This window comes from Bombina bombina, chromosome 1, assembly GCF_027579735.1.
Source record: "Bombina bombina isolate aBomBom1 chromosome 1, aBomBom1.pri, whole genome shotgun sequence".
Lineage (NCBI taxonomy): Eukaryota > Metazoa > Chordata > Amphibia > Anura > Bombinatoridae > Bombina > Bombina bombina.
In genome coordinates this window covers 1,292,562,094-1,292,634,182 of record NC_069499.1, presented here as the reverse complement: position 1 = coordinate 1,292,634,182, position 72,089 = coordinate 1,292,562,094, and positions in this window count along the sequence as shown.

Below are 72,089 nucleotides of genomic sequence, written 5' to 3'. Positions count from 1 at the left end.
CAAGCTACTAAAGATTTTTGTCAAACATCTGCATTGTTTGTTGTCTACTCTGGACAGAGGAAAGGCCAAAAGGCTTCAGCAACTTCTTTTTTTTTTTTTGGTTAAGAAGTATAATCCCCTTAGCTTAAGAGACTGCTGGCCAGCAGCCTCCTGAAAGAATTACAGCTCATTCCACTAGAGCGGTGGCTTCCACATGGGCCTTTAAAAATGAGGCTTCTGTTGAACAGATTTGTAAGGCGGCAACTTGGTCTTCGCTTCATACTTTCTTTCATGTAATTAGCAAGAGTCCATGAGCTAGTGACATATGGGATATACATTCCTACCAGGAGGGGCAAAGTTTCCCAAACCTCAAAATGCCTATAAATACACCCCTCACCACACCCACAATTCAGTTTTACAAACTTTGCCTCCGATGGAGGTGGTGAAGTAAGTTTGTGCTAGATTCTACGTTGATATGCGCTCCGCAGCAAGTTGGAGCCCGGTTTTCCTCTCAGCGTGCAGTGAATGTCAGAGGGATGTGAGGAAAGTATTGCCTATTTGAATGCAGTGATCTCCTTCTACGGGGTCTATTTCATAGGTTCTCTGTTATCGGTCGTAGAGATTCATCTCTTACCTCCCTTTTCAGATCGACGATATACTCTTATATATACCATTACCTCTGCTGATTCTCGTTTCAGTACTGGTTTGGCTTTCTACAAACATGTAGATGAGTGTCCTGGGGTAAGTAAATCTTATTTTCTGTGACACTCTAAGCTATGGTTGGGCACTTTGTTTATAAAGTTCTAAATATATGTATTCAAACATTTATTTGCCTTGACTCAGAATGTTCAACATTCCTTATTTTTCAGACAGTCAGTTTCATATTTGGGATAATGCATTTGAATTAATCATTTTTTCTTACCTTAAAAAATTTGACTTTTTCCCTGTGGGCTGTTAGGCTCGCGGGGGCTGAAAATGCTTCATTTTATTGCGTCATTCTTGGCGCGGACTTTTTTGGCGCAAAAAATCTTTTCCGTTTCCGGCGTCATACGTGTCGCCGGAAGTTGCGTCATTTTTTTGACGTTATTTTGCGCCAAAAATGTTGGCGTTCCGGATGTGGTGTCATTTTTGGCGCCAAAAGCATTTAGGCGCCAAATAATGTGGGCGTCTTATTTGGCGCTAAAAAATATGGGCGTCACTTTTGCCTCCACATTATTTAAGTCTCATTTTTCATTGCTTCTGGTTGCTAGAAGCTTGTTCTTTGGCATTTTTTCCCATTCCTGAAACTGTCTTTTAAGGAATTTGATCAATTTTGCTTTATATGTTGTTTTTTCTCTTACATATTGCAAGATGTCTCACGTTGCATCTGAGTCAGAAGATACTACAGGAAAATCGCTGTCTAGTGCTGGATCTACCAAAGCTAAGTGTATCTGCTGTAAACTTTTGGTAGCTATTCCTCCAGCTGTTGTTTGTATTGATTGTCATGAGAAACTTGTTAATGCAGATAATATTTCCTTTAGTAAAGTACCATTGCCTGTTGCAGTTCCTTCAACATCTAAGGTGCAGAATGTTCCTGATAACATAAGAGATTTTGTTTCTGAATCCATAAAGAAGGCTATGTCTGTTATTTCTCCTTCTAGTAAACGTAAAAAATCTTTTAAAACTTCTCTCCCTACAGATGAATTTTTAAATGAACATCATCATTCTGATTCTGATGACTCTTCTGGTTCAGAGGATTCTGTCTCAGAGGTTGATGCTGATAAATCTTCATATTTATTTAAAATGGAATTTATTCGTTCTTTACTTAAAGAAGTTCTAATTGCTTTAGAAATAGAGGATTCTGGTCCTCTTGATACTAATTCTAAACGTTTGGATAAGGTATTTAAATCTCCTGTGGTTATTCCAGAAGTTTTTCCTGTTCCTAATGCTATTTCTGCAGTAATTTCCAAAGAATGGGATAAATTGGGTAATTCATTTACTCCTTCTAAACGTTTTAAGCAATTATATCCTGTGCCATCTGACAGATTAGAATTTTGGGACAAAATCCCTAAAGTTGATGGGGCTATTTCTACCCTTGCTAAACATACTACTATTCCTACGTCAGATGGTACTTCGTTTAAGGATCCTTTAGATATGAAAATTAAATCCTTTCTAAGAAAAGCTTATCTGTGTTCAGGTAATCTTCTTAGACCTGCTATATCTTTGGCTGATGTTGCTGCAGCTTCAACTTTTTGGTTGGAAACTTTAGCGCAACAAGTAACACATCATGATTCTCATGATATTATTATTCTTCTTCAGCATGCTAATAATTTTATCTGTGATGCCATCTTTGATATTATCAGAGTTGATGTCAGGTTTATGTCTCTAGCTATTTTAGCTAGAAGAGCTTTATGGCTTAAGACTTGGAATGCTGATATGGCTTCTAAATCAACTCTACTTTCCATTTCTTTTCAGGGTAACAAATTGTTTGGTTCTCAGTTGGATTCTATTATTTCAACTGTTACTGGTGGGAAAGGAACTTTTTTACCACAGGATAAAAAATCTAAAGGTAAAAACAGGGCTAATAATCGTTTTCGTTCCTTTCGTTTCAACAAAGAACAAAAGTCTGATCCTTCATCCTCAGGAGCAGTTTCAGTTTTGAAACCATCTCCAATCTGGAATAAATCCAAGCCAGCCAGAAAGGCAAAGCCTGCTTCTAAGTCCACATGAAGGTGCGGCCCTCATTCCAGCTCAGCTGGTAGGGGGCAGGTTACGTTTTTTCAAAGAAATTTGGATCAATTCTGTTCACAATCTTTGGATTCAGAACATTGTTTCAGAAGGGTACAGAATTGGTTTCAAGATGAGACCTCCTGCAAAGAGATTTTTTCTTTCCCGTGTCCCAGTAAATCCAGTAAAAGCTCAAGCATTTCTGAATTGTGTTTCAGATCTAGAGTTGACTGGAGTAATTATGCCAGTTCCAGTTCAGGAACAGGGGATGGGGTTTTATTCAAATCTCTTCATTGTACCAAAGAAGGAGAATTCCTTCAGACCAGTTCTGGATCTAAAAATATTGAATCGTTATGTAAGGATACCAACGTTCAAGATGGTAACTGTAAGGACTATCTTGCCTTTTGTTCAGCAAGGGAATTATATGTCCACAATAGATTTACAGGATGCATATCTGCATATTCCGATTCATCCAGATCATTATCAGTTCCTGAGATTCTCTTTTCTGGACAAGCATTACCAGTTTGTGGCTCTGCCGTTTGGCTTAGCTACAGCTCCAAGAATTTTTACAAAGGTTCTTGGTGCCCTTCTGTCTGTAATCAGAGAACAGGGTATTGTGGTATTTCCTTATTTGGACGATATCTTGGTACTTGCTCAGTCTTTACATTTAGCAGAATTTCATACGAATCGACTTGTGTTGTTTCTTCAAGATCATGGTTGGAGGATCAATTTACCAAAAAGTTCATTGATTCCTCAGACAAGGGTAACCTTTCTGGGTTTCCAGATAGATTCAGTGTCCATGACTCTGTCTTTAACAGACAAGAAACGTCTAAAACTGATTGCAGCTTGTCGAAACCTTCAGTCACAATCATTCCCTTTGGTAGCCTTATGCATGGAAATTCTAGGTCTTATGACTGCTGCATCGGACGCGATCCCCTTTGCTCGTTTTCACATGCGACCTCTTCAGCTTTGTATGCTGAATCAATGGTGCAAGGATTACACAAAGATATCTCAATTAATATCTTTAAAACCGATTGTTCGACACTCTCTAACGTGGTGGACAGATCACCATCGTTTAATTCAGGGGGCTTCTTTTGTGCTTCCGACCTGGACTGTAATTTCAACAGATGCAAGTCTCACAGGTTGGGGAGCTGTGTGGGGATCTCTGACGGCACAAGGAGTTTGGGAATCTCAGGAGGTGAGATTACTGATCAATATTTTGGAACTCCGTGCAATTTTCAGAGCTCTTCAGTTTTGGCCTCTTCTGAAGAGAGAATCGTTCATTTGTTTTCAGACAGACAATGTCACAACTGTGGCATACATCAATCATCAAGGAGGGACTCACAGTCCTCTGGCTATGAAAGAAGTATCTCGAATTTTGGTTTGGGCGGAATCCAGCTCCTGTCTAATCTCTGCGGTTCATATCCCAGGTGTAGACAATTGGGAAGCGGATTATCTCAGTCACCAAACGTTGCATCCGGGCGAATGGTCTCTTCACCCAGAGGTATTTCTTCAGATTGTTCAAATGTGGGAACTTCCAGAAATAGATTTAATGGCGTCCCATCTAAACAAGAAACTTCCCAGGTATCTGTCCAGATCCCGGGATCGTCAGGCGGAAGCAGTGGATGCATTATCACTTCCTTGGAAGTATCATCCTGCCTATATCTTTCCGCCTCTAGTTCTTCTTCCAAGAGTAATCTCCAAGATTCTGAAGGAATGCTCGTTTGTTCTGCTGGTAGCTCCGGCATGGCCTCACAGGTTTTGGTATGCGGATCTTGTCCGGATGGCTTCTTGCCAACCGTGGACTCTTCCGTTAAGACCAGACCTTCTGTCTCAAGGTCCTTTTTTCCATCAGGATCTGAAATCCTTAAATTTAAGGTATGGAGATTGAACGATTGATTCTTCGTCAAAGAGGTTTCTCTGACTCTGTGATTGATACTATGTTACAGGCTCGTAAATCTGTATCTAGAGAGATATATTATAGAGTCTGGAAGACTTATGTTTCTTACTGTCTTTCTCATCATTTTTCTTGGCATTCTTTTAGAATACCGAAAATTTTACAGTTTCTTCAGGATGGTTTAGATAAAGGTTTGTCCGCAAGTTCCTTGAAAGGACAAATCTCTGCTCTTTCTGTATTCTTTTACACAGAAAGATTGCTATTCTTCCTGATATTCATTGTTTTGTACAAGCTTTGGTTCGTATAAAACCTGTCATTAAGTCAATTTCTCCTCCTTGGAGTTTGAATTTGGTTCTGGGGGCTCTTCAAGCTCCTCCGTTTGAACCTATGCATTCATTGGACATTAAATTACTTTCTTGGAAAGTTTTGTTCCTTTTGGCCATCTCTTCTGCCAGAAGAGTTTCTGAATTATCTGCTCTTTCTTGTGAGTCTCCTTTTCTGATTTTTCATCAGGATAAGGCGGTGTTGCGAACTTCTTTTGAATTTTTACCTAAATTTGTGAATTCCAACAACATTAGTAGAGAAATTGTGGTTCCTTCATTATGTCCTAATCCTAAGAATTCTAAGGAGAAATCGTTGCATTCTTTGGATGTTGTTAGAACTTTGAAATATTATGTTGAAGCTACTAAATCTTTCCGAAAGACTTCTAGTCTATTTGTTATCTTTTCCGGTTCTAGAAAAGGCCAGAAAGCTTCTGCCATTTCTTTGGCATCTTGGTTGAAATCTTTAATTCATCTTGCCTATGTTGAGTCGGGTAAAACTCCGCCTCAGAGAATTACAGCTCATTCTACTAGGTCAGTTTCTACTTCCTGGGCGTTTAGGAATGAAGCTTCGGTTGATCAGATTTGCAAAGCAGCAACTTGGTCCTCTTTGCATACTTTTACTAAATTCTACCATTTTGATGTATTTTCTTCTTCTGAAGCAGTTTTTGGTAGAAAAGCACTTCAGGCAGCGGTTTCAGTTTGAATCTTCTGCTTATGTTTTTCGTTAAACTTTATTTTGGGTGTGGATTATTTTCAGCAGGAATTGGCTGTCTTTATTTTATCCCTCCCTCTCTAGTGACTCTTGTGTGGAAAGATCCACATCTTGGGTAATCATTATCCCATACGTCACTAGCTCATGGACTCTTGCTAATTACATGAAAGAAAACATAATTTATGTAAGAACTTACCTGATAAATTCATTTCTTTCATATTAGCAAGAGTCCATGAGGCCCGCCCTTTTTTTGTGGTGGTTATGATTTTGTATAAAGCACAATTATTCCAATTCCTTATTTTATATGCTTTCGCACTTTTTTATCACCCCACTTCTTGGCTATTCATTAAACTGAATTGTGGGTGTGGTGAGGGGTGTATTTATAGGCATTTTGAGGTTTGGGAAACTTTGCCCCTCCTGGTAGGAATGTATATCCCATACGTCACTAGCTCATGGACTCTTGCTAATATGAAAGAAATGAATTTATCAGGTAAGTTCTTACATAAATTATGTTTTTTCTAAATTCTACAAATTTGATACTTTTGCTTCTTCGGAGGCTATTTTTGGGAGAAAGGTCTTACAGGCAGTGGTGCCTTCCGTTTAAGCGCCTGCCTTGTCCCTCCCTTCATCCGTGTCCTATAGCTTTGGTATTGGTATCCCACAAGTAATGGATGAATCCGTGGACTGGATACACCTTACAAGAGAAAACAAAATTTATGCTTACCTGATAAATTTATTTCTCTTGTGGTGTATCCAGTCCACGGTCCGCCCTGTCATTTTAAGGCAGGTGTTTTTTAATTTTTAAACTACAGTCACCACTGCACCCTATAGTTTCTCCTTTCTCTTGCTTGTCTTCGGTCGAATGTCTGGGAGGTGGCAGTTAGGGGAGGAGCTATATAGACAGCTCTGCTATGGGTGATCCTCTTGCAGCTTCCTGTTGGGAAGGAGAATATCCCACAAGTAATGGATGAATCCGTGGACTGGATACACCACAAGGGAAATAAATTTATCAGGTAAGCATAAATTTTGTTTTTAAAAATATGTTATTAGAAAATTGTTTCCTTTTATGAAGCGGTACATTGTCATAGTGAATATTGAATATAATTTTATATGAAAATATTTTGTAAGTTGGAAATGACTATAAGATTCAAAATTGTCAAAAGTATTTTTTTTTTCTTTACCTGTATTTTGCTGTATTGAGAGAGATATATATATATATATATATATTTCTAATTAAAAAAAAAAAAAGATTATGGAATAGTTATTCTGATTGTGGATGAGGCAGGATGCACAGCTTATTAAATTTCACTTTTATGTAGCCATAGTTTCTGGTACATTTATATTTAGTGGCAGAAATAGTTGGTGAAATGTTTAAAGGACCTGCACTATATTCTGTGGTTTCATATGATTTGACAGAGGTAGATGTAACATTGCTAGAACTTATAACATGTTATCATTTATATTTGTATGGAATTCAGAATATTCTTATTATTCCTCTATTTTACCTCTATTTCATGCAGATGTTAACAATTAAAAAAAAAAAAAAAAAATTTAAGTGTATTCATTATTCTATATTCTGTACCTGCTTTTGTAAAAAAAAAAAATTGTCCCATATTTAAATATTGCAGAGATGGTATTTGAGTCATTTTTAAATTCTTGTAAAATATCTGTTTTTGAGCAGGTTTTACAATCATATGTGCTAAAACTATAGTATCATTTAGTGAATGCAATTTTTCATTCATGTTTTTGGTTTATGTAGGTTATCCAGCTTTGTTTAGACTGTGAAAAAACATCTGTTTTGCTAAGGAACTTAGATTTTACACCTTATTCTGCTCAGAAAATCCTGATTTTTACTAAATCTGATGAAGAAGCTGAATTAGTTTACACAGTGAGTATACATTATTTTGTACATTATACATTTTAATATTTTTGTTTCTTTTCAGTGACCTGTTCTTTTTTTCTTTATTCTTAATGTATCAGAGACTTATTGTAGTTAAAGGGACAGTCAACACCAGCATTTTAGTTGTTTTAAAAGATAGATTATCCCTTAATTACCCATTCCCCAGTTTTGCATAACCAACACGGTTCTAATAATACACATGTAACCTCTGTAATTACCTTGTATCGAAGCCTATGTAGACATCCCCCTTATTTCATTTTTTTGACAGGCTTGCATTTTAGCCAATCAGTGCTTACTCCTTGGTAAATTCACGTGCATGAGCTCAATGTTAATTTATATGAAACACATGAAATAGCGCCCTCTAGTTATGAAAAACTGTCAAAATGCATTTAGATTAGAGGCGGCCTTCAAGGTCTAAGAAATTAGCATATGAACCTCCTAGGTTTAGCTTTCAACTAAGAATACCAAGAGAACAAATCAAAATTGGTAATAAAAGTAAAATGGAAAGTTGTTTAAAAATACATGCCCTATCTGAATCATAAAAGTTTTTTTTTTACTTGACTGTCCCTTAAAGGACATCAAATCATTGCTCAGGTTATAAGTACTCTATTGATATGCTGTTTGTCAAAGATCACAGCAGTTCTTTTAGGGATATTATGCAAGTTGCACAAAATCAGTAGTACTCTAATTACATGGAACAAATTCTATCTAATTACATTGTGTCTTCTTTGAGTGGGTAATTATTGTAAATACATTTTAACATCTTCACTTCCAGCTTGCTTCAGTTGTGTTTCTGCATATTATTTGAGTTTGGTACCAGTGTTCTCCCTAGAACCTATTTAGTAGGAACACCACTCAGCTGATTTTACGGATTACCCAGCTAAAATGAACTTATAATAACTGTTTAAATGTTTGTTTCAAAGGGACACAAACCCAATATTTTTATGTTATGATTCAGACAGAGCAGATCAAATTTGCTTAATTCTCATTTTATTTTTTTGTTAAAGAGATATCTAGGCAGATAGTGTTGCACAGCTGGATCATCACATGGCAGGAAATAGTGCTACCATCTACTAATCTTGCAAATCAATAACATTCTTGAAAAACTGCTGCCATATTATAGTGCAGGCAGTCCTGTGCTTATCTCTCTGCTTTTCAAAAAAGAATACCATGAGAACAAAGAAAATTTCATAGTACAAGTAAAGAAAAAGTTTGCTTAAAATTGTATGCTATATCTGATTTATTAAAGAATAAAATGGGTTTCATGTCTCTCTTAATCAGTTTTTAAATGATGCAAATTATTTCTACTTTGCAATATTTAAACATACTTCATAAAGCAAACCCGGCTGGCAAACATGTTTTTGTGGAGATTTATGGGTATTGTGGGCTCTGGCCTAAATGTTTGTGGGGGTTTCTTCTGCAGGTGAAAAAAGGTTGTGACAGCTCTTGTTACATTGTAGTTCTATTTTAAAGGCTCTACTCCATGAGGGCTGCATGTGACGAGATTTTTGACCATGTTGTTCAGGGACCTTGAAATTTTATGTTCTAGATGTTTTTGGACTGTCTTATTTCTTTAGTAAGCTGTCCTTTTCCATCTAAAGGGTGGAAGAGTCCATGGCTTCATTCATTACTGTTGGGAATTAAGAACCTGGCCACCAGGAGGAGGCAAAAACACCCCAGCCAAAGGCTTGAATACCTCCCCCACCTCCCTCATCCCCTGTCATTCTTTGCATTTCGTCATCCCCGTCCCGGACTCTCAGTTGGAGCTGTTGGGTACTGTCCCTAAGGTGGATGGTATTATTTCCACGCTCGCAAAGCGGACTACTATTCCCCTGGAGGATAGTTTGTTGTTTAAAGAGCCCATGGATAAAAATTTGGAAAATGTTAAGGAAGATGTTTCAACATATGGGGTTTGTTTTTCAGCCGGCAGCGGCTATAGCCACGGTCGAGGAGCTGCAACCTATTGGTGTTAATCCCTGTGGGAAATGGTTGAGGGGGATACTTCCATGGCGCTGAAAATCGTCAATTCTTTCATATGTGATGCCAATATGCAAATTATCCACCTGATTGCTAAGGTGTCAGGTTTTTCCGTTTTAGCTTGCAGGGCTCTGTGGCTAAAGTCTTGGTCTGCGGACATGACCTCTAAGTCGAGGCTGTTGTCGCTGCCTTTTCAAGGAAAGATTCTGTTTTGTCTAGGTTTCGATTCGATCATATCCACGGTTATGGGAGGCAAGGGAGCTTTCATACCACAGGATATGAGGGCTAAGCCTAAAGCATCTATTTTTTGTCCCTTTCGTGCGGGCAAGGCCCATCGCCAGCAGCCCGCCGCAAAAGCAGACCAGTCCAAGGGTACTTGGAAACCGGCTTATTCTTGGAACAAGTCTAAGCAGAGCAAGACACCCGCCGAGACAAAATCGTCATGAAGGGGCGGCCTCCAACGGGTCTCTGGACCAAGTAGGGGCACATTATCTCTCTTCTCAGAAGCATGTTTACAGGACGTTCAGGATCCTTGGGTTCTGGATGTTGTCTCCCAGGGCTACATATGATAGGGTTCAGATCCCATCCAGGGGCAGATTCCTCCTATCAAACCTGTCTTCAAGACCGGAAAAGAGAGAAGCCTTTCTAGAATGTGTGGGAGATCTCTCCTCTCTAGGTACCAGTACCCCAAGCAGAAAGGGGTCTAGGGTGCTATTCAAATCTTTTTGTGGTTCCAAAGAAGGAGGGCACGTTCCGCCCGATTCTGGACCTAAAGTGATTGAACAAGTTTCTGGATGTTCCATTGTTCAAGATGGAAACGATCAGATCTATTCTGCCCCTAGTTCAAGAGGGACAGTTCATGACCACCATAGACTTGGACGCGCACCTTCATGTGCCAATCCACAGGGACCACTTCAAGTTCCTGAGATTTGCGTTTCTGGACCAACACTTCCAGTTTGTGGCCCTTCCTTTTGGTCTAGCGATGGCCCTGAGAGTCTTCACAAAGGTTCTGGGAGTGCTACTTGCGGTGGCCAGAGGCATTGCTGTGGTACCCTATCTGGACGACATCCTAGTCCAGGCACCGTCGCTCAATATCGCAGAGAATCATTCAAGGGCTCTTCTTCATTTGCTCCAATCTCACGGTTGCAAGATCAACTCAGGAAAGAGTTCCCTGATTCCCAGCATTAGGGTGGAGTTCCTGGGTATGATAATAGACACTATGTCCATGAAAAATTTTCTCACAGACCGTCAGCGCAGGAAGAGTGCATCCACTTGTCTTGCCCTTCAGTCTTCCTCAAGCCCCTCAGTGGCTCAGTGTATGGAAGTGATCGGACTCATGGTCTCCAGCATAGACGTCATTCCATTCGCCAGGTTCCATCTCAGACCTCTTCAGTTGTGCATGTCGAGACAGTGGAACGGCAATCATTCAGATCTATCTCAGCAGATATCAATGGATGCTCGGACCAGGGACTCCCTCTCTTGGTGGATCTGTCCAGAGCAACTTTCCATGGGGACATCCTTCTTGATACTGTCCTGGGAGATTGTGACCATGGACGCGAGTTCTTGCAGGATGGGGAGCTGTTTGGGGTGATTTGCTTGGCCTATGAGACAGCAGGACATAAGCCTCCTCAGAGGATCACAGTTTATTCAACCAGAGCTGTGGCTTCTTCTTGGGCCTTCAAGAATGAGGCCTCTATGGAGCAAATTTGTAAGGCGGCTACCTTGTCCTCCTTACACACTTTTACAAAGTATTTCAAATTTTATGTTTTTGCTTCTGCGGAAGTGGTTTTTGGGAGAGGTTTTGCAGGCTGTGGTGCCCTCAGCTTAGAGTCTGCCATTTATCCTCCCAGTTTCATTCAGTGTCCTCTAGAGCTTGGGTATATTTTACCAACAGTAATATATGAAGTCGTGGGCTTTCCTCCCCTTTAGATGGCAAACATAAATTATGCTTACCTGATAATTTCATTTCCATCGAGGGGAGGAGAGTCCACGGCTCCCGCCCGTATCTCGGATGGGCAGACCTAAATTTTATTGTCTTCTGGCACCATTTATACCCTGATGTCTCTCCTACTGCTCCTTGTTCCCTCTGCAGAATGACTGGGGAAATGACGGAGGTGGGAGAGGTATTTAAGCCTTTGGCTGGGGTGTCTTTGCCTCCTCCTGGTGGCCAGGTTCTTTATTCCCAACAGTAATGATTGAAGCCGTGGACTCTCCTCCCCTCGATGGAAATGAAATTATCAGATAAGCATAATTTATGTTTTTAGTTACCTTAACAAAGTGTGTATGGTGGAGGGAGCTCTGCATTTTTCCTCTCTCGATTTTTACCTATGTTTTTTGCCTATCCTTTATTCTTCTTTCACTAAATCATTTGTTCCTGCTCCAAATACACTGTAGTTATACCTTATATGATCTTTATTGCTTTATATTCAAAAGAATATTTTACATGTTGTGGAACTCATTGTCTAAGGAGATAGTGAATGTCAATACCCTAGATACATTTAAAATGGTTTAGATACATTTATGGCCAAAAACAGATTTGAGATATGGTTTCTGGTGTTAAATGGGTCACCTTTTCTTTCCAATGTCATGGAAAGTTAACGACTTAATTCCAATTACTATTGGGAATTCAACTTCTGGCCAGCAGGAGGAGGCAAAGAGCACCCCAACAGGACTGTGTCACTTCCCTTACCCACAATTCCCCCAGTCATTCTCTTTGCCTCTGTCAAGGGAGGATGCGTGAAGATGGTGTCTGAAGATGTTTAATCCTTTAATGAGTACTATTCCCTGCAAGCAAGTATTAGGGGCTATGCTGTGTTCATGTCAATCTCTTTAGTAAGAGTAATGGTGGTTTTTAGCATGTAGACAGCGAGGTTGTCTTTGCTTACCTTCTAACATTATTGCTACCCCTTTATAGAAAACCAGGGTTGGTTACTCTGTTCTTTATCTGTCTACAGGTCCCTGACAGATGTTGGTGTATCAGTCACACCTAATAAGCTGTTCCTGTCCTGCAGCTGAAGCTCCAAAGCTAAGTGCTTATCCCCTTCTTGGTGAGAAGGCCCTAGCACTTTGGGGTTAGTTCCCTCTTTTTTTAACGTTGGAGTCTGGGTGCAAATAAATCTCTTCATGGTTGGGATATTTTGGAGAGCAACAGGTACAGGGCTCTATGAAAATCACAGAAAGGAAGAGGGGCACAGAGGGTAATGCAAATTCAAAGTTATTTATTAATAACTTACACAAAAATGTGAGACAATAAACAGTTGTTGGGTGACCCCCGGGGTAAAATACAGAGAGTTCTTTGAGCTGTCAAATGCACAGGCTGACACGTTTCGGCTTACGCCTTACTCCTAGCCAACTGTTGTCTCACATTTTTGTGTAAGTTATTGATAAATAACTTTGGATTTGCATTACATTCTGTGCTTCTCTTCCTTTCTGTGATTTTTATCTTATTTAGCCATGGAGTGAGCACTTTGGCATATTCGTGACTGCAGGGGCCATCCCACGATACCGCAAGTTGCCATAGCATCGGAGATACTACAATGCCGCCATAGGAGGTGGCCTTACAAGCGCTTCCCGAATCCGAAAGTTGGATCACATAGCCCTTTGACTACGGAGGACAGAGCGTTATCCTTTGCCACTCCGGGAAGGGATTCCGTGATCACCGAGGAGTGAGAGGTATGTGCCTGAGTGTGAGGTGTGTTTGCATACTGTAATTTCAAATTCAAGGGGCACATTTTTTTTAAAGCAGTATCCTCCATACATATACCCGGTGAGGGTTTTACCATTTGCATGGTCTTACGGATACTACATCTGAAACCACACTTTTGTACAAGCCTTGTCAACATTTGAAGTGTTGGTTCTTTCTTCAGAGTCGGTTTCTTATCGCAAATAGTAACCCACCAGCAACCTATTCCCCATTTATTGTCTATACAGGGCTCTATGCTTGGGGTAACACATTTCAATGGGAGACAGGGATTTTTATTCCCTTTATTGTTTATGAGCCTAATAGTGGGTTAAATCTCTCTCTTTAGTTCTCTCATAGGGTTCCTACTTGCACTGCGTCATTCATAGACAGTTAAATATGAAGTGCGCAGCTAGATGCCGGCTCTGTAAAAGTCTCATTGTATTGGTTTGGTCGTATCCATGCCTTAAAAATATCTAGCCTCAAATCCAGCACCTGGATTTATTTACACATGCAGGTCTGGGGCTATCATCAGTTTATACGCGGTACAGTGATATGGCCGCTTTTTTAATTACGTGAGTGGCATCTGGTCTAGTCTTGCGGTTACATGTTAAACAACCATTGAACCGCAACATTTTACACAGTTTAGCGACTGGGTGACTTCCTGCAGTTCTTACCCTTTTCCTGGGGTTAAGCCACGGGACCTGAACAGTTGTCGATTTCCCTCTACTTACTATTTTAGAACTTATATTGTGGTTTCAGGTGTAAGGTTTGAGAAACGTCCCGCAGTAATCCGACAAATCACCATTACTTTGGGAGTTTTTTTGAGACCGGTAGCTGTTCTCTACTTCTACTTATAGAGGGTCTCCATAATATTCTAGCTTTCACTAGTGGGAAGAGGACTCTTTTCGGAGCGGCACTTTTGTACGCAGTTTGTATGGTCCTACGTATTTACAGTCTTTTTGGTGTTGAGACTGAAACCGGTAGTGGTGCGGTTAATATTTCCGCCACTGTTTTGTTTGGGCGCATTTTCGCCGACTCCATTGTCGGATCTGATTTGCACTTTTTTTTTCTTTTATGAAAATGGGATTTGTTTCCTTGTATGTGTATACCAGCCAATAAAATTTTCTGCACTACTATGTGTTTCACTTTGCATAACTGCTTTATAGCAGTTCTTTTTATGTTTTCCAGTGATATTATACTGGTGCTTTCCTCTGTAAGGTGAATATAGGGCTTTGATTACACTTGCAAGAGTTTAGGACTAATTAGGTTGCTTTGATTGGCTGTCTTTTAAGCTGTCTTTTATTTTACAATTGTATTGCGTATTGGATCTTATAGGTATCTATAAGGAATTTGGACTCAGCTTGTCCTCATTTTTTTTTTTTTTTTCTGAATTTTTTGGAGATAAAATGATCCTTTATTGTGAATTTCTTGGTAATGTCTGCCGTCTAATGACAGTTTTATGTATATGATCACATTTTTATAATTTTATGTTTATCATCTGAAATGTATTCTCTACTTGTAAAACATTAAATATTCTTAGCTTACTAAGTGCCCTCTATTTTAACTTATATTTTTTTTTTTTGAAAATTTTTATTTATTCAAAAAACATGCATTAATTCCAGTCCACTGAGTAAACATTGACATCTGAGATGCATAGTGAAAATATATGAACATCAATTCCATTTACAGAGACGCCATTTCAGTTAAAGAGAGGACTAAAAAAATAATAATGACAAACAATGAATTGGAAAAAACACATGTCTTTGTTTTTTAAATTTATATCCTGCCTATCCTCCTCCTGACCTTTACCTCCTTCATCATTCCTCTCCTCCCCGGGGTGTCATTGTATCTCTTTTTCTTTAAGTGTATTAGTGCCTGTCTTTTCGGGATGGAACATATCTATCAAAGTTGAGCTGCCACTCCCCCCTTAGCTGTGCTTCAAGAATGTAATCAGTGTTACGAATCGGGTATAGCACTTGTATTTGTTGATTCTGGTCTAGTGTATGCAAGTAAACTTCCCATTTTCCCATGAACCGTTTTGTGCGTTTTTGGGCATCACCCATAGTGTCTACTTGCTCATAGAGCATTTGTCTATGCACTTCTCTCTTTAGCTGTTTTAAGGTTGGGGCCTCACATTTTAACCAGTTTTTGAGAACAGTTTTCCTAGCCTGTATAATCACCATGTGAGCAAATTGCGTGTTTGTTTTGTTTAAATTCTGGCAGTCTAAGAAAACAACTGATCTAACCGTCAGTGTGGCTACTGCGATTCCAATGGATCGCATCCAATGTTGAGTCATCCCCCAGAATTTCGCCAGCTTGGGGCATGTCCAGATCATATGTAGGAGATCTGCATTGGCTTGTTTACATTTCGTGCATGTCCCTACAGATTCTGCTTCCCATGTCTTGTATAGTTTGGGTGTGATGTAAGCCATTTCCAAGAGCTTGGTGTGGGATTCTCTATGATCCATGGATAATGTGGCTTTTTGTACCTTTTGAATACTATGTGTAACTTGAGCAACCAAGACCTCGTCATTTAGCAGTGTGGACCATCTATCACTAATATGTTGTTGTCTGTTCTCATTGTTTGCCTTTGTCAGTGCTTTGTAAATTGGGGTGATTGATGTGATCCCTTGTGCATATAGTTTACATAATTGGTAGACCACTTGTTCGCTCCCCGAAAAAGTGTCAGATCCTAGAAGTTTGGTTACATAGTGTCTCGCCTGGAGATATGCGAAGTGATGTGATCTCGGTAGGGCATATCTTTCTTGCAAGTATGCAAATGTGTGTATCGTCCTCCCGTCTCCCTCTAGTAACTTGGATACTACATTTAAGCCTCGAGCTTCCCAGACCCTAAAGGATTGTGTGGTCAACCCTGGAATAAAATTGGGGTTTCCCTGCAGTGGGATGTATGTGGATGTTTCATGATTGAACTGCAGCTTGTTACATATTTTCCTCCATGCATATAGTGGTTGCTGGATTAGCGCTTGTTGTGCAAAATGTTTATCTATTTTTGTGGCTTGCAGATGTGGCAACACAGCCAGTGACCATGGTGCTGTAAGTTGGCTTTCCAATTCAGGAATTGTAAACTCGTTCCCTCCTGTCAACCAGTCTAATATATATTTAGCTTGAGTCACCCAGCTATAGAGTTCTATGTCCGGGACTCCCATGCCTCCCGAGTCAACAGTACTTCTCATTCTGTCTGCTTTAATTCTATGTTTTTTATTGGCCCAGATAAAGGAGAGAAACAATGAACTCCAGTATTTCAGATCCTCCTTACTTAGTACCATTGGTAACATTTGCATCTTATATAGAATTTTTGGAAACAGGATCATTTTTATGAGGCTGACCCTGCCTGATATTGAGAGTGGGAGCTTTGCCAAATGGGTTATTAGGTCCGTGGCTTCTCTTTTCAGTGGGTTGTAGTTGGCCACATACCAGTCATCTGGGTTTAGTGATAAGTCTACCCCCAGGTAACGAAAGGTTTTCCCTGCTAATTTAAATTTACATAGAGAGTCAGGCACCACAGTATTGTCAGTAAGCCAGATGAGTTCTGTCTTATAAGTATTCATCTTATAGCCCGATATCTGACTAAAGCTACTGATGATATCCATTACTTTGGATATGTTGGATCTAGGATTTTGTACGTACAGGACCATATCATCTGCGAAAAGTGACAGATGGAGAGTGGTTGCTTCCAGTTTGAGACCCTCTGTTTGTGATCTAATTTTTATCGCCAGGGGTTCTAAAGCTAAGTCAAAGAGGAGGGGTGACAAGGGACACCCCTGCCTCGTACCTCTCTCCAGCGTAAATGGTTGGGAAAGAGACCCATTCACCAAGATCGCTGCTTGTGGATTGGAGTACAGAGTCTGTAGTACCTCAATAAAAGGCCCTTCAATTCCGAATTTTCTAATGGTATGAAACAAGTGTTCCCAGAGGAGCTTGTCAAAGGCTTTTTCTGCATCCACAAGCAGCACACATGCTTTGTCTGTCTCTATAACTGGTCTGTGCGTTTTTTTATTCCAGTAATGTGTTAATATAATTTGGAGTGTTCTGACATTATTTACCGCTGACCTACCCTTTATGAACCCCGTCTGATTCTCATGGATAATGTCTGGTAAAATTAATGCTAACCTCCCTGCCAGATTTTTGTTTGTAATCCGAATTCATAAGTGAGATCGGCCTATATGAAGTTGGATTAAGATGGTCTTTGCCTGGTTTGGGTATCAGACTAATATTGGCTTCGGTGAATCTCCCAGCTTCCCTTACTTCCCCTTCCATGATATTATTGAAGAGCTCAGACATTGCTCCCGCCACCTCTTTCTGAAGTAGCTTATAAAACTCTCCCGGTAGTCCATCCGGCCCGGGAGCTTTTTCTAAGACCATGTTCCCTATTGCTTTCTCAATTTCTTCCACCGAGATGCGGGCGTTTAATGATTGGCGCTGACTCTCCGAGATCTGTGGAAGTGTAAGGGTCTCCCAGAAGGCTTCTCTGTGTAAGGGATTGACTGCTTGTGTTGTGTAAAGGTCTGAGAAGTAATGTCTAAAAGTCTGCTGTATACCTTTTGTGTCAGTTAATATTATATTGTGATTCTTGATGGCCGTTATGAAGTTAGGAGTTTTAGTTAGTTTGGTTAGTCTAGCAAGCATTTTACCTATCCTATTTCCATGCCTATAGAATCTAGCGTGAGCTTTTGTCATGTCTCTTGCTGTGTTCTGTAGTAGGAAGGTGTCCCTTTGTGTTTTGACAGTCTTGTATTTGAGTCTGTTGGCCTCTGTGGGGTTGCGTAGATAACGGTTCCTCGAGTTGAGGAGCTGTTTTAGTAAGAGTTCTTCCCTCAGTCGTTTCCGCTTCTTAGAGGCAATCACGTAAGAGGTTACCACCCCCCCAAAGTACTTCCTTTCCCGCTTCCCAGAAAAGAAGTGGGTTCTCCCTATTCCTATTGTTTAAGTTACAGTATGCTAGCCATTCCCCTACCAAATGGTTCCTAAGGTTGGCAACATGCATCAGATATCTAGGGAACGTCCAACCCTCTCTGTGTGGTTTAATTTAGTCAGTTTTCAGTATAAGCGTGACTGGGGCATGGTCAGAAATCGTCGGGCTATCTATTTCAGTTTCCAATATTCTCGCATTTAGGGATGGAGATGTCAAAAAGTAGTCTATACGCGACAGGGTATCTTTAGTAGGTGTAATGCAAGTATAGTTTCTTATTTCAGGATTTCTCTCCCTCCAAACATCAATGAGCTGCAGTGCTTTTTTAAACTTGTTTAATGTTATAGAGTCACGTTTCACATTATATTGTCTGCTAGGGCCAGTAGAGACTCGATGTGGATTTCTGTACCTATCCGCCGGTGCCTGAGGTGCAATGTTGTAGTCCCCTCCCATGATCACTGGTTTGCCCGCCATCTTTAAAAGGTGTATCCTCATAGCACTCCAAAATTCTTTCTTGTGTGTGTGTGGCCTGTACACTCCACCCAAAATCAGGGGGAGCCCCTCCAAGCTGATCTTGAGGCGGACGAATCTCCCTAGAGGATCTAATATGGTTTGGGATATCGTATAGTTAAGATCTTTCCTAAACAAGAAGGCTACCCCTCTGGCTCTACTGCTCTCATATGGAGTGTATATGACCTCCCCAACCCACTGTTGTTTGAGTTTCTGATGCTCGTTTGGTTTTAAATGGGTCTCCTCCAGAATAGCTATGTCAGCTTTATGGGATTTTAAATATTTAAGTATAGCTTTCCGTTTTATGGGAGATGTGATACCCCCAACGTTCCAGGATATTATGTGTATTCCCATGATGTAGTTGTATCTCTACCCTCTCTCTGTACAGTTCAGTTATGTTTTGTGCCTACTGCGTAAATACTGGTGGGATGACACCCCGGGGTATTACATGTATTTTCAAATTGTCCTGAAATACCTATTCCAATTCCCTTAGAGGATGAGTTTCTAATTCTGGATCAGAAAAAAAAAGGGGAGGAATGGAAAAACAATGAGCAGAACACAACAACTTACAGAGCTCAATAAAAAAATAACCTTGATCAAACAGAACAGTAACTAAGCAGTGCAATCAACTGAACAGTGTAAACATTCAAATAACTCCCCCCCCACATTTTCAAAAGGATATATGACCGGTACCATGTCATGCATGGCAGGTCTTGTGAATAAGAGCATAAAGTTTTCAGCCTTTCCATTTCACCATCTCCTAGCGAGTGGGATCTGTACAATGGTCATGTGTAATTGGGTAATGTGACAAAGTCAGATCTTGTCAGTCCTCATCCTCCCCACTCTGGTTTGCCTCTTCCTCAAGTGGATTGTTCCTTCGTGACTTGTGGGATTTCATAAAGACCTTGAGCTGAGTGGTGTTGTCAAAGAATTTCGGGCCATGTGCCGTCTGTATCTTGAGCTTTGCCGGGTACAGAAGTGCAATAGATTCACCTTTTTCTAGCAGCTCTTTACAGTAGGGAGAGAATTCCCTCCTCTTTTTAGCCACTTCAGCGGAATAGTCCTGGAATAGATGGATCCTGCCCCCTTCGTGGGTCAGTTCTGATGTTTGTCTGTATGCTTTAATGATCATGGTCTTATCTTTAAAGTTGAGGTATTTGATCATGACTTGTCTGGGTTGGGTATTTTGACCTTCTTTTTGCTGTAGTTGACCTACCCTGTGCGCTCTTTCAAACACACATGGTATATTGGCGTTGGCTAATCCCAGCATTTTAGGTAGAGTTTGTTCAGCAAAGTCAATAAGATGTGAGCCAGGAATGGATTCAGGGAGGCCAACTACTCGGATGTTATTCCGTCTGGACCTATTCTCTAGGTCAGTGATTTTTAACCTTTTTTTTTGCCGTGGCACACTTTTTTACATTAAAAAATCCTGTGGCACACCACCATCCCAAAATTTTAAAAAAATCACACATTGTAGCCTAATACAGCATATATATATACACATACACACAAAACACACATATTGTATGTATTGTGTTGTTATGCCATGCCTCCTACAAACTACCCCTGCACTGGGAGTAAAAAACAAGCAAAGTTTAAAAAATATGTCACACTGTTGTCAGTCTGCCGTGGCACACCTGAGGATCTCTCACGGCACACTAGTGTGCCACGGCACACTGGTTGAAAAACACTGCTCTAGGTCATCCAGCTTGTCCTTGAGCAGCTTGTGTTGTCTTTGTAGTTGTTCAACATTCAGTGTGGCCTCCCTCTGCTGATTCTCATTATAAGCTACTCTTTGTTCGACGGTGTTAAGTCTCGTGGAGAAAACTTTCAAGTCTGTTGTTATTGTGTCCAATCCTGTCTGCAGCTGCTCAATCTTAGGGAGAAAAAGAGCCGATAACTGGGACACTATTGGGTGTGTCTCTTGCTGTGCCATTTATTGTATATCAGAGGCAGTTAATGGTGGCGCGTGAACTTCTACTTTACTTTTAAGTCTCCTGTCCTGTTGCCGTTGCTTGCTTGTCATCTTATCAGTACTTTAATGGCAGGACCAGCAGCTTGATAGTAGTTAGGCCTTAAGATACTATTAGTGTGCTCTAGAACCACTGCCACTCTCTGCAGTTATTGGCACAAGTCTCTGAGTAAGATTAAGAGTATGTCATCAGTGTTAACACATATTGTAGAGATTGTGATTCATAACTTATTTTCCTGACTTAACTCCGCAAAGGGAGGGGAAAAAAAAAGGCCCGAGGCTGAGGATTAGAATGCGGGAGGTGGGGGGGAGGGCCCCAGGGACGGGGGGGGGGGTCAGCTGTTTTTACGCCATCTTCATGTTAATATTCCCCTTCAAAAAAGGTTTCATATAGGTTTGACACTTAGATGGGTCTCTAGTTCCCTGCAGCCACCTATCTGAATTGTGTATTTATGTTACATGAAAGGAGAGCAAATAAGTAGGCGCTTTAATACTATGCACTGTGGTTGAAAGCGCCTCCCAACTTCTCAGAATGTGTTAATGCTATGTCCGCTCTCTCTTATACTATGCATACAGCTCCTTGCTCCTTTGTGTGAGGGTGGGGAGTGCCCCAAGTTTCAGTCCTGAGAAGTTAACAACTAGGATCTTTAGGCCAAACATAATCTGATGTTGTGATGGCAGAAATGGTGTAATAGAGAGTCACCATCGGCAGAATCAGTTCTCTGTGCAATAAAGTGTGTCCGTTTAAAATTAAAGTGTGGCCCTTTCATTTTGCTCCTCTTGGTCTGAGGCACTCCTCATACCCCCCACCAACCGGTGTGAGTAATCCGGTGTTTCTAACTTATCTTTGGGATCTGCGAGACTTGATGTGTGCCCCCTTTTGTATCAGGGCCATTATACAAGATGGCGGCTGCTAAACTGTTGCGCAACTCACCAACAGACAGGACCGGTATTTCTCTCCGTTGCGAAGTGGCAGAGTTCCAGTCTCTACAACCGGGGTGTGACAGATTAAGTTCCCCTTCTTCTTCCACTCGAGTTTACTGTTAGGAGGTCCGGTCTTTTTGATCTCCGCCGCGATCTTTCTGGCGGCTTCTTCCTTTTCCCCTTGCCGACGGGGGAGCAGATTTTTTGCGCTCCCTGCTGTACTGTGTCCGGGCAAGTAAATAAGATATACCCTGCCAAGGAATGTAGCTTTCCAGGCTGTTTATGAGCAATATCTCAAGTTTGTGAGCCTAAAAGCACGGAGCTCCACAATCCTGCTTCCTACTGCTTCGCCCGCCCACCGGAAGTCTATTTTAACTTATATTTTATATATAATGGTTTACCCTGTCTGGTACAGGGACCCCATGTATTAATCTCTCTCATATGAGAGGATTTTTAATACGTCTGTATCATATTTAGTATTTCTTGTTATGTGTGGGGACTTATTTCCACATGTGTGGTTTTTTTTTTCCTTGCAATTTTTTTTTTTTTTTTTTTTTTAAATTAACTTTTTATTGAGGAAAAAGAGAATGACATATACAGTATAAATTGAGACAATCTACATGTAGCATTATACAGATTTTCAAAAATCATATAGGACAAGGTTCACATTTAACCGTGTGTTATTAATGAGGGTACTGACCCAAGTTGTCCCGTATCTCAAAGGGGCAAGCAGTGATTGCAGTTTAATAATGTAAACAAACATGATCTTTAAATGAAATCAAGCTGTCAGCTTTTTTATAGAATCCACATATTTAATTTTAGGCCCATTCCTTCAGTCCCTGTGGTGGTGGGAGGAAAAAAAATAAAAAATAAAAATCCTCAGCCTGTCCCCCCCCCCCCCCCCCACCACCCATCCGCTGGTACAAAAATCCCCATTCGCCCCTCAGGGAAGCAGTCAGCATAAGTTCAGTGTGCGCAAAAGGAGTAAGAATTTGTCTCTGGTGTTCAATACTCAATGTTCTAATACATACTCGCCACTTATTCAAAAAATGCTTTAAACACCTTAGTGGTATCCATCCTAGTGTCTAGTTGTTCTATGTTCTATGAGGAGCTGCTTGTAAAGACTACGTTTAAATGCTACAAAGGAGGGGGCGGTTTTCATAGTCCACTCCTTCAGGATAACCTTTCTTGCAACTAGAATTATTGTCGCAAGCAAGGGGCATAGTCCCGGGCTCTGCTCCCCCCAATCCAAGAAACAAACTTGTTCAATTCCTATTGTAACCCTAATCGCTAAGGCATTGGTAATCCAATAAGCAACCTTTCCCCAAAACCGTAGTCCGTGGGAGAGCGGTAACAACAAAATTTGGCCACACCAGAGTTTGCAAGATGCCCTAAAGAGCTTATTATGGGACATTTATTTGGTGCTTTGGGACCCTGATACCCTGCTGTGTTGTTCATGAATATTTTTTACAACACAATGAATAACTTTATGCTGCTCGAGAGTCTGGAGCAATATTCCTCGGTGACTTCCATTGACAATAATTTGCATAGCATGCAATTAAATTACGTTGAACCCTCCGGCACAATTCTGGATTTGTTGCCTAACATATGTCCCGACGTCTCTGACGCCCAAGTGGTCAGACAGCTGAGGAGGTCCCACTTGCCCAGTCTCCAGTAGCCCTTACTATGGCTTCTCAGGCCTTGGCCGATACGGGCATCCCTGTCCAGCAGCCTATTATTCTGATTTATGTTGCCCTAGAAAGTGGCTCTGCGGATGGCTCTTTGCTCCGGCTGGAGGAGCTGCCTACACAATGGCCTTATTGCCAGTATACAAGCAACGGTGTCTGCTGCCCTGAACGCTAGACAGGTATCAGGGAAGTGGAAGAGAAAGGTTAAACATTGCATTCTAACATGTAGTCCTGGTGGCCGAGGCCGATAGCTATGGGCAAGCTTCTCAGGACGGATCCTTAGTTCTCAAAGATAACTTCCTTCTGATGGACAGTCGGAAAAGGGTTCAGAGGAGGGAACAATTAGGTTCAAGGTTGAGCAACTTAGTCTCTTGTTGAAGAGGGCCCTATCTAACCTGGGGGTTCCGGCAAATAAGCCGCCTGAGTAGGAACAGGTTTGGTGACTAGAATCAGTATCTAGACCTAGGCCAAAGGTCACAAACATTGTTACTGTACCCCCAGTTAATGCTGAGAAAATCTCTAAGTAATGGGAAAAGCCAGGGATAACTTTTGCCCCTTCGGCTACATTTAACAGATTATTCCCTGTTCTGGGTTCCCACATGGAGGCCTGAAACAGTATCCCTAAGGTGGATGGAGCTATATCCACATTGGCTAAGCGTACTACTATCCCTCTGGAGGACAGCACATCCTTTAAGGATCTTCTAAAAAGAAAACTTGTGGGACAGCTCATACATTTTCTCCAGTCTGGAGCCCTGTTTCACAAAGCAGTGGGAATAGCTGCAGTCACGGGGGCAGCCAAGTTCTGGTGTGAATCCTTAGTGAGTTAATTACTGTGAAAACTCCTCTGGAAGAGATCCAGGATCATATACAATACCTATAGTTGGTGAATGCCTTCATCCGGGATGCCATCCTACAATTTTTTTGCATTAACATTGCGGCTTAAGTCTGTGTTGGCTTTTATCCTTGTCCTTCATGGGCAAGTCTCTATTTGGTCCAGGCCTGGAATCCATCATTGCCACAGTCACAGGTAGAAAGGGAGCTTTGCTACCTTAAGATAATCAGGCTAAGCCTATAAATCATTTAGTGTGACATTTTTGTTACTTTTGTCCGAACAGGAGTCAGAAAAGCGCAGAAGCGGCTATTAGAGTCCCCTATTGCAACCTGAAAGCCCATACAGGGATAGAACATGAATAAGCAACCCAATAAGTACTCCCAGGTCAACAAGTCAGCACAATGAGTTTGCACCTTATCTAGGACCAGTTTGTGTAGGCAGCAGAATTTATCTGTTTTGAAAGGAATAGTATCAATTCGTTTGGGAACCCTTGGGTTATGGACATTATCTTCCAGGGATACAGAATAAGCTTTTGGATTCATCCTACAAGGGACCACTATTTACCGTTAAGGGTTTCAATACACGCTGGAAAAAAAGCAGCTCTGCTTCACTGCATGGACCTCTTCGCTTCCCAGTTTCTCCATCAGAGAGGGGAAAAGGGGTTTAACTCCAATATTTTTGATCCCCAAGAAAGAGGGCATGTTCCACCCTATCTTGAAATTGAAGGGTCCCCAACTTCAAGATGGAAACGATCAAGTCCATCTTTGCCTTAGTACAAGACTGTTAGTTCATGTCCACAATAGACCTACAGGACATGTACCTTAACATTCCGATCCACATTGATCATCTCCATTTTCTACTGCTCCCCTTCATAGACAAGCACTACCCATACAGGGATAGAACACGAATAAGCAACCCAATAAGTACTCCCAGGTCAACAAGTCAGCACAATGAGTTTGCACCTTATCTAGGACCAGTTTGTGTAGGCAGCAGAATTTCTCTGTTTTGAAAGGAATAGTATCAATTCATCCGGGACCCTTGGATTATGGACATTATCTTCCAGGGATACAGAATACGCTTTTGGTTTCATCCTACGAGGGACCACTATTTACTGTTAAGGGTTTCAGTACACCCTGTAAAAAAAGCAGCTCTGCTTCACTGCATGGACCTCTTCGCTTCCCAGTTTCTCCATCAGAGTAGGGAAAAGGGGTTTAACTCCAATCTTTTTGATCCCCAAGAAAGAGGGCACGTTCCACCCTATCTTGAAATGGAAGGGTCCCCAACTTCAAGATGGAAACGATCAGGTCCATCTTTGCCTTAGTACAAGACTGTTAGTTCATGTCCACAATAGACCTACAGGACATGTACCTTAACATTCCGATCTACATTGATCATCTCCATTTTCTACGGCTCGCCTTCTTAGACAAGCACTACCATTTTTTTTTTTGCGCTTCCATTTTGATTGGCTACCACACCCAGAGTGTTCACCAAGGTGCTGGGAGCCCTTCTGGCCACGGTTGTCCGCAGAGGATTGCAGTGACTTCTTACCTGGCCAGATTCTGGTTCAGGCCCTATCCTTGACAATGACTCAGGACCACATGCAGAGGTTACTCTTGTGTCTTCAGGCACATGGTTGGAAGGTCAACCTAAGAGAGTTATTTTGTCCCGGATACAAGGTTAAACTTTCTGGGAACAATCAAAGACTTTGTCAGTATGCACATTTACCTCACAGATCAGAGCAGGGAGAAGCTTCAGGAGGCATGTCACCTGCTTCAAGTCCATTATTCATACTTTGGTATCTCAATTAATGGAGGTGATAGGTCTCATTGTTGTGGCAGAGGATGCTATACCTTTGTATGATTAGACAATGGAATGGGGATAATTCAGATCCGTCGCAGGTCATTTATCTGGATGCCCAAATGAGAGGGACTCTAGTCTGTCTGGCTGGGTCATGGTGTGGGGTTCTCTTAGAGCCCAAGGAATCTGGTGTCAGGAGGAGATTTCCCTCTCGATACAACACGCTTCTAGCTAGGCCTCAATAGGGTTCCGCCCGGTATATCCGATTTCAATTGCACAACATCACTACCACGGCCTACATCAGCCATCAGGGAGGCACACAGAGCTCTCTGTCGATGCAGGAAGTGTCTCTTAGATATTCTGAGCAGGCAGACTCTCCACTCATGGGTGTGGTCTCTGAATCTAGAGGTATTTCTGGAAGTAACTCGCAGATAAGGTGTTCCAGACATAAATTTGATGTATTCCTGTTTTAATGCCTAACTGGCTGAGCTAATGGATGCTCTAGCGGTTCCGTGGAGCTTCAACCTGGTTTATCTGTTTCTACCAATTATCCTCCTGCCCCAAGTGGTTACCCAGATCAAGCAGGAGAGAATACCAACTATTCTGATAGCCCCTGTGTGACCACGCAGGACTTGATATGCAGACCTAGTGAACATGTCGTCTGCTTATCTTTGGGGGTATGTCTTCATCAGGATCTACTACATATTCTGATGCTTACAGCCTGGGGATTGAACAGTTGGTTTAGTTTAGAGTGGCTTGTCTGACAGTGTGATTGATATTCTTAAACAGGCTCGCAAGCCTGTTACCAGACGCATCTACTACAATGTCAGGGAGGTTTTTCTTTGCGTAGAGCTGCATGTTTTTCAGTTTCTCCAGGAAGGTCTGGAGAAAGGCCAGATGTTAAAAGTTTGTTCAGGCTTTGGTCCAAATTAGACCTTTTTTCAAACTTGTTTCTCCCCCGTGGTGCCTAAATTTAGTTCTTAAGGTTCTTTAGAGATCTCCGTTTGAGCCGCTGCATTCTGTTGATATTAAGTTACTCACTAAAAAAAGGGGTCTTCCTTTTGGCTGTTTCCCCCTGAGTGTCAGAGTCTTTTTGTTTGATCCTCTGTATCGGGTGATCCATTAGGATAATGGACGATTAACAGCCTCAGATGCTATTCCTTTTGTTTGGTTTCACATAAGGACTCTTAAGATTTGTTTGCTATTATATGTCTATTATTTTTTTTTCTTGGTGCGTCAATCATTAGTCCTGAAGGCATCCTTTGTCCATCCAAATTGGAATGTAAACTCGACAGATGCTTTGATGGGTTGGGGTGTAGTCAGGTGGTCCCAGAGAACACATGAAGTTTGGTTACTTCAGGTGAAAAGTTGTCCATATATATTTTGGAGCTCTCTTCAATTTTCAGTGTGCTTCTTATCTGGCATCTCCTGAAAAGAGAGATTTATCTGTTTAGTCAGACAATGTCACAGCAATCACTTTCATCAATAATAATGGAAGCTCGCAGTTTCCTGGTGATAAGGGAGATTTCACAAATTATGATGTGGTCAGAGAGTAATCCCTTCATCCATGAAATTGTCTCTTCATCTGGAAGTCTTCAACCATTTTGTCTTCCGGAAGTAGACCCAATGGTTTCTCATTTGAACATCAATCTATCTAGAGTCTTAGACAGGTCTAGGGATCCTGATTTAAAGTTTGTGGAGGCTTGGTTCCTTGGTTGTTTCACTTACATTTATTCAACTCTTGTTCTGCTACCAAGGGTAATAGGCATGATCAAGCAGGAGGTGTCATCAGTAATCCTGATTGCTACAGCTTGGCTTTGTAGGATTTGTTTTGCAGTTCTGGTACAGTTGTCCAGTTGTTTCCCGTGGCTTCTTCCTCTGTTTCACAACATAATTGTTTCAAGTTCCATTTTTTCATCAGGATCTCTAAGCTTTATGGGTTCAGTTGGCACTCTTTTTTTAGAGTTACTAAACTTTTTCTATTTCTTCAGGATAGTTTGGATAAAAGTTCTTCAAAGGGCCGATTTTCTGCTCTTTCTTTCTTTCATGTAATTAGCAAGAGTCCATGAGCTAGTGACGTATGGGATATACATTCCTACCAGGAGGGGCAAAGTTTCCCAAACCTCAAAATGCCTATAAATACACCCCTCACCACACCCACAATTCAGTTTTACAAACTTTGCCTCCGATGGAGGTGGTGAAGTAAGTTTGTGCTAGATTCTACGTTGATATGCGCTCCGCAGCAAGTTGGAGCCCGGTTTTCCTCTCAGCGTGCAGTGAATGTCAGAGGGATGTGAGGAGAGTATTGCCTATTTGAATGCGGTGATCTCCTTCTACGGGATCTATTTCATAGGTTCTCTGTTATCGGTCGTAGAGATTCATCTCTTACCTCCCTTTTCAGATCGACAATATACTCTTATATATACCATTACCTCTGCTGATTCTCGTTTCAGTACTGGTTTGGCTATATGTAGATGAGTGTCCTGGGGTAAGTAAGTCTTATTTTCTGTGACACTCCAAGCTATGGTTGGGACTTTGTTTATAAAGTTCTAAATATATGTATTCAAACATTTATTTGCCTTGACTCAGAATGTTCAACTTTCCTTATTTTCAGACAGTCCGTTTCATATTTGGGATAATGCATTTTAATTTAACATTTTTCTTACCTTAAAATTTGACTTTTTTCCCTGTGGGCTGTTAGGCTCGCGGGGGCTGAAAATGCTTCATTTTATTGCGTCATTCTTGGCGCGGACTTTTTTGGCGCGAAAATTCTATTTCCGTTTCCGGCGTCATACGTGTCGCCGGAAGTTGCGTCTTTTTTTGACGTTATTTTGCGCCAAAAGTGTTGGCGTTCCGGATGTGGCGTCATTTTTGGCGCCAAAAAGCATTTAGGCGCCAAATAATGTGGGCGTCTTATTTGGCGCGAAATATGGGCGTCGCTTTTGTCTCCACATTATTTAAGTCTCATTTTTTATTGCTTCTGGTTGCTAGAAGCTTGTTCTTTGGCATTTTTTCCCATTCCTGAAACTGTCATTTAAGGAATTTGATCAATTTTGCTTTATATATATGTTGTTTTTTCTCTTACATATTGCAAGATGTCTCACGTTGCATCTGAGTCAGAAGATACTACAGGAAAATCGCTGTCAAGTGCTGAATCTACCAAAGCTAAGTGTATCTGCTGTAAACTTTTGGTAGCTATTCCTCCAGCTGTTGTTTGTATTGATTGTCATGACAAACTTGTTAATGCAGATAATATTTCCTTTAGTAAAGTACCATTGCCTGTTGCAGTTCCTTCAACATCTAAGGTGCAGAATGTTCCTGATAATATAAGAGATTTTGTTTCTGAATCCATAAAGAAGGCTATGTCTGTTATTTCTCCTTCTAGTAAACGTAAAAAATCTTTTAAAACTTCTCTCCCTACAGATGAATTTTTAAATGAACATCATCATTCTGATTCTGATGATTCCTCTGGTTCAGAGGATTCTGTCTCAGAGGTTGATGCTGATAAATCTTCATATTTATTTAAAATGGAATTTATTCGTTCTTTACTTAAAGAAGTACTAATTGCTTTAGAAATAGAGGATTCTGGTCCTCTTGATACTAATTCTAAACGTTTGGATAAGGTATTTAAAGCTCCTGTGGTTATTCCAGAAGTTTTTCCTGTTCCTAATGCTATTTCTGCAGTAATTTCCAAAGAATGGGATAATTTGGGTAATTCATTTACTCCTTCTAAACGTTTTAAGCAATTATATCCTGTGCCGTCTGACAGATTAGAATTTTGGGACAAGATCCCTAAAGTTGATGGGGCTATTTCTACCCTTGCTAAACGTACTACTATTCCTACGTCAGATGGTACTTCGTTTAAGGATCCTCTAGATAGGAAAATTGAATCCTTTCTAAGAAAAGCTTATCTGTGTTCAGGTAATCTTCTTAGACCTGCTATATCTTTGGCTGATGTTGCTGCAGCTTCAACTTTTTGGTTGGAAACTTTAGCGCAACAAGTAACACATCGTGATTCTCATGATATTATTCTTCTTCTTCAGCATGCTAATAATTTTATCTGTGATGCCATTTTTGATATTATCAGAGTTGATGTCAGGTTTATGTCTCTAGCTATTTTAGCTAGAAAAGCTTTATGGCTTAAAACTTGGAATGCTGATATGGCTTCTAAATCAACTTTACTTTCCATTTCTTTCCAGGGTAACAAATTATTTGGTTCTCAGTTGGATTCCATTATTTCAACTGTTACTGGTGGGAAAGGAACTTTTTTACCACAGGATAAAAAATCTAAAGGTAAAAACAGGGCTAATAATCGTTTTCGTTCCTTTCGTTTCAACAAAGAACAAAAGCCTGATCCTTCATCCTCAGGAGCAGTTTCAGTTTGGAGACCATCTCCAGTCTGGAATAAATCCAAGCCAGCTAGAAAGGCAAAGCCTGCTTCTAAGTGCACATGAAGGTGCGGCCCTCATTCCAGCTCAGCTGGTAGGGGGCAGGTTACGTTTTTTTCAAGGAAATTTGGATCAATTCTGTTCACAATCTTTGGATTCTGTCGTTTGGCCTAGCTACAGCTCCAAGAATTTTTACAAAGGTTCTCGGTGCCCTGCTGTCTGTAATCAGAGAACAGGGTATTGTGGTATTTCCTTATTTGGACGATATCTTGGTACTTGCTCAGTCTTTACATTTAGCAGAATCTCATACGAATCGACTTGTGTTGTTTCTTCAAGATCATGGTTGGAGGATCAATTTACCAAAAAGTTCTTTGATTCCTCAGACAAGGGTAACCTTTCTGGGTTTCCAGATGGATTCAGTGTCCATGACTCTGTCTTTAACAGACAAGAGACGTCTAAAGTTGATTGCAGCTTGTCGAAACCTTCAGTCACAATCATTCCCTTCGGTAGCCTTATGCATGGAAATTCTAGGTCTTATGACTGCTGCATCGGACGCGATCCCCTTTGCTCGTTTTCACATGCGACCTCTTCAGCTCTGTATGCTGAAGCAATGGTGCAAGGATTACACGAAGATATCTCAATTAATATCTTTAAAACCGATTGTTCGACACTCTCTAACATGGTGGACAGATCACCATCGTTTAATTCAGGGGGCTTCTTTTGTGCTTCCGACCTGGACTGTAATTTCAACAGATGCAAGTCTCATAGGTTGGGGAGCTGTGTGGGGATCTCTGACGGCACAAGGAGTTTGGGAATCTCAGGAGGTGAGATTACCGATCAATATTTTGGAACTCCGTGCAATTTTCAGAGCTCTTCAGTTTTGGCCTCTTCTGAAGAGAGAATCGTTTATTTGTTTTCAGACAGACAATGTCACAACTGTGGCATACATCAATCATCAAGGAGGGACTCACAGTCCTCTGGCTATGAAAGAAGTATCTCGAATTTTGGTTTGGGCGGAATCCAGCTCCTGTCTAATCTCTGCGGTTCATATCCCAGGTGTAGACAATTGGGAAGCGGATTATCTCAGTCGCCAAACGTTGCATCCGGGCGAATGGTCTCTTCACCCAGAGGTATTTCTTCAGATTGTTCAAATGTGGGAACTTCCAGAAATAGATCTGATGGCGTCCCATCTAAACAAGAAACTTCCCAGGTATCTGTCCAGATCCCGGGATCCTCAGGCGGAGGCAGTGGATGCATTATCACTTCCTTGGAAGTATCATCCTGCCTATATCTTTCCGCCTCTAGTTCTTCTTCCAAGAGTAATCTCCAAGATTCTGAAGGAATGCTCGTTTGTTCTGCTGGTAGCTCCGGCATGGCCTCACAGGTTTTGGTATGCGGATCTTGTCCGGATGGCCTCTTGCCAACCGTGGACTCTTCCGTTAAGACCAGACCTTCTGTCACAAGGTCCTTTTTTCCATCAGGATCTGAAATCCTTAAACTTAAAGGTATGGAGATTGAACGCTTGATTCTTGGTCAGAGGTTTCTCTGACTCTGTGATTAATACTATGTTACAGGCTCGTAAATCTGTATCTCGAGAGATATATTATAGAGTCTGGAAGACTTATATTTCTTGGTGTCTTTCTCATCATTTTTCCTGGCATTCTTTTAGAATACCGAGAATTTTACAGTTTCTTCAGGATGGTTTAGATAAGGGTTTGTCCGCAAGTTCTTTGAAAGGACAAATCTCTGCTCTTTCTGTTCTTTTTCACAGAAAGATTGCTATTCTTCCTGATATTCATTGTTTTGTACAAGCTTTGGTTCGTATAAAACCTGTCATTAAGTCAATTTCTCCTCCTTGGAGTTTGAATTTGGTTCTGGGAGCTCTTCAAGCTCCTCCGTTTGAACCTATGCATTCATTGGACATTAAATTACTTTCTTGGAAAGTTTTGTTCCTTTTGGCCATCTCTTCTGCCAGAAGAGTTTCTGAATTATCTGCTCTTTCTTGTGAGTCTCCTTTTCTGATTTTTCATCAGGATAAGGCGGTGTTGCGAACTTCTTTTGAATTTTTACCTAAAGTTGTGAATTCCAACAACATTAGTAGAGAAATTGTGGTTCCTTCATTATGTCCTAATCCTAAGAATTCTAAGGAGAAATCGTTGCTTCTTTGGATGTTGTTAGAGCTTTGAAATATTATGTTGAAGCTACAAAATCTTTTCGTAAGACTTCTAGTCTATTTGTTATCTTTTCCGGTTCTAGAAAAGGCCAGAAAGTTTCTGCCATTTCTTTGGCATCTTGGTTGAAATCTTTAATTCATCTTGCCTATGTTGAGTCGGGTAAAACTCCGCCTCAGAGAATTACAGCTCATTCTACTAGGTCAGTTTCTACTTCCTGGGCGTTTAGGAATGAAGCTTCGGTTGACCAGATCTGCAAAGCAGCAACTTGGTCCTCTTTGCATACTTTTACTAAATTCTACCATTTTGATGTATTTTCTTCTTCTGAAGCAGTTTTTGGTAGAAAAGTACTTCAGGCAGCGGTTTCAGTTTGAATCTTCTGCTTATGTTTTTCGTTAAACTTTATTTTGGGTGTGGATTATTTTCAGCAGGAATTGGCTGTCTTTATTTTATCCCTCCCTCTCTAGTGACTCTTGTGTGGAAAGATCCACATCTTGGGTAGTCATTATCCCATACGTCACTAGCTCATGGACTCTTGCTAATTACATGAAAGAAAACATAATTTATGTAAGAACTTACCTGATAAATTCATTTCTTTCATATTAGCAAGAGTCCATGAGGCCCGCCCTTTTTTTGTGGTGGTTATGATTTTGTATAAAGCACAATTATTCCAATTCCTTATTTTATATGCTTTCGCACTTTTTTTATCACCCCACTTCTTGGCTATTCGTTAAACTGAATTGTGGGTGTGGTGAGGGGTGTATTTATAGGCATTTTGAGGTTTGGGAAACTTTGCCCCTCCTGGTAGGAATGTATATCCCATACGTCACTAGCTCATGGACTCTTGCTAATATGAAAGAAATGAATTTATCAGGTAAGTTCTTACATAAATTATGTTTTTTTGTTTCCCTAGAAAATTACTAGGGATATCTGGATATCCAGAATTGTATCTAGGCCATATACAGGATTACACCTTTGATTAAACCAATTTATCTTCCATGGAATTTGGTTTTCAAAGTTTTGCAGGTTCCTCCTTTTGAACCTATGCATGTTTTGGATATTTTTCTTTTGCCCTGGAAGTTCGTTTACTTTGGCTATTTATTCTGCTATAATAAAATTCTGATTGCTCTGCTCTTTGTTTTGAGCATCCTTATCTTGTTTTTCTTCAAGATTAAGAATTCTTCATAAACTGGGAGAGTCCACAGCTGCATTCATTACTTTTGGGAAATACAGAACCTGGCCACCAGGAGGAGGCAAAGACACCCCAGTCAAAAGCTTTACTACCTCCCCCACTTCCCTCTTTCCCCAGTCATTCTTTGCCTTTCGTCACAGGAGGTTGGCAGAAAAGTGTCAGAAGTTTTGTAAGTTTCTTATGGAGGGTAGTACTCTTTTAAATGGGACTGGAGTTTTAAGTAGTCCTGTCAAACTCTCTGTGAGAGCATGGATGAAAGTTAGACTCCGGAGATGCAGGGGGAGTCTTTCTGCGAAACCTTCCCGACTCATATTAACAGCTCCATAAGCAATCAGTGTTGACGAGTTTTGCTGCCTGCTTTCTTCACTTAAGTCCATGTCAGAAGTGACACTTGAAGGGCCATGTTCCCGTTCCACGGCGTAGATTCTGGTAAGATTGTTGGATTTTATTTTCATTATGGAAATGTAATGTTTGAAGAAGTCAGGGTCCCAGTGGGACTCCTTTTATTTTATGGAATCAAGGGTTAATATCTCCTGAGAAGGGTTATTGAACGGGGGGGGGGGGGACTTTTATCATGTTTATGTGATTCATCTACTAATGTGTAGTGATACTTGGGCTCAAGGTTTTTTCGGAACATAGGCCTTTATTGAAGGTTGCACGGTCTTTATGGTCTGGCATGCTTTTTCTTGTACTGCACCTCATTACCAGTAGTGGTCACGCTCCTGTCCTCCATTTCTGTATTTCTTTGCTACACCAGTGTCCCGAACGCTGTGTATCCTTCTCCGGAAGGTGGCTTGTTTCCTCCAGAAGTTACGGCACGGTTCTGCATGGCCATATCAATGGCGTTGGCACATTTACAAGTTCCACATTGTCCGTGTTTTGGTAACCGGTGCTTGTCAGGCGTGGGATCGTCTAGTGCAGATCAGCCTTCTGGGGAAGCTGTTTCCTCTGAAGCTTCAGGGGTTCAATCTTCGGGGCCAGAGTTGTTTGTTGCCCCGGCAGAGGTAAGTCTTGCTTTTCGTTATAGACTGGCGCACCTTCTTGTGCTGTTTAGGCTTGTTTTGGCAATGCTAGAGGATCCCAAACCTCAGGGGTCGGTGGATCCTCGGTCTTCCGTTCCAGATGGCAAGCAGGGTTAGACTACGGGGGATGAATCAATATTCTTGTCGTATATTCTTTTAAGTATCTTCTTCCAGTTCTAAACTTTGGATTGATTGGATCTCTGTCTGGCTGGTCCATTCAGTGTTTCCGTTCTTCTGGGCGTTAACCTGTGGGTGTTGCCCTCTTTTACTTTTAATCCAGTTAGGATGTAATTTTATTTCTTTTTTAAAGCTCATGTTGGTGTAAGTTTTTTTTCCGTTGGAAATATTTCTTCTCTGGAAATTGATACTAGCAATTTTTTTTTTTTTTTTGTTTAAATAATTTTTATTGATTTTTTAGGAAAAAACATAGACATATAATGAACAACAAACATAAACCAATAATTGTTTTTCCATTACAGTAAGGCATTGTAATATCTTAGTGATCATTTCTTTCCCTTATTTGAGGAAAGCAAAAAGCAAATTAAAAATAAGTTCTTTGGGTAATAGGGAAAGAGGTGGACAGAGGACGGGTATGGAGAGGGTTAGGGCAGATAAAAATAGGGATTAGTAAAAAGTAAAAAGGTATGTAACAAGAGGGGGGGAATATAGGGGACGAGAGGGAGAGAGGATGGTTAAAGAGGGATATGGAAAGGGTTAGAGCGTGCAGCAATAGAAATCAGTCGGGTGATAAACAGCAAAAATAAAAGAATACAGATATACAGGGGTACATAATGTCATGGTAAAATACAATATAACGTAATTTCCTTGCGTTTGTCTTTTTTTTTTTTTTTTAGGTGTAACCTGGATAAATAATTAGACAGCAAAAATCAGCGAACATTCTCCAGCTACCTTGAGTCTTTGTCTTGTCTTATTATAGTGTGGTTCCATGTAAATCCTTTGCAATTAATCATTGCAAAGAATGAAATACATACTCCGAAGAATTATGGAGAATTATGGAGCCTGTGGTATTTAGTAGTGAAGAAGGGTCGGTTTTGTAGAGTCATGGTGTTCTTTGTTCCCATAGGAAAATTATATCTAGTATAAAATCTCTCTTTCCTATAAAACAATAATGTCTCTTCTCTAAAGCTAGTATGTGTGTGACTTCTGATACCCAGTGTTCATAAGTAGGGGGATGAGCTTGTTTCCAATACAGAGGGACAACGCGTCTAGCGCAAGTTAACATCAGTTGAAGGAGTTTCCTTCGGTAGACACATTCCAATCTAGGGATTTGGTTTAGTAAGATCATGGTTGCCGAAAGGGATATTTGTGTGTTTAATGTAAGATTGATGCTACGCTCGATTTGAGCCCAGTAAGTGGACATTTTATTACAGGACCACCATATGTGGGAAAGTGTGCCCACTTCCCCACATCGTCTCCAGCAGCTCGAGTTAGCACCTGGATATATTTCATTCAATTTTTGAGGTGTAAGATACCAGCGCGAGATTATCTTATAATTAAGTTCGGTCAGAATGAGTGAGGAGGAGGAGGAGTGGACTGTGTTAAAACATTTTAGCCAGGTGTCTTTTGGGAGCTGAACTCGAAGTTCAGTTTCCCATTTGGTGGTATATGGGGGTAGTTTGACTGTGTGTATAGCTCTTAAGAGTTTATGTGTGAGAGAGAGAAGGGATTTCTGAGTGTCTTTTGTATTGCATAGCTTCTCAAATGGGGTAAGCGGACGGAGGCAATCATTTTTATGAGGGTTATCCATAATTGCTTGGCGTATTTGGAGGTAGGGAAACCAACAGTGGAAGGGAGAGCCTATTGATTCCCTTAAGGCAATTCTATCCCTTATTTGGGAGTTTTCTGTGAGTAAAAATATAGGCATATTTTTCAGGGAAGAATCTTCTGGTTCAAATTTGAACTGGTGTTGGGATAAAAAAAGGGTGTTATTTAACAGAGGAGTCATTGGAGAGATTGGGGTAGAGAGAGTGTTTGGATTTCGAATAAGGGAGTCCCATATGGTTAAGGTAGTTTTTATGCATTCATTAGCCTTAGTTATGGGGGGTCTGGATGATTTAGGGAGCCAACAAAGATCTCGCATCCCGCTTAAGCCAAGGGAGGCAGCTTCCATTTGGATCCATAGTTTGGAGGAGGGGTTGTGAGACCATGAGACTATTCGTGTTAAATGTGTCGCTTTGTGATACTGAAATAAATTTGGGACATTTAGGCCACCTTCCTCCTTGCTTAAATACATAGAATTCTTTGACACCCTTGGTTTTTTGTAAGCCCAAATAAAAGAATCTAACATCTTTTGTTGCGTACAAAGGTAGTGTCTCGGTAATAATATTGGAAGAGCTTGGAATATGTATAGATATTTAGGGAGTATCATCATCTTTATTGTGTTTATGCGGCCTATCCAGGAAAGGTGCCCTTGTTTATGCCATGTATGTAATAGGGAGAAGACATGAGTTTGAAGTGTAATATAGTTCTCTTGGAATAAATTTTTAGGGTTCTTTGGTATATTTAGTCCTAGGTATCTAAGGGTATTTACGACAGGGAAGGGAGTTTTATGTAAAATATAGTCCATTTCCATTGAGTTTATGTGGATGGGGATAATGCTCGACTCTCCAGATCTCTTATCAGGGCTGGAATGGAAGTTAGTGGTGCCTGCAGAGTGAAGATGATGTCGTCTGCAAACAGGAGACATGTTTGTTGAATGTTACCTACCTTAATTCCCAAAATATTTGGATTATTTCTGATTTGAATAGCTAAGATTTCTACCGTGAGAGCGAATAGAAGAGGGGATAACGGACAACCCTGCCTAGTGCCATTAGAGATAGGGAAGGATTGAGATATTATGTCATTAACCTTAATAGTGGCTCGAGGGTTGTGATATAAGGCTTGTACTCTGGACAAGAATATGTCTGAGAAGCCGAATTTCGACAGGACCGACCACATAAAATGCCAGTCGACCCTGTCGAAGGCCTTCTCAGCATCAGTAGACAGCAGCACTAGGGGGCTTGTTTGTTTGTGTGAGGTTAATAATGTATGTAGGAGTCTAGTGGTATTGTCTTTTGCTTCACGGCCACTAACGAATCCCACCTGATCAGGGTGGATGACCTTTGGTAGGACTCGAGCAAGACGATTGGCTAAAATCTTAGCATATATTTTAATATCCACATTTAAGAGAGAAATCGGTCTATAGTTGCTAACAAGATCTCTGGGTTTATCTGGTTTCGGAATTACTGTTATCATAGCATTTAAAAGAGATTGGGGGAATGTAAGACCCTGGTCTATAGAGAGAAATAGCTCTTGTAAATGTGGGGCAAGATTACCTATTAATAACTGGTAAAATTTGGTTGTAAGGCCATCTGGACCTGGTGATTTTCCATTGGACATGGATTTAATCGTGTTGACCACTTCTAGTAAAGAGATGGGGGAGTCTAGCATAGACGTCTTCTTCAGGGATAGAGGGAATATCTATAGAGTCTAAATACGTTTGTAGCTTGTCTCTACTCCCCTGATCATTTGTGTTGTTTATGTTGTAAAGTGAGGTGTAGTATGTAACGAAGCTGTCAGCTATATCTTCGTTTTTAGTGCAAACTACTCCTGTGTTTTGTTTAATGGATTGAATATGAGAGGAAAGCCTTTTTTTTTTTAAAGATCTGGCTAACATTTTTCTGGCTTTGTTTGATTCAGCATAGAATTTAGCTTTTGTTGTCAGGGCGCGCATATGTGCATTTTCTACCAGGAATTTATTAAGGCTTTCCCTAGCTTCCATGACTGCGGATAATTTTTGTGGGGATTTTGGGTCTTTTTTATGTATAGCTTCACTTTTCTCTAGAGAGTTAGACAAGGTGTCGAATTGAGCAGATCTCTGCTTTTTAAGTTTCGCTGTTAGTTGTATGATAACTCCCCTAATATAACACTTGTAGGATTCCCAATTGTTTGCAGTGTTCGTGTCTGCAGATATATTAAATACAAAATATTCGTCTGTAAATTTAATGAGTTGGTCTATGATTTCATTGTCTGTGAGAATATACTCATTTAATCTCCAGTTTAAACTGTGACTAGGTTTACTCGTCCATTTAAAGATAGATTTAACTAGACTATGGTCTGACCATGTAGTGTGTGAGATTTTTGAGTCGACCAAATTCGTCAATGAGGCTTGGTCACAGAATATGTAGTCGAGTCTGGTATAAGATTTTTGCGGGTGAGAGAAAAATGTGTAATCTCTGATGGAGGGGTGTACCGTTCTCCAGGTATCAAACAGCTTCAGTGTGCGGAGAGATGTGTTATTATTCCTAATCTGTGAGTTTCTTAGGTAGGAGTGACCTGTTGATGTGTCCAGTATAGGGTCCGAAGGGTAATTAAAATCCCCACCTAATATGATTGGGCCTTTTGCAATATCTAGGAGTTTGTTGGTAACTTTTCTGAAAAAACAGGGGGTGGGTCTGATGGGGGCGTATATGTTTGCGAGAGTAATAGGCTTACCATAATAGAGTCCTACTAGTATTAAAATTCTGCCTTCATGATCATTGAATTGTTGTAGTAGGTCAAAAAGAAGTATTGCGTCTAAATAGGGTGCATACACCGTTATGTCTGGTCAGGCCTGAGCTAAAGTAGTGTTTATCGTAGTATTTGGATGAGAGTGTAGGCTCATGGTTTCTTTTAAAACGTGTCTCTTGAATCATAATGATATCAAGATTTCTCTTGTAAAAGTCATGGAGAGCAATTGAACGTTTTTCAGCTGATAGGAATCCCTTCACATTTTGGGTGGCTATTGATATTGATCCTTCATGTGGATGGTTAGGCATTGCAAAGGATATGAGTGTGTGTGTCCTCTAAAATAGAGGAACTAGAAATTTGTACAGGGGAACCAATGTATGAAAATGGAATGGAAAATGTATGGTTAAGAGTTTAGTAAGGTGGTATATAGTAGGGGTAGGATAATTTAAATTGGATTGAATTGGTGGAGGCTTCTGGGCAAGCTGGGCAAATGCCCACTGGTGTATTGTGATGAGCGTGCAGGAGGCACATGGAATGATAAGAGGGTAGCTGGGGAAAGGGGGGGGGGGAGAGGGGAGAGGGGATAAGGGGTATATTATGTATAAGGTGTCAAATCCGTCCAGATCTAAGCAAAACTTTCATATAAACAGATATCTACATAGCAGCATTGTGAATAATATAGAATTTTCTATAGAACAGGACATTCTTGTATTTTTGTATCCACTTTAGGGAACCAAGGTGGCATAATTTGCTTCAACAGTGCATAACTTACATTTATAAACTCAGGGAAACAAGTGAATCTAGTGGATATCTCTGTACTATTGTTATCTAAAGCAGTTTTGTTTCGCAAAATAGAGTGTGCAGATAATGGATAGGTTAATGTCTAATTAGTTTCTGGGGATTAAGGCATTTAATACATTGAAGAAATTTAAGACATTTAAGGGGCTACTATCTCTGTTTGAGATGTAGTAATAAGTGAGATAGAGAATAAGTGGGGACTTTATATTCAGTTATGGTTGAGACTATTCCTGTCTTAGCAGTTAACAGCTAGCTTATGGGGTCATTCAACAATTCAATCATAAACTATTATATTGTATTACTGAATATAAACATGACTATTATCATATAATTACATAGGTATATCTGTGCAAAACATATGGTCTAAGAATAACAAAATAACTGACCAAAACACATCAAAACATGATGAACATCTAGGAACTCTTTCCTCAAAATATAGAACATAAAACATAGAGGAGAGATCCCTTAAGCACATAAAGTCTAGTGTAATATAGCTTGAAGGGTGATTGAAAACAGTTCCGTGGAAACCTGAAATAAAAGGAGAAAAAGTCTACAAACAAATGGTGCATAGTCAGCATAGACAAACACATATAGTTACGTGTCTCCTTCAGGGTGGTTGAACCTCATCTTCCTCGTTACTGGTTTGTCGCCGCTTGTTTAGAGGGATTGTAGTGTCCATCCAGGGTCTTCTTTGCGATTTAGAGGTTTCCTGTTTACTTGATGTAGAGGATTGCACAGTAGAGGTTTGGGGGTCAGGTAGCGGAATCCCCAATTGTTGGCAGAAATGCTCTGCATCCTGTGGGTAAGAGCATTTGATTTTTTTTCCATTTTTAACAGCAATAACTGAAGTTGGGAATCCCCATCTGTACTGGATCTTCAAAGCACGCAGATGGGATGTTAAAAAGGAAAGATCTATTCTCTTTTGGAGTGTTCTTGCAGATAAGTCTTGGAATATATGAATTTGGTGACCCTGGAACTGGATAGAAGATAGTTTCCTTGCATAGTTGTAGATAGTCTCCCTATGGTGGAAGTTTTGAAAATGCACTATAATGTCCCTAGGAGGTAAGTTGTCTGATGGCTTGGGACGTAGGGCTCTATGTGCTCTGTCCAAGATGATGTCAGATAGAGTGCCAGAGTTGTTCTTTGCCAGGTCTGCAAAAAAGGACTGTAGATAATCTTGTATCTCATTGTTTTGTATGGTCTCAGGGATTCCCCTGAAGCGTAGATTGCTCCTTCTGGAGCGATTTTCTAAATCATCTAATTTATCCTCTAGGTCTGTCATACGATGATGATGTTGAAAGGCTTTAGAGGACAGGTTTGCAATCTTCTGAGATGATATGTATTCATGCTCTTCTAAAGTATCAACTCTATAGCATAAGTCCGAAATATCCTTCTTCAAACCTGCGCACTCATTTTTAATGCAAGTTTTAACCTGTTCTATCAGAGCTTCCATAGCGCCATAAGTGATAATATCATCTTTTCCAACATTTGCAGTTGTAGGTTGTAGGTCTGACAAGGGATCTGCAGCTTCACAAGAGCTTTCATCATGTGAGCTTAGTGTGGTATCTAGAGCTTTATTGCTTTTTTGCTTGTCGGCTTGTTTGAAAAAAGAGTTCATGGCTCCCTGGGTTGTTAAAGGCAGTTTTTGAGATTTATCACTTTTGGTCAATTTTCTCTGCGACATCATAGAGGTTTTTGGTAGGTTATAGCAGGTGTTCAATTATATTTATTATATAGTAATGATGAGACTAGGTAAATCGGAACACCTCTCCCTGGGGTTTTTTGCCCTCACAGAGCGATCTCGGGAAAAGGTGGTGGATTCGACCCACTGCTACTTAGAACAGTGGGAAGAGGGATAGGAGGGTGTTCTTCTCAGCTAGCTGCTCAGTTTTAGATTTGAGCGTCTGGTGTCCAACCACTGGGAGAACAGAAAACAAGTTACAGCTGCATAAAAAATTTTACTTTTGTCTATAAGGAGATAGACTACATCTGATGTGTGTTGAGATGAGTCAGGGTGTCAGCATGGACTTTGCTGTATAGGTCAGTTCGGTTAGCGACTGCAACCTATGTCTCACAGATAGATATATGATAAGCCTGAGAAACGATGTAAGTTAGGTACTTCAGCCCAAATGCAGCATTTCAGTTCATGTGTGTGGGCTTAATATGGCATTGAATTACATGCGTATATTAAAGGCAAAAAATATCCCCTTTGCTAAATTTCGGCCTTGTGTCATGTGGATAGGGTGGATCTTAAAGCGCTGTCTGCTCCTTATTTTTAGTTAGTAAACTGAACAGTAACTAGTGTAAGCATTGTTGCCTCTTTCATAAAGCTAAACATTTCACCTGTATCCGTTATGTTAGGCGATCCGGATCGGTATGTGGACTTAAGTAGCGGTCTGTGTTACGTCTTGACTGTAGCGCGGAGCTTAAAGGCCTCGTGGCGCAGTTGTAGACGGCTCAAATAGTGTCCGTAATAGCATACGGATCGGGACCAAAATCTCAGCAAATGTTCTCTGTATATTCCGATCCTCAGTTAGAGGTTTTATATCTCTGTGCCCCGTTGTTGTCTGTGGTTATGAGCTAATTTGCCCAGCCTGCGTGAGGAGCTTCAGTTACATGCGATCATCTTGGTTAGCCGCTCGCTCCGCCTCCGATACTAGCAATTTTGTGTTTGCAATGGTTCTTCTGTGAAAGTTCTATGAAGGGTTCGGACATGTTATGTCTTGTCAGTATTTATGATAAGAATCTAAGTAGTGCTCTCCAAATAATATATCAGCTTATGGCAGGGTTATAACACAATAAAAATAATAATTATCCTTAAACATAGAAACCCTTAACTAACATGCATCTACTAGAAACTATACAATTAATATAAATACCTGAATTCTTTTATTTAGTTAATATCCATGAACATTTTTAAATCTATTTGTAATACCAGAATATGAAACACTATTATACACGTTAAAAACAACTATTAAGATATGCTGTCCTTCTTACAAAAAACATAAAAATTTACCTTTAAAACCAGACTTTCATTCAGAGCTGCATTTAAAATATTACAATGAGACTTAAAATAGCAGCTACAGACATTCAGCAATATACTCAGTTAATTAACCACAATCTATTCTAACACGATTCTAATTTAAAACATCAGAAATTATGTATATTATGTATGCAAAAACCCAAATCTGAGTTATAGTTATATATTTGCACAGATAACCAATTTAAAATTTAGGATTAGTTTAACAACACATAGGCTATGAAATGATAGCTTAAAATCCAAACTGCTCTCTTTAATCTTTCAACTGTACTTTAAACTGCAGTGACTTATAATTTAACTATAATCTTACCAATAATCTTGTATACTTTACCAAATAAACCAATCGATATCCAGTTTCCAATGTTTCTCAACAGATTCAATTTCATCTCAGAATTTCAAAATTGGGGATATTCGCATATGGAGTCTAAGAGTAGCTGTGTGCTTTAATAATAACCACAGTAGTTATTCCTCCAGGATTAGCCAGCAGCCTCTCTCAGTCTCTATGCTTGGGATTAAATCATCTGATTTCACCCCTCCCCTTTTTTGATCATTATCTATCATTGGTGAGTATTGGAAACTCCCAACGGAAGCCTTGTCTCAGATTGGCTCTTTGCAACTGAACATGGATTGGTTCATCTGGGAATGTATGCTGTCAAGGAGATGCATCCTTGCAACATCCAATCATCTCATGGCTGCAATTCTCGCATCATAACACTGGGTGGCAGCAGACAGCACAGCAATACATGCAATATTTCTAGACAGTAAAAAAAAAAAATATTTCTTTATACTATGTAATAACTGTCATAATTTCCTTATATCAATAAGTTCTATGTTTATTTGTGCTGTATTATATCACATTTTTTATTCTGATCAATTTGACATGAAACACAGTATGCCTTTAGCATTATACTATATTAAAGCAATTTAATATTGTCAACTATTTTGAAATTAATGGCATTTATACATTCTGTTATATATGTTTTCACATAATATAGTATGCTCTATGTCTCCCACAATTCTTGCATGCTGGAATTTTGCTCATGGTCCACCATATTTCACATTTCTAATAAATTCTGGATATATGAATCCTTTTCATGCAGATCTGAAATTATATGTCTGAAAAAATACAAACAATACAGAGGTTATTAAACATTTTAGACTGACTAAATAGTTACCTATCAAGCTTAGCAAATACCCATGTAATAATAGAGAATTAGACAATTTCCCAAATTTCTATGTTTAATACATTCTGAGGCATACAAAAGAAATATATATTGTATTTGTTGTAAATCAGTTACATTTTAAAATGTGCCTTTTGTTAAAGGCCTTTTTTTTTTTTTTTTAAACCCCCACTGCTCTTTCTTCTAAATCAGTTCCCAGACTCTTCGTCTTTTACTCACCACATGGGGTCTTTTTGCACCTGAGAGTAATGCTGAAATTCTCACAAAACATGTCACTTTGGAGATCCTATCACAACTTTCCAGTTTGAAAGACAAATGGTATCCTGAGATGGTTGTCAAAGTTTAACAAGCCAAATGTTTATTTTCCTCACTGAGGTGTTAGCATAATTTTTGCATACTAAATGGGGGGGGAGAGTTGAACATGATTTTGCACTTCCAATTAAGAGCAAATGTTGCCTTTTGAATAACTTTCATGCTCAGTGGGGAAGAGTGAAACATGATTGAAGTCAGTTTGTCTGAAAGAAATTAATCATTTTCTACTGACCAGTCAGATCTGAATAAATATATATGTTTATTAACCTTAAGATATATGATTAAAATATATATTTATTAACCTTACATATACCTTGACAGTCTGCTGTTTGTTTAAATTGTCTATCCCTTGTGAGTTGCAATTTTCAGTAGCCTTGGACAGTACTTGGATGTCCTGCGTATCAGGCTGGTCTTGGTTGGGTAATAGTTTCTTTCCTTAGGGGCCTATGTCAGCCTTGCGGTGCCCGGTATGGTTGGCTGGTCCGGTTAGGGTACTGAGTAGCTCACTCTGTTTTTTGAGTTTTGTTTCTCCAACATAGGTGTGTCCGGTCCACGGCGTCATCCTTACTTGTGGGATATTCTCTTCCCCAACAGGAAATGGCAAAGAGCCCAGCAAAGCTGGTCACATGATCCCTCCTAGGCTCCGCCTACCCCAGTCATTCTCTTTGCCGTTGTACAGGCAACATCTCCACGGAGATGGCTTAGAGTTTTTTAGTGTTTAACTGTAGTTTTTATTATTCAATCAAGAGTTTGTTATTTTAAAATAGTGCTGGTATGTACTATTTACTCAGAAACAGAAAAGAGATGAAGATTTCTGTTTGTATGAGGAAAATGATTTTAGCACCGTAACTAAAATCCATGGCTGTTCCACACAGGACTGTTGAGAGCAATTAACTTCAGTTGGGGGAACAGTGTGCAGTCTCTTACTGCTTGAGGTATGACACATTCTAACAAGACGATGTAATGCTGGAAGCTGTCATTTTCCCTATGGGATCCGGTAAGCCATGTTTATTAAGATAGTAAATAAGGGCTTCACAAGGGCTTATTAAGACTGTAGACTTTTTCTGGGCTAAATCGATTCATTATTAACACATATTTAGCCTTGAGGAATCATTTATTCTGGGTATTTTGATATGATTATATCGGCAGGCACTGTTTTAGACACTTTATTCTTTAGGGGCTTTCCCTAATCATAGTCAGAGCCTCATTTTCGCGCCGGTATGGCGCACTTGTTTTTGAGGACAGCATGGCATGCAGCTGCATGTGTGTGGAGCTCTGATACATAGAAAAGTCTTTCTGAAGGCATCATTTGGTATCGTATTCCCCTTTGGGCTTGGTTGGGTCTCAGCAAAGCAGATTCCAGGGACTGTAAAGGGGTTAAATATAAAAACGGCTCCGGTTCCGTTATTTTAAGGGTTAAAGCTTCCAAATTTGGTGTGCAATACTTTTAAGGCTTTAAGACACTGTGGTGAAATTTTGGTGAATTTTGAACAATTCCTTCATACTTTTTCGCAATTGCAATAATAAAGTGTGTTTAGTTTAAAATTTAAAGTGACAGTAACGGTTTTATTTTAAAACGTTTTTTGTGCTTTGTTATCAAGTTTATGCCTGTTTAACATGTCTGAACTACCAGATAGATTGTGTTCTGACTGTGGGGAAACCAAGGTTCCTTCTCATTTAACTATATGTATTTTATGTCAAAAAAAAAAAAAAAAAAAAAAAAAAAAAAAAATTGGGAAGCGGATTTTCTGAGTCGTCAGACATTGCATCCGGGGGAGTGGGAACTCCATCCGGAAATCTTTGCCCAAGTCACTCAACCGTGGGGCATTCCAGACATGGATCTGATGGCCTCTCGTCAGAACTTCAGAGTTCCTTACTACGGGTACAGATCCAGGGATCCCAAGGCGGCTCTAGTGGATGCACTAGTAGCACCTTGGACCTTCAAACTAGCTTATGTGTTCCCGCCGTTTCCTCTCATCCCCAGGCTGGTAGCCAGGATCAATCAGGAGAGGGCGTCGGTGATTTTGATAGTTCCTGCGTGGCCACGCAGGACTTGGTATGCAGATCTGGTGAATATGTCATCGGCTCCACCATGGAAGCTACCTTTGAGAGACCTTCTTGTTCTAGGTCCGTTCGACCCACTCCAGCTGACTGCTTGGAGATTGAACGCTTGATCTTATCAAAGCGAGGGTTCTCAGATTCTGTTATTAATACTCTTGTTCAGGCCTGAAAGCCTGTAACCAGAAAAATTACCACATAATTTGGTATATCTGTTGGTGTGAATCTGCAGGATTCCCTTGGGACAAGGTTAAGATTCCTAAGAGTCTATCCTTCCTTCGAGAAGGATTGGAAAAAGGATTATCTGCAAGTTCCTTGATGGGACAGATTTCTGCCTTGTCTGTGTTACTTCACAAAAAGCTGGCAGCTGTGCCAGATGTTCTAGCCTTTGTTCAGGCTCTGGTTAGAATCAAGCCTGTTTACAAAATTTTGACTCCTCCTTGGAGTCTCAACCTAGTTCTTTCAGTTCTTCAGGGGGTTCCGTTTGAACCCTTACATTCCGTTGATATTAAGTTATTATCTTGGAAAGTTTTGTTTTTGGTTGCAATTTCTTCTGCTAGAAGAGTTTCAGAATTATCTGCTCTGCAGTGTTCTTCTCCTTATCTGGTGTTCCATGCAGATAAGGTGGTTTTGCGTACTAAACCTGGTTTTCTTCCAAAAGTTGTTTCTAACAAAAACATTAACCAGGAGATAGTTGTGCCTTCTTTGTGTCCTAATCCAGTTTCAAAGAAGGAACGTTTGTTGCACAACTTGGATGTAGTTCGTGCTCTCAAATTTTACTTAGCAGCTACTAAGGATTTCAGACAAACTTTGTCTTTGTTTGTTGTTTATTCTGGTAAACGGAGAGGTCAAAAAGCAACTTCTACCTCTCTCTCCTTCTGGATTAAAAGCATTATCCGATTGGCTTATGAGACTGCCGGACGGCAGCCTCCTGAAAGAATCACAGCTCACTCCACTAGGGCTGTGGCTTCCACATGGGCCTTCAAGAACGAGGCTTCTGTTGATCAGATATGTAAGGCAGCGACTTGGTCTTCACTGCACACTTTTTCTAAATTTTACAAATTTGATACTTTTGCTTCTTCTGAGGCTATTTTTGGGAGAAAGGTTTTGCAAGCCGTGGTGCCTTCCATTTAGGTGACCTGATTTGCTCCCTCCCTTCATCCGTGTCCTAAAGCTTTGGTATTGGTTCCCACAAGTAAGGATGACGCCGTGGACCGGACACACCTATGTTGGAGAAAACAGAATTTATGTTTACCTGATAAATTGCTTTCTCCAACGGTGTGTCCGGTCCACGGCCCGCCCTGGTTTTTTTAATCAGGTCTGATAATTTATTTTCTTTAACTACAGTCACCACGGTAACATATGGTTTCTCCTATGCAAATATTCCTCCTTAACGTCGGTCGAATGACTGGGGTAGGCGGAGCCTAGGAGGGATCATGTGACCAGCTTTGCTGGGCTCTTTGCCATTTCCTGTTGGGGAAGAGAATATCCCACAAGTAAGGATGACGCCGTGGACCGGACACACCGTTGGAGAAAGCAATTTATCAGGTAAACATAAATTCTGTTTTCTTGTTCCTGTACAAGTTTTAGTTTTCTTAGAGATGTAGGTAGAGCTAGCGCTAAGACTTCCCTGATACCAGATACAAAGGAACTTCCTCAAATAAGTTCTAAGTTAGACAAGTCTAGTATGCAAAAGGGATTAGTATGTACTGACACTCTAAGCTAGGTGTAAAAACATTAATGGTAACCACGTTTGGGGATATTAGGCAATCATGTCTTAGTAATAGTTCTAGTGAAGTAAGATTTAGAGTATAAGTGTGTACTCACGTTTGAGGATTCGGGATGGATTTAGGATTCATGATGCAAAACGTGTGAAATATATACACTCTATAAAAATAATCAGCTATAATTCAGGGAGTCTGGACTTCAATAGGTGGTTTTATCGAGAAGGGAAAAAAGACACCAATCTGTATAGGCATTTTAAAGATGTACTCAAAAATAACTTGAAAGAACTGGAATTCTGGGGTATAGTCAAAGTTCAACCAGATTGGAGGGAATTTTGAAAATAAATTTCTAAAAATGAAGCTGGAATGATCTATTGAATGAAAACCTTACATTCCCTAGGACATAACTCTGAATTAGATGTAACTCCATTTATGTATGAATAGATAAAGACAATCTTGCCCATAATTAAAAACTGGGACTGTTAAGGGATAGGCAGATTTCATATTCTGCATATAAAAGGGATATCAGTCCGTATAAGAGAAAGTATACTAAAACCCAAAGAAAATCACTTAAGGGACCAACCACATCTAAAGATGGAACTAGACACCTGTATATCTAACTGACTTTACTATCATTAATGACTTATACTTCACTGGCAACAGATTAAGAGGGGATACCCATCCTCTGGTACTTTTATTATGTACTTGTATAATGTTTATTTATATATATATATATATATATATATATATCAGGCACATGATATATATCTTAACTAGCTGTTTAATAAATGTCTACACATATGAGGGTATACCATAATAATTAGGTAAATTATTATTGTCTTTTATCTCCACTCTAGATCTTCATTTATATTTATTTTTTAATTATTTATTCTTTATGTATATATATCGCTGGCTGTATTATATATGCTGACTAATATCTTTAAATACAGTCACAATCCAATTTTTTCACTGAGATATCAGAAGTGTGGTATTTGATACAAAGTACTTTTATACTTTTTGAATTGTCCTAATCCACCTTTAGAGGATTCCACCTTTATACTGAAAAGGAGTCACCAAAGGCTAGTTGCCTCATTCCATGCAACCTATCAGAAACAATATGAAGTCTATAAAACTGCTAAACCCACACACCACACACATCTTGAAAAAGCCCCTAGGGGTGAAACGTGTTGATTGTGTGTGACAAGCTTCATGTTTGGATACAGATTATCTCTGCTCTGATAATTTTTTAGAGATAAGACAAATGAAAAGGAATTTTTTTTGCTATAATCAATCCGAAGAATCATAGAGCATTAAGACTACAATCATGTTAACAGAAGAGCCATACTCCCATGCTTTGGAGTCACTGACATTCTCCATTAGGAGTCTATCTGCCGAAAAGGATTGATAAAATAATTGGTATACAGTCGGTAACAGATAATATCACAACGGATCACAACTGATCGCTATCGCAGTCCGTATATACAGTGACGTCAGGCGCCCCCAGCATGTGGGAGAAGTGAAAGCGGAAGTACTCCGTGCCTCTGAAGCACACAGCCTCTAGATACTACACACCGCAGGAGCGGGCTATGAAGATTTCTGAATACCACTGAGTCGTAACAACGGAGAATAGTAACAGTTACTGGAGTCACTTTCAGTAAGATCCATTCCATGAGTCGTAACAACGGAGAATAGTAACGGTTACTGGAGTCACTTTCAGTAAGATCCATTCCACATTGCTGAACGCCCTCACGTCCTAACGGAGAATAAGTGACGTACAGGTACCATCCACTTATTTACATTCTAGTTCATCAACTGGGCAAACTTAGCTTCAAAGGGCCTAACAGGCTATATATCTAAATAAGGAACTAATAGGAGTTTTTACACTTCTTATGGTGACACATACAAACTGATCTAAAAGAAGATATATATATATATATATATATATATATATACACACAAGAAAAAACATCAAGGCTGAATTGCGGTTTACTGCCGTGACAGACAGTCACTCTGAAGACCTCTGTGAAGTATTCCTGAGCTCGGTGGGGAAATGGAAAGACAATGTGGATCAACAGGGGTAAGTACTCACAGGATTCTTTGCAGCAAATGAATAAATGAATGGAGGGTTTGACTGATGATTCTCCGGTAACTTTAACCATACGGCACGGCCACCGCTGCACCTCTGGAAGACCCTTTTCCCCCATTTTTGGACAACCAGAAATGTCTTCCTGAGTGAACAAATAAATAATAACATTAAAATTAAATTTAAAATAAACTTCTTAACAAAAATTAATCACACATAGGTCGATCACTCTGATTGTATTTTCCCCTTGAATTTGTTTCTAACAATAATAGGATGATCTGTGTTACTATGACATATTTTCTAACCATCACAGGTCTTTTTAGTACTAAACTATTAAAACAAACAATATATATTACGTTTTAGATTACTAAACTCCCCCTGTATTTGTTTCCAACAGGAAGATCTGTGCTATTACAGCACAGTTTCTAAAACATCACAGGCCTTTTGGTTCCAAAATAATTAAAACAAATACACGTATATCAAGTTTCAGATCACTAAATATTAACATATAGGTCTAACAGCACTTTGAGCGCTGAGATTTGATTTATTCAATATCAATATAGGTGTGAGCTACACAAGTTTTTTAGTCCATCACATCATGACTTATCATTTGTTAATCATATCCTTTTATTTAGAAATATTAGTGTATGAAACAGAGGTCATCTTTATTTTGTTGCATATAACAGCGATCATACAATATCATTTTAGGCTGATGTATTTGCATTGTATATAGGACCATTAGTGTTTGGATCTTAAATTGCCATAGTAACTAAAAATAATAAGCCTCTCATGTTTCATCGGTGTAATATTGCAATCTGTCTGTATTTAATTTAATTTAAACCACCCGCTACATATGGTGCATTTACTTATTTATTTACTATTGTTGGCTGGAATTCACATGCCACTTACTTATGTTAAGCCCATATGGGCTTGTAGCAATTATGTGTTTACTCAACAGTATTGCTAGTTAGGTTCCCCCCTGTGTTTAAACAAATTAACACTTGTTACCTGTTAGCAATTAATGACAACCAATAGATACTCACTACTGCTTTTAAATACTGGCGGTTTTCACTAAGAAAATTATGTCTATGAGTAAGGCCGTGTGCCGAAACATGTTAGACTTTTCGTTTTGAGTACTGTCAATAACTTTTATATTGACCAATAAATTGGACGTTTTACTTAAGACCGCATATGGCTTTTTTTCTTTCTATATTTTTATATATATATATATATATATATATATATATATATATATAATTTTAAATACTTTTTGCATATATATGCAGGCACATTTTTTGTGGTCTAATTTTTAGTGCACTGAAAGATTTATATTATTTTTTCTCTCTATTATTGTTTTACTGGACGTCCAGTTAGAATAGCAACTAGCATCTTGTATACAGTATTAGCATGTTTTAAACCGTACTAGTTTAATCTCCTCATACCTTAACTTTTAAAGTGAGTTTTCCTACAATTTCCTACAATCTGCTCAAATACAGCTTATTTTTATTCAATTTTGTATTTATATAGTGTATTCTAGCTGACATTTCATTATATTTTATATTAAATAATTTGTACTATTGTAATCTGCTTTTTTCGAGCGTATCCTTAGTATATATTCTGTTGTTATAGATTATAGTCTACACTACCTTTCTCAAGAATACTGAATAAACCACCTGTTGTTGTCCAGACCCCCTGAATTATAAATTATAGTATATAACACCAACACACCAATAGCTCTATTTTCAACAGCTGATTATTTGTATAAGAGTGTATATATTTCACACGTTTTGCATCCCGAATCCTCAATCATGAGTATACACACTGATACCCTAAATCTTACTTCCCTAGAACCATTATTGACATGATTGCCTAATTTCCCCAAACGTGGTTACCATTAATGTTTTTACCCCTAGATTAGAGCGCCAGTACATACTAATCCCTTCAGTTTTCCTACAGGCCAGGCTGGTCCTCTTTAATCTTCCGGGGGGGGGGGGGGGGGCGTCAGAGGAATTGTGTTCAGTTGTACTTGTCCTGTCCATGTTTAGCGGGGGTTCCGAGTTTAGGATCCTGCTACGAGGTGGTCTGAATGCTCCCATTGTTCCTCAGGGGCTAGAGATTTTTCTCCTTCCCAGAGTGGGTTAGGGGTTTGGTTTTATTTGGTAAACTGTGGTGCCGATGTCGTTTACTCATCTCCTCTTTTGAGGTTTCCTTTGAGGTCTCAATTTTTTTTGATGACGGTATCTCTTCCTTTGGATTGAGTGTGGTGTGGGCTTTTTGTCCCTTTTCCTTGGGGCTGGCCTTCTGGTCATCGGTTTCAGGAAATTTGGGCCCTTTGGGGTTTTTGCTTCATCAGGGACCTAATTTGCTCCCATATTCTGGAGTTTTGCAGATTATGTTGTCTCCTTTTTTACCTGGCTACGCCCCTGCTTAGGCATTTTTGGATTTCCTCCGCCAGGGGTTAGGATGCTTGTTTATCGTATGTTCCTTGTGCTGTAGGAGCTTATGGGAAGTTGATCCTTTTTGGATCTGGGAGATTTTTGTTATCTGCTCAGTCCAGTTTTCTAGATTTGAGCTTTGCTCTCTTGTCTGTTTTGCCCTTGTCTTGGATTTAGTGGGTGCTGTCCCTAGAATCCTTGGAGGCCTACCTGGGTAGCTGGGGCATTCTGCATTGAGTTTTTTTCGGTGGGGAGTTTGTATCCTGCTGTGGGTGTATTTGTCACACTCTGTTTCTGTGATACGAGAGTATTCAGTGTCCAGGGTACCTTGGACATGGCACCTCTTGCTGACTTAGAGGTGACATTTGCTGCTTGAAAGCAAGAGGTCAAGAGTTCCAATCCAGCTATGGCTATGTCCTCCTCAGTACATATGTCCTACAATTTTCCTTGCCGGTTGTGCAAGGTCGGTTCTGGTTGAGGTAACCCGGGAGGTTCCTCATGGGGCATTATTCGTTCCTTGTCTTTGAATGGACATTTGGTTCTGTATTCAAGTCCATAAGATGCGGGGCCATCATATGTTCCTATGGGAGTTTTTCTCTCTTGGAGATTTTGTGGGGCTGGCAATGAGGACCGGTTGGTTCCTTCTTCGATTTGTGACCCTTTCGGTCCCTTTTTTTCAGCTTCCACTCCATATCTGTGTGGGGTGAGCTGTTTTGTTTTATGTTTACCCTTCCTGTGGTGGACTTGGCTTTCCACAGTTTCCGCCTGGTCTTTGGAGGTTTTTTCGACTTCTGGTTTCTGGGGATGTCCCTTCTGCCTTGCAGGCAAGTTGACAGGTGTTGATGTGCCATTATTGTAGAGGATCTCCATTGGGAGTGTCCCTTGTCTTGGGAATGGAGCCTCGTCTGGGTTCTTGGACCCAAGCTCTTTTGGGGGGGCTGGATCCCTCCCCTTTCCTTTCTGATAGTCTTGATTGGAGAATTTTCATTCCTTTATCCTTCGGACATTGCCAGTCTAGTTGTGCTGGGTCTGTTGCCCAGAGTGAGGGTTAGAGATCTGCCTGATCTGTTGATCTTTGTCCGCATATCAGAATTGGATTGTGAATTGGGAGTTTTCACGGTGTATCCTTCCTCGGCAGGTAGTTTTTTTTTTTATCTACTGTTTCTCGGTTCTATTCTCCCTTTTCCTGCATTTCTTGGTTAAGTGTGTATTGCAATATTGTCTTTCTATAGACAGTTCTGTACAGCTTCTAGCTTGATTTACTATGGTTGGGGACTTGTGTTCGCTTAAACCCTTTGCTGCAGGAAGTCTGGGGATTCTCTGGAGCATCTTCTGTTTTTCTGATGCTGTTTTCTTCTGTTATGTGTGATCAGTCCACGGGTCATCATTACTTCTGGGATATAACTCCTCCCCAACAGGAAATGCAAGAGGATTCACCCAGCAGAGCTGCATATAGCTCCTCCCCTCTACGTCAGTCCCAGTCATTCTCTTGCACCCAACGACTAGATAGGATGTGTGAGAGGACTATGGTGATTATACTTAGTTTTTATGACTTCAATCAAAAGTTTGTTATTTTAAAATAGCACCGGAGCGTGTTATTACTTCTCTGGCAGAGTTTGAGGAAGAATCTGACAGAGATTTTTTACTATGATTTTAACCGGAGTCGTTAAGATCATATTGCTGTTCTCGACCATCTGAGGGAGGTAAAGGCTTCAGATCAGGGGACAGCGGGCAGATGAATCTGCATTGAGGTATGTGGCAGTTTTTATTTTCTGAATGGAATTGATGAGAAAAGCCTGCCATACCGTTAAAATGACATGTATGTATACACTTCAGTATTCTGGGGATGGTATTTCACCGGAACTACTGTGTTAAAGGTCACTAATCCTTTTAATAACTATTCTCATGTTAAACGTTTTTGCTGGAATGTAGAATCGTTTACATTGCTGAGGTACTGTGTGAATAAATATTTGGGCATTATTTTCCACTTGGCAGTTTTTTTGCTTTAATTGTGACAGTTTCGTTTCTCTTCACTGCTGTGTGGGAGAGGGAGGGGCCGTTTTTGGCGCTCTTTGCTACGCATCAAAAAATTCCAGTCAGCTACTTTTATATTTCCTGCATGATCCGGTTCATCTCTGACAGATCTCAGGGGTCTTCAAACTTCTTTGAAGGGAGGTAAATTCTCTCAGCAGAGCTGTGAGAATTCTTATAGTGACTGTGTATAAAAAACGTTGTTTTGTTTTCTTATGTACAAATTTAATTAGTGTTGTTTTTTACTAATGGGAACAAACCTTTGCTAAAAGTTGTGTTGTTTTAAAGTTTGATGCAATAACTGTTTTTCAGTTCATTATTTCAACTGTCATTTAATCGTTAGTACCTCTTTGAGGCACGGTGCGTTTTTTTGCTAAAAAAGTTTATAACCAAGTTGTAAGTTTTTTTGCTAGTGTGTTAAACATGTCTGACTCAGAGGAAGATATCTGTGTCATTTGTTCCAATGCCAAGGTGGAGCCCAATAGAAATTTATGTACTAACTGTATTGATGCTACTTTAAATAAAAGTCAATCTGTACAATGCGAACAAATTTCACCAAACAGCGAGGGGAGAGTTATGCCGACTAACTCGCCTCACGCGACAGTACCTGCATCTCCCGCCCGGGAGGTGCGTGATATTTTGGCGCCTAGTACATCTGGGCGGCCATTACAGATAACATTACAAGATATGGCTACTGTTATGACTGAAGTTTTGTCTAAATTACCTGAACTAAGAGGCAAGCGTGATCACTCTGGGGTGAGAACAGAGTGCGCTGACAATGCTAGGGCCATGTCTGATACTGCGTCACAGCTCGCAGAGCATGAGGACGGAGAGCTTCATTCTGTGGGTGACGGTTCTGATCCAAACAGATTGGACTCAGATATTTCAAATTTTAAATTTAAATTGGAGAACCTCCGTGTACTACTAGGGGAGGTCTTAGCAGCTCTCAACGATTGTAACACTGTTGCAATACCAGAGAAACTGTGTAGGTTGGATAAATACTTTGCGGTACCGGCGAGTACTGACGTTTTTCCTATACCTAAGAGACTAACTGAAATTGTTACTAAGGAGTGGGATAGACCCGGTGTGCCGTTCTCACCCCCTCCAATATTTAGAAAGATGTTTCCAATAGACGCCACCACTCGGGACTTATGGCAAACGGTCCCCAAGGTGGAGGGAGCAGTTTCTACTTTAGCTAAGCGTACCACTATCCCGGTGGAGGATAGCTGTGCTTTCTCAGATCCAATGGATAAAAAATTAGAGGGTTACCTTAAGAAAATGTTTGTTCAACAAGGTTTTATATTACAACCCCTTGCATGTATCGCGCCGATTACGGCTGCGGCAGCATTTTGGATTGAGTCGCTTGAAGAGAACCTTAGTTCCTCTACGCTAGACGACATTACGGACAGGCTTAGAGTCCTTAAACTAGCTAATTCTTTCATTTCGGAGGCCGTAGTACATTTAACCAAACTTACGGCTAAGAACTCAGGATTCGCCATACAGGCACGCAGGGCACTGTGGCTAAAATCCTGGTCAGCTGATGTTACTTCTAAGTCCAAATTACTTAATATACCTTTCAAGGGGCAGTCCTTATTCGGGCCCGGTTTGAAAGAAATTATCGCTGACATTACGGGAGGTAAGGGCCACGCCCTACCTCAAGACAAGGCCAAAGCTAAGGCTAGACAGTCTAATTTTCGTCCCTTTCGGAATTTCAAAACAGGAGCAGCATCAACCTCCACTGCACCAAAACAGGAAGGAGCTGTTGCTCGTTACAGGCAAGGCTGGAAGCCTAACCAGTCCTGGAACAAAAGCAAGCAGGCCAGGAAACCTGCTGCTGCCCCAAAGACAGCATGAACCGAGAGCCCCCGATCCGGGACCGGATCTAGTAGGGGGCAGACTCTCCCTCTTCGCCCAGGCCTGGGCAAGAGATGTTCAGGATCCCTGGGCACTAGAGATCATATCTCAGGGATACCTTCTAGACTTCAAATTATCTCCCCCAAGAGGGAGATTTCATCTGTCAAGGTTGTCAACAAACCAGATAAAGAAAGAAGCGTTTCTACGCTGCGTACAAGATCTGTTAACAATGGGAGTGATCCATCCGGTTCCGTGGTCGGAACAAGGACAAGGGTTCTACTCAAACCTGTTTGTGGTTCCCAAAAAAGAGGGAACTTTCAGGCCAATCTTAGATTTAAAGACTCTAAACAAATTCCTAAGAGTTCCATCGTTCAAAATGGAAACTATTCGGACAATCTTACCCATGATCCAAGAGGGTCAGTACATGACCACAGTGGATTTAAAGGATGCTTACCTTCACATACCGATCCACAAAGATCATCACCGGTATCTAAGGTTTGCCTTCTTAGACAGGCACTACCAGTTTGTAGCTCTTCCATTCGGATTGGCTACGGCTCCAAGAATCTTCACAAAGGTTCTGGGTGCCCTTCTAGCGGTACTAAGACCGCGAGGGATTTCGGTAGCTCCGTACCTAGACGACATTCTAATACAAGCTTCAAGCTTTCAAACTGCCAAGTCTCATACAGAGTTAGTTCTGGCATTTCTAAGGTCGCATGGATGGAAAGTGAACGAAAAGAAGAGTTCTCTCTTTCCTCTCACAAGAGTTCCATTCTTGGGGACTCTTATAGATTCTGTAGAAATGAAGATTTACCTGACAGAAGACAGGTTAACAAAACTTCAAAATGCATGCCGCGTCCTTCATTCCATTCAACACCCGTCAGTAGCTCAATGCATGGAGGTGATCGGCTTAATGGTAGCGGCAATGGACATAGTACCTTTTGCACGCCTACACCTCAGACCGCTGCAATTATGCATGCTAAGTCAGTGGAATGGGGATTACTCAGATTTGTCCCCTGCTCTGAATCTGAATCAAGAGACCAGAAATTCTCTTCTATGATGGCTTCATCGGCCACACCTGTCCAGGGGGATGCCATTCAGCAGGCCAGACTGGACAATTGTAACAACAGACGCCAGCCTACTAGGTTGGGGCGCTGTCTGGAATTCTCTGAAGGCTCAGGGACTATGGAATCAGGAGGAGAGTCTCCTTCCAATAAACATTCTGGAATTGAGAGCAGTTCTCAATGCCCTTCTGGCTTGGCCCCAGTTAATAACTCGGGGGTTCATCAGGTTTCAGTCGGACAACATCACGACTGTAGCTTACATCAACCATCAGGGAGGGACAAGAAGCTCCCTAGCAATGATGGAAGTATCAAAGATAATTCGCTGGGCAGAGTCTCACTCTTGCCACCTGTCAGCAATCCACATCCCGGGAGTGGAGAACTGGGAGGCGGATTTCTTGAGTCGCCAGACTCTTCATCCGGGGGAGTGGGAACTTCATCCGGAGGTCTTTGCCCAAATACTTCGACGTTGGGGCAAACCAGAGATAGATCTCATGGCGTCTCGCCAGAACGCCAAACTTCCTCGCTACGGGTCCAGATCCAGGGATCCGGGAGCAGTTCTGATAGATGCTTTGACAGCACCTTGGAACTTCAGGATGGCTTATGTGTTTCCACCCTTCCCGCTGCTTCCTCGATTGATTGCCAAAATCAAACAGGAGAGAGCATCAGTAATTCTAATAGCACCTGCTTGGCCACGCAGGACTTGGTATGCAGATCTAGTGGACATGTCATCCTGTCCGCCTTGGTCTCTACCTCTAAGACAGGACCTTCTGATACAGGGTCCATTCAAACATCAAAATCTAACTTCTCTGAAGCTGACTGCTTGGAAATTGAACGCTTGATTTTATCAAAACGTGGTTTTTCTGAGTCGGTTATTGATACCCTGATTCAGGCTAGGAAGCCTGTTACCAGAAGGATTTACCATAAAATATGGCGGAAATACCTATACTGGTGCGAATCCAAAGGTTACTCCTGGAGTAAGGTTAGGATCGCTAGGATATTGTCTTTTCTACAAGAAGGTTTAGAAAAGGGTTTATCAGCTAGTTCATTAAAGGGACAGATTTCAGCTCTGTCCATCTTGTTACACAGACGTCTGTCAGAAAATCCAGACGTCCAGTCCTTTTGTCAGGCTTTAGCTAGGATCAAGCCTGTGTTTAAAGCTGTTGCTCCACCATGGAGTTTAAACTTAGTTCTTAACGTCTTACAGGGTGTTCCGTTTGAACCCCTTCATTCCATTGATATAAAAATGTTATCTTGGAAAGTTCTGTTTTTGATGGCTATTTCCTCGGCTCGAAGAGTCTCTGAGTTATCAGCCTTACATTGTGATTCCCCTTATCTGATTTTTCACTCAGACAAGGTAGTTCTGCGTACTAAACCTGGGTTCTTACCTAAGGTAGTCACTAACAGGAACATCAATCAAGAGATTGTTGTCCCATCCTTGTGTCCAAATCCTTCTTCAAAGAAGGAACGTCTTTTACACAATCTGGATGTAGTTCGTGCCCTCAAGTTCTACTTGCAGGCAACTAAAGATTTTCGCCAAACTTCTTCCTTGTTTGTCGTTTACTCTGGACAGAGGAGAGGTCAAAAAGCTTCTGCTACCTCTCTCTCTTTTTGGCTTCGTAGCATAATACGTTTAGCCTATGAGACTGCTGGACAGCAGCCTCCTGAAAGAATTACAGCTCACTCCACTAGAGCTGTGGCTTCCACTTGGGCCTTTAAGAATGAGGCCTCTGTTGAACAGATTTGCAAGGCTGCAACTTGGTCTTCGCTTCATACTTTTTCCAAATTTTACAAATTTGACACTTTTGCTTCTTCGGAGGCTATTTTTGGGAGAAAGGTTCTTCAGGCAGTGGTTCCTTCTGTATAATGAGCCTGCCTATCCCTCCCGTCATCCGTGTACTTTTGCTTTGGTATTGGTATCCCAGAAGTAATGATGACCCGTGGACTGATCACACATAACAGAAGAAAACATAATTTATGCTTACCTGATAAATTCCTTTCTTCTGTTGTGTGATCAGTCCACGGCCCGCCCTGTTTTAAGGCAGGTAAATATCTTTTAAATTATACTCCAGTCACCACTTCACCCTTGGTTACTCCTTTCTCGTTGATTCTTGGTCGAATGACTGGGACTGACGTAGAGGGGAGGAGCTATATGCAGCTCTGCTGGGTGAATCCTCTTGCATTTCCTGTTGGGGAGGAGTTATATCCCAGAAGTAATGATGACCCGTGGACTGATCACACAACAGAAGAAAGGAATTTATCAGGTAAGCATAAATTATGTTTTTTTGTTGCTCCAGGGGACAGTTAGTCTTTCGGTTGCTCTGTCCGGGATGAGAGTTCACTCTCTGCGTAAGGGTGGGGTTCCTCCATCCCCCCTTAGTTTCAGGACTTTTTCTTAGTCTTTTCTTAGTTTCTTCCATTCAGATTGGGGTCTGGGATTCTTTTCCTTTGTTCTGCTAGTGGGGGGGTTCCTTGTTGCCCTAGTTCCTTCCTGGGGGTCCTTGCAGACTTTCTTTTTTGAGTCTTTTCTTTCTTTCTTCCCTTCAGGGAGAATGTGGATGTTTCCCTCCTTCTGATCGAGGGGCGAGTTTATTGTGGGCTAAGAGCCTGCCGGCTTTTTGTCTCCTCAGGGGCTCTTGGGCTCGGTCGAGTCTAAGATCTGAGCGGTCTCTATCAAGGGTCTTGTTGGTTCTAACTGATGGGCAGTTACTCAGGCCTTTTTCTTCAAAAATGGGAAGAGGCCACAGCTACATTCATTACTTTTGGGAATTCAAAACCTGGCCACCAGGAGGAGGCAAAGACACCCCAGCAAAAGGCTTAAATACTCCCCCCATCCCCCAGTCATTATTAAGTGTCAGGAGTTTTTTTCGATAGTCTCTTTTAAGTAGTCCTGTCAGCCTCTCAGTGAGAGCATGGATGAATGTTAGAGTCCGGAGATGCAGGGAGAGTCTTCCTGCGAAACCATCCCAACTCAGATTAACAACTCCACAAGCAATCAGCGTTGACGAGTTTCGCTGCCTGCTTTTTTCTATCAAGTCCATGGCAGAAGCGACGCTACTATCTGTTACACTTGAAGGGCCGTGTTCCTGTTCCACGGCGTAGATTCCGGTAAGATTGTTCCATTTTACTTTCATCATGGATGTATTGTTATTTCAACAGTTTATCCGAGAGGCTACAGCCTTGCAATAATAACTTTAATACTGGGTCTCAGTGATACTCCTTTTCTATCTTGGAATCAAGGGTTAATATCTCCTGAGGGGGTTATTGAACAGGGTTTTTTTAATCATGTTTGTTATATGATTCTGCCTGCTAATGTGTAGAGATATTTGGGCTCATGCAAGTGACGCAGCCTTTAAGGTCGGGTGAGTTTTTCATGGACTGCACGGTTCACCTTGTGACTGAGCGTGGTCACGTTTTGTCTCTCCATTCCACATTCCTGACAGTGTAGTGACGGAGAAATTCTGTTTAGCTGGTGTCTGGTTCATAGGAGGTGATGAGTGCCACAGCCATTGTGGGTGTAAGGTGCCGTTCCCATTTTCTTATTGGTCCATTTTTTATCAATATCCCAGTTATGGAGGATTCTGATTTTTTGGGACGGGTGTCTCTTATTCTATTTCTACTTCTTGCGAAGAATATGAATTGGCCCTGGTGATACATGTCTATCAGTTATGTTGCAAATGCCGTTTTACAGTGCTCCGTTCCTCGGGATCGGGGAACCAGGGGGCCGCTGAGCCATCCAATTCTGGGGATTCTGCTTCCAGCGAGGTGTGTTCCTTACAACCAACTCTTATTACCCATGCAGGTAACCCAAACACGGGTTATCCTCCTCTGGAGGTTTGCCTGTTTCCTCCGGACGTTACAACACAGTTCTGCACGGCCATATCTTTGGCGCTGGCACATTTACATCTCCCAGTAGTGTGTTTGATATTGTCCGTGTTCTGTTAACCAGGGCTCGTCAGGCGTGGCATCGCCTAGTCCAGTTTAGCCCTCTGGGGGATTGACTGTTCCTGAGGCTTCAGGGGGTCAACCTTCGGGGCAAGAGTCTTCGTTTTCCCTGGCAGAGGTAAATTTTCCCTTTCATTATAGATTGGCACGTCTTCGTGTTCTACTGAGGCATGTTTTGGCATTGCTGGAGGATCCCACTCTTAATGGGGTGGTGGATCATGAGTCTTCCGATGTGAATGGCATGCAGGATTAGACATAAGTGGATGCAGTAATCTCTTTATAGTCTTGTTTCTTGAGTATCTTTCCAGTTCTGAACTTGGAAGACTCGGATTCCTGTTGGGCTTGTCCTGCAGGAGTACCCGTTCTTCCTGGGCGATAACCTACGGGTTACCCGGGTTATCTTTTATTTTAATCTGGTTAGGATGGATTTTATTTGGGTTAAAGCTCATGTCTGTTATAATATTTTATATTTCATATTAGGGACAATAGACTGTTTTCTCTTCCTTTCCTAGCTTTCACTTAGGGGATGTTCCACCTGGATTCAGAATGCTCGGCATTCTTCTTCCTTTGTGTGGTCCTCTGGAAGGTTTATCTGAAAAGATTATGGAGACTAGTTTTTTGTCTACTCTCTCTTCGGGTGATCTCTGCTCTTGTAATTATCTCCCTTAGTTTTGGACTTTGTGAATGTAGTCCTTGGGGCCTTTGGGCTCTAGAGTAGTTTGCATGACTACGGACTAGCATCTTGTTGGTGGGGAGTTGGACTACTTCTAGGGGCGTTCTCTTCCCTTTGGTCTGGTGTCCATTTCTCCGGTCTAACCCGGATATCATCCCCTGTGAGGTCTGAATCTTCAGACGGGGTATCTTGTGCTCCCTGGAGGTGTCATTAATTTTTAGACGGCTCTGGGTCCCAGTTAAAGGGTTCTTATATCGGAACCTTATGGAATTATGATCCTGTAGACTGGTTCAGGACGACCCAGTTTTCCATGGGGGCTGTTTTGTCATTAGGAGTGTGCTCCCTTTAAAGGGGAGTTTTTCTCTGTTGTATCATCAGTGGTGATCTGAATGATCTTTATTCGGTCTTCGACTGCTTAGCCTATGCTTTTCACGTTCCTTTGGGGCATGTGTGGTATTTCTTATTCGTGCCTTCCTCTTTAGGGGGGTAGATTGTCTCCTTCAGCAGTGGGGTCTCCTCTCTTTGGATGATTGTGGTCCTGCCTTGGGTTCAGGAGGAGCAGGACTTTTTTGGCGCACCAATTAGCTTGGCAGCCTTATCCTCTGAGGTCTTCTCTTAAAGCACTTGTAAAGCACTTGTTCTCTGAGCAAATGCCTTTTATTTAGGTGAGGCAGCAGTCTGCTGCTCTGTGGCTTGTTTGACCAGCTGTTTGAAGAATAGACTCTCTGTGTCGAGACTGTTAAGGAGAGTTGTGCTAGGTCTTTTTAATGATTTAATTTCTCCAACATAGGTGTGTCCGGTCCACGGCGTCATCCTTACTTGTGGGATATTCTCTTCCCCAACAGGAAATGGCAAAGAGCCCAGCAAAGCTGGTCACATGATCCCTCCTAGGCTCCGCCTTCCCCAGTCATTCTCTTTGCCGTTGTACAGGCAACATCTCCACGGAGATGGCTTAGAGTTTTTTAGTGTTTAACTGTAGTTTTTATTATTCAATCAAGAGTTTGTTATTTTAAAATAGTGCTGGTATGTACTATTTACTCTGAAACAGAAAAGAGATGAAGATTTCTGTTTGTAAGAGGAAAATGATTTTAGCAACCGTTACTAAAATCGATGGCTGTTCCACACAGGACTGTTGAGAGGAATTAACTTCAGTTGGGGGAACAGTGAGCAGACTTTTGCTGCTTGAGGTATGACACATTCTAACAAGACGATGTAATGCTGGAAGCTGTCATTTTCCCTATGGGATCCGGTAAGCCATTTTATTACAGACAGTAAATAAGGGCTTCACAAGGCTTTTTAAGACTGTAGACATTTTCTGGGCTAAATCGATTTATATATAAACATATTTTATACTCCATAGCCTTGAGGAATTATTTTAATCTTGGGAATTTTGTAAAATAACCGGCAGGCACTGTATTGGACACCTTATTCTCTAGGGGTTTTCCCTAATCATAGGCAGAGTCTCATTTTCGCGCCTGTATTGCGCACTTGTTTTTGAGAAGCATGACATGCAGATGCATGTGTGAGGAGCTCTGATACATAGAAAAGACTTTCTGAAGGCGTCATTTGGTATCGTATTCCCCTTTGGGCTTGGTTGGGTCTCAGCAAAGCAGATACCAGGGACTGTAAAGGGGTTAAATATAAAAACGGCTCCGGTTCCGTTATTTTAAGGGTTAAAGCTTCCAAATTTGGTGTGCAATACTTTTAAGGCTTTAAGACACTGTGGTGAAATTTTGGTGAATTTTGAACAATTCCTTCATACTTTTTCGCAATTGCAGTAATAAAGTGTGTTCAGTTTAAAATTTAAAGTGACAGTAACGGTTTTATTTTAAAACATTTTTTGTAGTTTGTTATCAAGTTTATGCCTGTTTAACATGTCTGAACTGCCAGATAGACTGTGTTCTGAATGTGGGGAAGCCAAGGTCCCTTCTCATTTAAATAGATGTGATTTATGTGACACAAAATTTAGAGAAAATGATGCCCAAGATGATTCCTCAAGTGAGGGGAGTAAGCATGGTACTGCATCATCCCCTCCTTCGTCTACACCAGTCTTGCCCACACAAGAGGCCCCTAGTACATCTAGCGCGCCAATACTCCTTACTATGCAACAATTAACGGCTGTAATGGATAATTCTATCAAAAACATTTTAGCCAAAATGCCCACTTATCAGCGAAAGCGCGACTGCTCTGTTTTAGAAAATACTGAAGAGCATGAGGACGCTGATGATATTGTTTCTGAAGGGCCCCTACACCAGTCTGAGGGGGCCAGGGAGGTTTTGTCTGAGGGAGAAATTTCAGATTCAGGGAAAATTTCTCAACAAGCTGAACCTGATGTGATTACATTTAAATTTAAGTTGGAACATCTCCGCGCTCTGCTTAAGGAGGTGTTATCCACTCTGGATGATTGTGAGAATTTGGTCATCCCAGAGAAACTATGTAAAATGGACAAGTTCCTAGAGGTCCCGGGGCCCCCCGAAGCTTTTCCTATACCCAAGCGAGTGGCGGACATTGTAAATAAAGAATGGGAAAGGCCTGGTATACCTTTCGTCCCTCCCCCCATATTTAAAAAATTGTTTCCTATGGTCGACCCCAGAAAGGACTTATGGCAGACAGTTCCCAAGGTCGAGGGGGCGGTTTCTACTCTAAACAAACGCACCACTATACCCATAGAAGATAGTTGTGCTTTCACAGATCCTATGGATAAAAAATTAGAAGGTTTGCTTAAAAAGATGTTTGTTCAGCAAGGTTACCTTCTACAACCAATTTCATGCATTGTCCCTGTCACTACAGCCGCGTGTTTCTGGTTCGATGAGCTAGAAAAGGCGATCACTAGTAATTCTCCTTCTTATGAGGAGATTATGGACAGAATCCGTGCTCTTAAATTGGCTAATTCTTTCACCCTAGACGCCACTTTGCAATTGGCTAGGTTAGCGGCGAAAAATTCTGGGTTTGCTATTGTGGCGCGCAGAGCGCTTTGGTTAAAATCTTGGTCAGCGGATGCGTCTTCCAAGAACAAATTGCTTAACATTCCTTTCAAGGGGAAAACGCTGTTTGGCCCTGACTTAAAAGAGATTATCTCTGATATCACTGGGGGCAAGGGCCACGCCCTTCCTCAGGATAGGTCTTTCAAGGCCAAAAATAAACCTAATTTTCGTCCCTTTCGCAGAAACGGACCAGCCCCAAGTGCTACGTCCTCTAAGCAAGAGGGTAATACTTCTCAAGCTAAGCCAGCCTGGAGACCAATGCAAGGCTGGAACAAAGGAAAGCAGGCCAAGAAACCTGCCACTGCTACCAAGACAGCATGAGATGTTGGCCCCCGATCCGGGACCGGATCCGGTGGGGGGCAGTCTCTCTCTCTTCGCTCAGGCTTGGGCAAGAGATGTTCTGGATCCTTGGGCACTAGAAATAGTCTCCCAAGGTTATATTCTGGAATTCAAGGGGCTTCCCCCAAGGGGGAGGTTCCACAGGTCTCAATTGTCTTCAGACCACATAAAAAAACAGGCATTCTTACATTGTGTAGAAGACCTGTTAAAACTGGGAGTGATTCATCCTGTTCCATTAGGAGAACAAGGGATGGGGTTCTACTCCAATCTGTTCGTAGTTCCCAAAAAAGAGGGAACATTCAGACCAATCTTAGATCTCAAGATCCTAAACAAGTTTCCCAAGGTTCCATCGTTCAAAATGGAAACCATTCGAACAATTCTTCCTTCCATCCAGGAAGGTCAATTCATGACCACGGTGGATTTAAAGGATGCGTATCTACATATTCCTATCCACAAGGAACATCATCGGTTCCTAAGGTTCGCATTCCTGGACAAGCATTACCAGTTTGTGGCACTTCCGTTCGGATTAGCCACTGCTCCAAGGATTTTCACAAAGGTACTAGGGTCCCTTCTAGCGGTGCTAAGACCAAGGGGCATTGCAGTAGTACCTTACTTGGACGACATTCTGATTCAAGCGTCGTCCCTTCCTCAAGCAAAGGCTCACACGGACATTGTCCTGGCCTTTCTCAGATCTCACGGGTGGTAAGTGATCGTAGAAAAAAGTTCTCTATCTCCGTCAACAAGGGTTCCCTTCTTGGGAACAATAATAGACTCCTTAGAAATGAGGTTTTTTCTGACAGAGGCCAGAAAATCAAAACTTCTAAACTCTTGTCAAATACTTCATTCTGTTCCTCTTCCTTCCATAGCGCAGTGCATGGAAGTAATAGGTTTGATGGTAGCGGCAATGGACATAGTTCCTTTTGCGCGCATTCATCTAAGACCATTACAACTGTGCATGCTCAGTCAGTGGAATGGGGTTCTACCGATAAATATTCTGGAACTGAGAGCGATACTCAATGCTCTCAAGGCTTGGCCTCAGCTAGCAAAGGCCAAGTTCATACGGTTTCAATCAGACAACATGACGACTGTTGCGTACATCAACCATCAGGGGGGAACAAGGAGTTCCCTGGCGATGGAAGAAGTGACCAAAATCATTCAATGGGCGGAGACTCACTCCTGCCACTTGTCTGCAATCCACATCCCAGGAGTGGAAAATTGGGAAGCGGATTTTCTGAGTCGTCAGACATTTCATCCGGGGGAGTGGGAACTCCATCCGGAAATCTTTGCCCAAATTACTCAATTGTGGGGCATTCCAGACATGGATCTGATGGCCTCTCGTCAGAACTTCAAGGTTCCTTGCTACGGGTCCAGATCCAGGGATCCCAAGGCGACTCTAGTAGATGCACTAGTAGCACCTTGGACCTTCAAACTAACTTATGTTTTCCCGCCGTTTCCTCTCATCCCCAGGCTGGTAGCCAGGATCAATCAGGAGAGAGCATCGGTGATCTTGATAGCTCCTGCGTGGCCACGCAGGACTTGGTATGCAGACCTGGTGAATATGTCATCGGCTCCACCATGGAAGCTACCTTTGAGACGAGACCTTCTTGTTCAAGGTCCGTTCGAACATCCGAATCTGGTCTCACTCCAACTGACTGCTTGGAGATTGAATGCTTGATCTTATCAAAGCGAGGGTTCTCAGATTCTGTCATTGATACTCTTGTTCAGGCCAGAAAGCCTGTAACTAGAAAAATTTACCACAAAATATGGAAAAAATATATCTGTTAGTGTGAATCTAAAGGATTCCCTTGGGACAAGGTAAAAATTCCTAAGATTCTATCCTTTCTTCAAGAAGGTTTGGAGAAAGGATTGTCTGCTAGTTCCTTGAAGGGACAGATTTCTGCCTTGTCTGTGTTACTTCACAAAAAGCTGGCAGCTGTGCCAGATGTTCAAGCCTTTGTTCAGGCTCTGGTTAGAATCAAGCCTGTTTACAAACCTTTGACTCCTCCTTGGAGTCTCAATTTAGTTCTTTCAGTTCTTCAGGGGGTTCCGTTTGAACCCTTACATTCCGTTGATATTAAGTTATTATCTTGGAAAGTTTTGTTTTTGGTTGCAATTTCTTCTGCTAGAAGAGTTTCAGAATTATCTGCTCTGCAGTGTTCTCCTCCTTATCTGGTGTTCCATGCAGATAAGGTGGTTTTACGTACTAAACCTGGTTTTCTTCCAAAAGTTGTTTCTAACAAAAACATTAACCAGGAGATAGTCGTGCCTTCTTTGTGTCCGAATCCAGTTTCAAAGAAGGAACGTTTGTTGCACAATTTGGATGTTGTTCGTGCTCTAAAATTCTATTTAGATGCTACAAAGGATTTTAGACAAACATCTTCCTTGTTTGTTGTTTATTCTGGTAAAAGGAGAGGTCAAAAAGCAACTTCTACCTCTCTCTCTTTTTGGATTAAAAGCATCATCAGATTGGCTTATGAGACTGCCGGACGGCAGCCTCCTGAAAGAATCACAGCTCATTCCACTAGGGCTGTGGCTTCCACATGGGCCTTCAAGAACGAGGCTTCTGTTGATCAGATATGTAAGGCAGCGACTTGGTCTTCACTGCACACTTTTACTAAATTTTACAAATTTGATACTTTTGCTTCTTCTGAGGCTATTTTTGGGAGAAAGGTTTTGCAAGCCGTGGTGCCTTCCATCTAGGTGACCTGATTTGCCCCCTCCCTTCATCCGTGTCCTAAAGCTTTGGTATTGGTTCCCACAAGTAAGGATGACGCCGTGGACCGGACACACCTATGTTGGAGAAAACAGAATTTATGTTTACCTGATAAATTACTTTCTCCAACGGTGTGTCCGGTCCACGGCCCGCCCTGGTTTTTTTAATCAGGTCTGATAATTTATTTTCTTTAACTACAGTCACCACGGTATCATATGGTTTCTCCTATGCAAATATTCCTCCTTTACGTCGGTCGAATGACTGGGGAAGGCGGAGCCTAGGAGGGATCATGTGACCAGCTTTGCTGGGCTCTTTGCCATTTCCTGTTGGGGAAGAGAATATCCCACAAGTAAGGATGACGCCGTGGACCGGACACACCGTTGGAGAAAGTAATTTATCAGGTAAACATAAATTCTGTTTTTGCACTGTTCCCTACCCTAAGTCCTAAGGAATTCTACTTGTAAGTACCTTATATTTTTAGGGAACAAAGAGGTTGTCACCCAAGCTCTGTGGGGGTGGGCGATTTCCCACATTCTTCCATTCTCTGGGGGGCTTAGGGGTTGGGGTAATTTTTGTTTCCCCTGTCTATCAGACTTGCCTGTCGCTTGGGCTGGTCCGGTGTTTGGAGCAGGATTTGAGATCTGTTGCTCTGCAAATTTCGTCCTCGGGCATCGAGGTTTGCTGAGCGTTCCTTGGGTCCCTCTGGTATAGCTTAGTGGTTAGCACAATTACCTGGGAAACCAAAGGTTGAGAGTTTGAATCCACCCATAGGTGCTGGTTCTTTTTTTAAAGGGCTCTGCTTCTTTTCCATGATTAGGTTTTTGTGGGAAAGACTGGCGGCGTCCAATGGTTAGCTGGATGCCTTGCAGACCGTAGGTTAGGCTTTGAACCTAACCTCATCTGCTTCCATTTGCTCGCATATATTAAAATTTTTAGATTCATCTTCGGATGACAGCAGCGTGCAGTTCTGACTCTTCAGGTGGTTGCCATCACGGGTTTCCCTATCTGAGTTGTTGCACAAGGTTACGATTTTTGAATATTTGAATATTCTGAACGGTTTATGGGGTTCTTGTCTTTAGTTACCTTCCAGGTTGCGGATGCACTTTGTTTGGGAAGATTCACTTCTCTTTTTCAATCTCTGGGTCTTGGTTCCGTGGATTTTGAGCAAACTAGGGTTGGGTGTTGCCTCCCTTGTTTTTCAAGACAGCTTATGTTTCGGTTGGCTTGGCCGTCGGGGTTTTTCACCCTGCGTTCTTGGGGCTCGTTTGTGCCCTATTTAGGGGTTTTGTTTGGGCCCTATTTGGGTTTTCGGGAATCCTTTATGGATTTGTTTGATCCCTTTCTCTAGTAGGGGGTTTGTTGTTCGGAGTCTGACTGCCAGTTGACGGTGTCTCTTGGAGGCTGTTGGTTCTGTTGAGTCTAGTTCCTATGGTCTCTAGCAAGGCTTATTCACCATCTGCTAGTCAGTGTCCTTGGGCCTTTTTCTTTTTTTTTTTTTTTTTTTTTTCTTGGCTTCGGACGAAGCTGGGTTTCCCTCACCGAGACCACCCTCCTCGCCACCACAGACGACATCCGCGCCATGCTCGACCGAGGAGAAACCGCCGCCCTCATCCTCCTAGACCTCTCAGCAGTATTCGACACTGTCGATCACAACACCCTCCGCACCCGCCTACCCGACGCCGCCATCCGCAGGAAAGCCCTGGATTGGATCACATCTTTTCTCATGGGCAGGACCCAGAAAGTCATACTCCCTCCCTTCTCCTCCAAACCCACACCAGTTAACTGTGGTGTACCGCAACGCTCTTTGCTGAGCCCCACACTCTTCAACATCTACATGGCCCCTCTCGCCGCCATAGTCTGATGCCACGACCTCAACTTCATCTCCTATGCCGACGACACCCAGTTAATCAACTCAATCACTCGAGATCCCACCACTCCCATAAAGAACATCCACAAAGGCCTGACAGCAGTCGCCGCCTGGATGAATGACAACCTGTTTAAACTGAACACAGACAAAACCGAAGTCCTCCTTCTCGGACCCAATAAATCTGCATGGGACGACTCCTGGTGGCCCACAGCCCTCGGTCACCCTCCAACCCCAACCGACCACGCACAAAATCTAGGCTTTATCCTGGACTCTTCACTCCGTGGACCGACAAATCAATGCCATCACCTCAACATGCTTCCACATTCTCCAGCTGCTACAAAAAAATTTCAAGTGGATCCCTACCGAAACCAAGAAAATAGTCACCCACACCCTCGTCAGCAGCCGGTTGGACTATGGCAATGCACCCCATGCCAGTTCCACCATCAAACTCCAAAAGAGACTCCAACGTATCCAGAACACCTCAGCCAGACTCATCCTCGACATCCCTCGCCAATGCCACATCACCGAACACCTAAGGAAACTTCACTGGCTCCAAAGCAACAAGAGAATCACCTTCAAGCTCCTTACCCACGCGTTCAAGGCCCTACACAACATCGGACCCGAATACATCAACCATCGCATACATTTCTACACCCCCGCCAAACAACTCCGATCGGCCGACCAAGCACTCACAGTCATCCCCTGCATCAGCAAATCCACAACGGAAGGAAGATCCTTCTCCGACATAGCAGCAAAGACATGGAACACCCTCCCTCTGCACCCTGGACAATCCACCTCCCTTACAGAGTTCAGAAAGGACCTCAAAACCTTGCTCTTCGACTGAACGCCCATCACCTCCCCCCTTCCTCCTATCCGCTTCCCTTATTTTGCACTCTATAAGTACCCAATAGATAGATAGAGATAGTAAGTAGGTTCTTGCAGTATTCAAGTCGGTAAATAACAAGGAAGTGGATTATTTGCTTTGTGGTGTTAGCGCACAGAAAAGGTTGAATCTTGGAAATATTGCGTAGATGGATGCGGCAAAATGTAGAAAGCGATTGTATATAGGGGACGTAGGATAGATTTGAGTCAAGTGTAACTCTGAGGCAGCGGACTTGGGGCAATGGGGAAATGGTTATGCCGTCAACAGGGATAGAGAAGTCACAAGTTGGCATAGAGCTTGAGGGGGGATAAGAATTAGCTCAGTCTTGGACATGTTAATCTTTAGGTGGTGAGAGGCCATCCAGGAAGAAATACCAGATAAGCAGTCACTGACATGAGAATGGATAGAGGGAGAGAGAGCAGGGGTGGAGAGGTAGATCTGGGTGTCATCAGCATATAGGTGATATTTGAAGCCATAACTGTTGACAAGTTTACCCAGCAAAGAAGTATAAATGGAGAAGATTAGAGGACCCAGAACAGATCCTTGATATACTCCAACAGACAGAGGCATTGGAGAAGAGGAGTCGTGGGCAAATGACACAGAAAAAGACCTGTGAGAAAGATAAGAGTGAGTCCAGGAAATAGCAGTGTCACAGAGGCCAACAGAGCTAAGAGTCGGGAGCCAAAAGTCCAACGAACCGGTCACAGATCTAGAGGGCTTCTGGGCCCGATTCATTATAAATATACTATAAATACATAAAAAGTTAATCTAGCCTTCTGAACTTGCTTGGTATCTGTACCGGCTGCTCAGGATTAGGATAACAGTGTCTTATTGCCAGTGTTACGCTTGGTCAACGGACAGGGAGAGGTGAGGCAACTACCCTGACTGCGTGGCAAACAGACAGCAAGTATTCCAGTTTCCCGATTCAGCACTCTACTCCTAGAACTCCGGAGGGTCGGGGCTCCACTCCAGAGTTGATCTACAGAGTCTTGTGAGGTAC